This window comes from Loxodonta africana, chromosome 4 (assembly GCF_030014295.1).
Source record: "Loxodonta africana isolate mLoxAfr1 chromosome 4, mLoxAfr1.hap2, whole genome shotgun sequence".
In the NCBI taxonomy this organism is placed as follows: domain Eukaryota; kingdom Metazoa; phylum Chordata; class Mammalia; order Proboscidea; family Elephantidae; genus Loxodonta; species Loxodonta africana.
Window position 1 is genome coordinate 38,653,338 of NC_087345.1, and position 72,089 is coordinate 38,725,426.

Below are 72,089 nucleotides of genomic sequence, written 5' to 3' on the forward strand. Positions count from 1 at the left end.
AGGACCACACCCCTCTCAGGTGTTATTTATTTTACGGGCTTGTCTATTAATAGTTTGGCTGAAAAATGTTCTGTGGGAATGACTTCAGTTCCAGGTCAAAAGGGTATCTTAGGGCCATAGTCTCAGGGGTTCCTCCAGTCTCTGTCAGACAGGTAAGTCTGATCTTTTTTGTGAATTGATCTTTTGTTCTACATTTTTCTCCCTCTCTGTCTGAGACCCTCTGTTGTTATCCCAGTCAGAGCAGTCTAGTTGTAGTGGGGTACTATCTAGTTCTTCTGGTCTCAGAGTTGTGTAGGCCGTGGTTCATGTGACCTCTTAGTCCTTTAGACTAATTGCTCCCTTGAGTCTTTGGTTTTCTTCACTCTCCTTTGCTCCGATGGGAAGAGATCAATAGTTGTATCTTAGATGGCTGCTCACAAGTGTTTAAGACCCCATATGCAACTCACCAAAGTAGGATGCAGAACATTGTCTTCATAACTATGTTGTGCCACTTGACGTATATGTCTTCTGAGTCTATGGAACTTCACCTATGAGCCTAGGAACTCCGTCTCACAAAGGTGTTTGGTTATGTCTAAGAAGTTTCTGTGACCGTGTCCCTTGTGTGCTCTATTGTCTATATTAGTATACATCCAGCACCTACAATGATGTATGTAGAAATATCCACAGCCAAACCTATATCTGCAGGTGGGTGTGCTCCCTTACACTCTCCCACACCTTTTTAGGATATCTATCTACCTGTGTATCCATTTGTAAATTATTGTTTGTTAATACTATTGCTGCAGGATTGTCTATGTTACAGTATTCTTGTGTTCCTCTCAATGTCTTCCTTTGCACTGGTCATGTTGTGCTGACTGCTCCCATATTGTATATTGCCTTTCCCTTTACCAAAATAGGTGTCCTCTATTTAGTAATTTTTCCTCCCTCACCTTCCCAACCCTGGTAGCCATCAAATAATTTTTTTTTTTCCTTTTGTATGTGAACCTTTTCTTATTTTTTTATAATAGGGGTCTCATACAATTTTTGTCCTCTTGTGATTAACTTATTTCACTCAGCAAAATGTCATCCAGATTCATCCATGTTGTGAGATGTTTTGTGGATTCATCGTTATTCTTTATGGTTGCATAGCATTCCATTGTGTGTATGTACTACAGTTTCTTTATCCATTTATGCATTGATGGGTACTTCGGTTGTTTCCATCTTTTTGTGCTTGTGAATAATGTTGCAGTGAACATGGCTGTGCATATGTCTATTCGTTTCACGGCTCTTATTTCTTTAGAGTATATACCTAGGAGTGGGATTGCTGGGTCATATAGTATTTCTATTTCTAGCTTTTTGAGGAAGTGCCATACCATTTTCCATAGTGGTTGTACCATTTTACATTCCCACCAGCAGTGTGTAAGAGTTCCAGCCTCCCCACAACCTCGCCAACATTTGTTATTTTCTATTTTTTTGATTAGTGCCATTGTCAGGGTGAGATGGTATCTCACTGTAGTTTTGCATCTAATGGCTAATGATCACGAGCATTTCTTCATGTGTCAGCCACCTGAGTGTCTTCTTTGATGAAGTGTCTCATCATAGCCTTTGCCCATTTTTTAATTGGATTGTTTGTCTTTTTGTGGCTGAAGTGTTGAAGTTTTCTATAAAATTGAGAGATTAGAACTTTGTCGAATATGTTGTAGCCGAAAAATTTTCCTCAATCTGTAGGTTCTTTTTACCCTTTTGGAGAAGTCTTTTGATGAGCTTAAGTGTTAAAGTTTTAGGAGGCTTACCTAGTTCATTTCTGCTGCTTGTGCATTTTTTGTTATGTTGTTACTGTATTTATGCCATATATTAGGGCCCCTAATTTTTTTTTTTTTAATGTTGTCCCTAGTTTTTCTTCCATGATCTTTATAGTTTTAGGTTTTATATTTAGGTGTTTGATCTATTTTGAGTTAGTTTTTGCATGTGGTGTGAGGTAGTGTCTTGTTTCATTTTTCTATAGATAGACATCCAGTTTTGCCAGCAACATTTGTTAAAGAGATGGTCTGTTCTCCATTTAATGGACTTTGGCCCTTTGTTTAATATTAGCTGTTTATAGGTGGATGGATTTACGTCTGGGTTCTCAATTCTGTTCCATTACTCTGTGTCTCCGTTGTTGTACCACCTCCAGGCTGTTTTGACTGCCGTGGCTGTATGGTAGGTTCTGGATCAAGTAATGTGAGGCCTCCTACTTTGTAATTCTTCTTCAATAATGGTTTACTTATCCAGGGCCTCTTTTCTTTCCATGTAAAGTTAGTGATTAGTTTTTCTATCTCGTTAAAGAATGTTGTTGGAATTTGGATCGGGATTGCATTTTATCTATAGATTGGTTTGGGTAGTGTTGACATTTTCATAATGTTAAGTTTTCCTATCCATGAGCATGGTATGGTTTTCCATTTATGTAGGTCTCTCTTGGTTTCTTGCAGTAGCATTTTTTAGTTTTCTTTGTATAGGTCCCTGGTTAGATTTATTGCTAAGCATTTTATCTTTTGTGGGGCTATTTTAAATGGTATCGTTTTCCTAATTTCTTCTTCAAAGTTCTCTTTGTTGGTGTAGAGGAATACAACTGATTTTTGTATGTTGATCTTGTATCCTGCTACTGTGCTAAATCCTTCTATTAGTTCCAGTAGCTTTCTTGTGGAATCTTTGGGATTTTCTACGTATAGGATCATATCATCTGTGAATAGAGATAGTTTACTTCTTTGCCAATTTGAATGCCCTTTATTTCCTTTTCTTGCCTTATTGCTCTAGCTAAGACTTCCAGTACTATGTTGAAAAAGAGTGGTGATAATGGGCATCCTTGTCTGGTTGCTGTTCTCAAAGAAAATGCTTTCAATTGCTCTTTATTGAGAATGTTGGCTGTTGGTTTTGTATAAATGCCTTTTATTATGTTGAGGAATTTTCCTTCCATTTCTATTTTGCTGAGGGTGTTTTATCCGGAATGGGTGTTGGACTTTATCAAATGCCTTTTCTGTGTCGAGATGAATATGTGATTTTTTTAATTTATATGGTGAATTATGCTGATTGATATTCTAATGTTGAGCCATTCTTCCAAACCTGGTATGAATCCCACTTGGTTGTGATGTGTAATTTTTTTGATATGTTGTTGAATTCTATTCGTTAGAAGTTTGTTGCAAATTCTTGTGTCTATATTCATGAGTAATATCGGTCTGGAATTTTCTTTTTTTGTGGTATTTGCCTGGCTTTGGTGTCATGGTTATACTGGCTTCGTAGAATGAATTTGGGAGTGTTCTTTCATTGTCTATGCTCTGAAGTAGTTTGAGTAGTATTGGTGTGAACTCTTCTGTGCATGTTTGGTAGAATTACCCAGTAAGGCATCCCAGCCTGGACTTTTTTTTTTTGTTATTGTTAGGGAATATTTTTTATTATGTTTTCAATTTCTTTTTTTGTTACGGATTTTTTTTTTTTTAAACCTCAGTTTGTGTTAGTTTAAGTAGGTAGTGTGTTTCTAGAAATTTGTCCATTTTCTCTAGGTTTTCAAATTTTTGGAGTACAATTTTTCATGGTATTCTGTTACGATTATTTCAGTTGGATCTTTTGTGATGTCACCCATCTCATTTCTTATTTGAGTTATTTGCTTTTTCTCCTGCTTTTGTCAATTTGGCTAGTGGTTTGTCGATTTTATTGATCCTTTCAAAGAACCAACTTCTGGTCTTGTGGAGTCTCTCCTTTGTTTTTCTGTTCTCTGTTTTGTTTATTTCTGCTCTAATCTTTATTATTTTCTTTCTTCTGGTGACTGTGGGATTTTTTGCTGCTCTATTTGTTCGAGTTGTAAGGTTAATATTTTAGTTTTGATCCTTCTTTGATGTGCGCATTTATTGCTATAAATTGGTCTCTGAGCACTGTTTTTGCTGTGTCCCAAAGTTTTGGTATGTTGTGTTTTCATTCTTATTTGATTCTAGGAATTTTTTAATTTTATATTTGATTTCTTCTATTACCCAGTGGTTTTTAAGCAAGGTGTTACTCAGTTTCGATGTATTTGATTTTATTCCCTTGTTTTTCCTGTTATTGATTTCTACGTTTATATCATTGTGATCAGGGAAAATGCTTTGTACTATTTTGATATTTTGTATTGAGGCTTGCTTTGTGGCCTAAAATGTGATCTATTCTGGAGAGTAATCCATGTGCATTGAAAAAGAATGTATACTTTGCTGCTCTTAGGTGGAGAGTTCTGTATATGTCTATGAGGTCGAGTTTTCCGGTTGTGGCATTTAGATCTTCTGTATCATTGTTGACTTTCTTCCTAGTTGTTCTGTCCTTCACCAAAAGTCGTGTGTTGAAATCTCCTATTATTGTGGAACTATTTCTCTTCAATGCTGTTAGCATTTGTTTTATATATTTTAGAGCCCTGTCATTGGTTGCATATATTTGTGGTAATGTCCTCTTGGTGGATTGGCCCTTCAGTCATTATATAATGTACTTATCGTTTATGGTGGATTTTGCCTTAATTTTATCAGAGATTAATATTGTCACTTCTGCTCTTTTTTGGTTATTGTTTGCTTGATATGGAGCCTTAGGTCTACAGTGGTATCCTAGGCTGGGTTCTCTAGAAAAGCAAAACCAGTAAAGTATATATATAAATATATACAGAGAGATTTATATCAAGGAAACAGCTCACTCTATTGTAGGGGTTGGAACTTCCCCAGTCCTTGAATCAGGACAGAGGCCTTTTCCAATTCATGGAGCTGCAGAAGCTGGTGAACCCAAGATGAGCAGGTCAGAGAGCAGAGCTTCAGCTCACAGGCTATGACAGTCGAGGAATCCCCAAGGTCGGCAGGCAAGACTGCAAGGTTTCTCTTGGGTCACATAGCTGCAGGGGCTGGCGAACCCAAGACAGATAGTTTGGGGAGCAGGAGTTTTGTTCGCAGGCGGTGAAGATCAGTGAATCCCAAGATGGACAGGTAAACTGCTAGCTCAAGTCCCAAGAACCAGAGGTCAGACGGGAGATAGCTGCTGGATCCAGAATAGGCCAAAAACCTTTGCAAGGCAAGCAGAAAAGGAAGTAGGTGGCGGAAGGTGGAGAAATGAAGGCTGAGGGGGTGGTGAGCTGCCACAGGCCCCACCACCACCAGTACCACTCAGCAGATTCCATCATGGGGGTGATGATAGATCATATTTCAACAGGGAAGTGATCACAACATTATAAAACTGCCAAAACACTGAGAATCATGGTCTAGCCAAGTTGACACACAATCTTAACCATCATAAGTGGTTAAGTGCCTGGCTGCTAACCAAAACATTAGCAGTTTGAATCCATCACTTCTTGGAAAACCTATGGGGCAGTTCTACCATGTCTTATAGGGATGCTATGAGTCTGAATAGACTCAACGGCAACCATATGGTTTTTGGTTTGCTTGATATATTTTTTTCCTTTGAGTTTTAGTTTATTCATGTCTTTGTGTCTAAGGCATGTCTCTTGTAGACAAAATATTGACGGGTCTTTTATTTTAATCCATTCTGCCACTCTTGTCTCTTTACTGGTGCATATAAGCTATTTGCATTCAATGTGATTATTGATGAATTTACTGCTGTCATTTTGTTATCCTTTTTTAAAAATTTTCTATGCTGAGTTCTTTTTGTTTGCAGATTTTTTTTTTCATTTCTTTCATTGTTGATTTTGTGCTTACTGAGTCTATGTTTTTATTCTTTTTTATTTTGATGAGTAGGTTAAGTTTCTTTGTGGTTACCTTAAAATTTACCTTTATCTTTCTCAGTTTAAACTGAGCAGTCTTTTATCTCTTGATACCACTTTGACTTAACTGCACCATTTATTCCCCCTTTTTGTTGTAACATTATCATCATTGACATCTCTGGTTCCCTGTTTTCAGTCTTTTACCTTTGTTTTATTTTTTGATGTTGGTTTTTTAAAAATTTTTATTGTGCTTTAAGTGAAAGTTTATAAACCAAGTCAGTCTTTCATACAAAAACTTAACATACATCTTGCTATATACTCCTAGTTGCTCTCCCCCTAATGAGACAGCACACTCCTTCCCTCCACTCTATTTTCGTGTTCATTCAGCTAGCTTCTGACCCCCTCTGCCCTCTCATCTCTTCTCCAGACAGGAGCTGCCCACATAGTCTCATGTGTCTACTTGATCCAAGAGCCCACTCTTCACCAGTATCATTTTCTATCCCATAGTCCAGTCCAATACCTGCCTGAAGAGTTGGCTTTGGGAATGGTTCCTGTCTTGGGCTAACAGAAGGTCTGGGGACCATGACCTCTGGGGTCCTTTGAGTCTCAGACCATTAAATCTGGTCTTTTTATAAGAATTTGGGGTCTACATCCCACTGCTCTCCTGCTCCCTTGGGGGTTCTCTGTTGTGTTCCCTGTCAGGGCAGTCATTGATTGTAGGCGGGCACCATCTACTTTTTCTGGTCTCAGGGTGACGTAGTCTCTTGTTCATGTGGCCCTTTCTGTCTCTTGGGGTCATAATTACCTTGTGTCTTTGGTGTTCTTCATTCTGCTTTGCTCCAGGTGGGCTGAGACCAATTGATGCATCTCAGATGGCCGCCTGCTAGCATTTAAAACCCGACGCTACTCTCCAAAGTGGGATGCAGAATGTTTTCTTAATAGATTTTATTATGTCAATTGACCTAAATGTCCCCTGAAACCATGGTCCCCAAACCACTGCCCCTGCTACACTGGCCTTCGAAGCGTTCAGTTTTTTCAGGAAACTTTTTTGGTTTAGTCCAGTTGTGCTGACCTCTCCTGTATTGGCTTTATTTTTGAGAACTCTTGTCTGAGTTTGTAGCTGGCTGATGCTGTCCTGTGTCCTAATTTCAGGTGGTTGTGTGATGTGGGTTCTCTGTCCGAGGGACTCCCTTTAATATTTCTTGTAAGGTTGGTCTGGGTTTTATAAATTTGCCTGATTTCTCTTTATCTGGAAATGTTCTAATTTCAGCATCGTATTTGAGGGACAGTTTTGCTTGATATGTAATTTTTCATTGGCAGTTTTTTTCTTTCAAGGTTTTATATATGCCATCCCATTGCCTTTTTGCCTGTGTGGTTTCTGCTGAGTAATAAGAGGTTAATCTTCTTGGTTCCTCTTTGGAGGCAACTTTTCATTTTTTCTAAGGTTCTCAGGATTCTTTCTTTCTCTTTGGTTTTGGCAAGCTTGATTATGATATGTGTTGGTGACTTTCTTTTGGGTTCTGTCTTGTATGGGGTTCATTCAGCTTCATGGATGGATATCATCTCGTCTTTCATGATATTAGGGAAGTTTTCTGCCAGCGGATCTTCTGAAAATTCTTTTTTTTTTCCCTCCTCCTGTTCTGGAATTCATGTAAATTTTTCCTCTTGATAGTGTCCCACATAATTCTTGGGCTTTCTTTGTCTTCATTCTTTTTTTCTGATTTTTCCTCCAACAAATTGATGTCAAGGAATTTTTCCTGTATTTCATAGATTCTGTCTTCCATTGATTCAGTTCTGCTTCTATTGAGTTGTCTACTTCTGCTATTTTATTCTTTATCTTTTGGATTTCTAGTTGCTGTTTTTATAGCTTTTTCTGTATTTTCCTTGATTTTGTGTTTTATCACTTTCTTGACCTCTTGGATAACCCTATATATTAGGTTTTTGAATGCCTTATCACATAATTCCATTACCATTTTTTCGTCTGGAAGGTTTTCTGGTTCTCTATTTTGGTCACTTGCTGGAGCCATCCTGTCTGGCTTCTTCATGTAATTTGATATAGTCTGTTGTCTCTGTTCCATTAAAGTGTTTATTTATTTTTTGGATGTTTGTTTGCTGCACCCTGATTTTTTGTTTTGTTTTGATATATATGAGTAGGCAGAAGTGTGTGTTACTCTGGTAACAAGTCTGGCCGCACTGGAGCTCTCATCATCTGTTTCCAAGTGAGTGGGGCAGCAGCTCAGTATGTGAGCGAGGGTCTGTGGTCTTGTGGGTTGGCTGAAGATATAGCAGGTGTTGCTGGTAAGGTGATATGTCTGTCTGGCCAGTCATCTGGGCATAGGTGCAGGGAGTGTTCTCACTGGTCACTAGTTTGGATGTTGTGTGTGCGCACTGCTGGTTGCTGGGTGGTTGGGGTGAGGGTGTCTGGGTCATCGGCCACCAAGTGGTTGTACAAAAGCTCTCAATGACAGTCCTGAGTGGACAGGGCTCCATGGGGCTACTAAGAGTGGGTACAAACCTCTGGTTGCAGGGGGTGTGGTGGTGGTGTGGAGGGTGAGGCAAAGGGGATGTCACCAGCCCATGGGTGCCTGCTAGGAGGGTGTGTTACTGTCTGCTAGAGCGCAACTAAGTGGAGGGGATGCTTCTGGCCCCTGGGCGCCTGGCGTGGGTGGCTGGGCATAGGAGCAGGCGCCACTGGTCCTTGGGCCTCCAGTGCAGTAGGCTGGGTAGAAGAAAGGGTGCCACAGGGTCCTGGGCCTCTGGCATCAGCAGCCAGGTTGATAAGTGGACACTGCCAGCTCCGGTGCCTAGGCTTAGGAGTGGTCACCACTGGTTTGCAGGACCCGGGTGTGGGTGAGTGGACCACAGGCTCCTGGTGCGGGTGGGTAGATAGAAGGAGGTGGTGCCACCGGATCATGGGCCCCTGGGGCTTTGGGTGGGTGGAAGAGGGAATGCTGCTGATCTACATGCCACTGGCATGGGCGGATAGAGAAGTGGGCACTGCCATTTCTCAGGCCCCTGGTGCTCATGGCTGGGCCAAAGGGCAGGGCGATGGTGGGTGCCACTAGACCGCGACCATGTGAGGGGTGGGAGGTGCATGGATGAGGTGGGGACACCATGAGTCCACAGACTTCTGGCACAGGGGACTGGGGGGATGTGGTGGGTGAGGTAAGTGATGTTAACTTTTGCAGGGTGAGGAGCACTCTGCCTGGCTCTGGATGTTGGTGCAGAGTCCTTTTTGCTTGGCTGCACCAGGTGATGGGGGTTTCACCTGCAAATGCTCCTTACTTTGTGTCACTATGCTCACATTGTGCATGTTTGCCTGGCAGGGCACTGACCATAATTCTCTGGGTCTGCAGTTTTTGTACAGTCTCTCATTCTACTTGGTACTTAGTCTGATTCTTCATCCTTCCTTTGATGCTCAGGGTTCCAAAGCTGTCATCTATAACCAATTCACTTGTTTTCTCAGGTCTTTGTTGTAAGAGGAACATTTTAAGGCGTCTGACTCTTCCACCATCTTGGACTACCTCCATTGTCCAATTATTTCTGTTGACTAGATTCCCAAAGGTGAAGTGTTGGGTGAAAGGGTATATGCATTTTAAGTTTTGGCAGTTATTACCCAGTTGTCCTCCAAAAAGCTTTATCAGCTTAAGTGCCCAAACTCTAAACACAGTTTTTAATGTCTGTATAGTATTCCATTATGTGGGCATATTACATGTTAACTGTATCTCTTTTATAGTTTTTATTTCCATGTCTTATCATTTTAGTAGTGTAAATCTTTGTTCATATTCCTGTAGATAGGACAGATTCATAGTAGGATAACTACTTGGCCCAAAGGCATGTTTATTTTTAACATTCTTGATACACACTGATTGCCAAGTACTTATCTTTTTATCTAATTTAAGGAATAAATTTGAGAAAAGCAGATTTACAGTGCTTTTATTAATCTCTGACACTGGTGTCTGATAAGAATCAGGAAATGTGTTGTCCAGAAGTAGAATTCCACATTAAAAATGCAGAAGAGTAGTTTTCGGGAACATAATTTGTTGAAGTCATGTCCAAGTAGAGGAATTTAAGACTGGTTTATGGCAAAAAGGGCAATGGTCATTCAGTGGTAGAATTCTCACCTTTCACGTGGGAGACCCAGTTTCGATTTCTGGCCAGTGCACCTCATTGCATAGCCACCACAGGCTTGCATGTTACTATGATGCTGAACAGGTTTTAGCAGAGCTTCCAGACTGACTGACTAGGAAGAAAGGTCTAGTGATCTCCTTCTGGAAATTAACCCATGAAAACCCTGTGGATCACAATGGCCCTATCGGCACCTGTGCATGAGGATGGCACAGGATCTAGTAGTGTTTCTGTTGTGTGTGGGTCAATGGTAGCTATCAGCTGTTTCTGGCAAAAAGACATAGAGCCTTTGAGTAAATTTGAGTCCTTGCTATGTCTTAGTAAGATAGGCCTTAGGACTCCCTTCATATTACTACTAGAATCTATGTAATAGCACCAGTCAGGAAGGTATGAAAAATAAGGGAGAAAGTAGCTCCAAGTCTGACTTTTGCTCTACAGCTCCATATAAAATGTTGCAAAGTATTTTGTAGGGGATATTTTTAAATAAGATTTTATTCCTTTGAAGATGGTGCACCTAAGTCTGTAAATAAAAACCTTGAAAGGCATTTTAGGATCTTCTGATGTAAAACTAAACACCGAAGTCACTTATTTCTCCTCCACTAGAATATAAGTTCCTTGAGGGTGGAAACCTGTTCTATACTGGTTGGCACAAAGCAGATACTAATTGTAAGAAATTTAGAAAACTAAAATGTTGGTTGGAAACTCATTTGTGACAGAATTAACACATACAACCCCATTAAGGGAGTGGCCAATACACAAGAAAATCGTGTGGTTAATGCCTTTTTTTTTCTTACATCATTAGGCTGGCAACAGTTAAGATGGAAAATATTCATCAGGAGAGTACTGGTTAGTTGCCATCAAGTCAGTTCCGCCTCGTGGAGACCCCACGTGTGCCGTGTAGAACTGATCCACAGGGTTTTCAAGTCTGGGACCTTTTGAAAACTGCCTCTGGTTGTGTTTGAATCAACCTGACTAGTAGTCCAGCACTTAGCCATTTGTGCCACCCAGGGACTGCTACTGGCAACCCTTGATGTTAGGTGCTGTGAGTAGATTTTCTACTTATAATAACCCCATGTGACAGAACTGCCCCCATAGGGTTCTCTAGGCTGTATGTAGTCTTCACTGGAGCAGATCACCGGGTCTTTCTCCTGCAATGCGGCTGGGAGAGTTTGAACTGCCAACCTTTCAGTTAGCAGCCAAGCACTTACCTGTTACACCATAAGGACTCTAAGCTTACTTAGTGGTGGGCAATTCCTTAACCCTGTAGTTCCATTAGTAAGGATCAGAAATGGAAGTGTGCACCTTAGCACTAAAAAGAATTATGACCATCAGTGGGAGAACAGTACTTTTACTTGGTGGGTGTATGCCGTCAGGTTGAACGCTTGAACACGGTATAAGCCCGTGGTTGAGGAAGTAATGCATTTAACAGAAAGATTATTTCCTTTAGGTATATAATCCTAAATATATACTTCAAAGTCAGAAGCACATACCTGCCTGTCAAGAGATGAATGGATAAACAAAATGTGGTGTATATATATATACACACACACACACACAATGTACTACTCGGAAGAAATGGTCTTGATAACAGTACAATATGTATGGAGCTTGAACACATTATGCTGAGTGAAATAAGTCAATCACAAAAGGACAAATGCTGTATGACTTCACTTATATAAAAAGACAAGAGGCAAACATACAGAGAGCAAAGTTTATTAGTGGTTACCAAGGGCGGGATGGAGGAGAAGGGGTGGCAGTTACTGCTTACGGAGCACTGAGTTTCAGTTTATGGTGATGGAAAAATTGCATTACAGATAGGGTTGCACAGTTGATTACTGTGCTTTCAATAAGCTGTACAAGAGTATCTGCTGAGGCTGCTTATGTACAACCAAATACCTCATGGGGTTTGGTTCCTTGGTTTGGAGATTTAGGGTCATGGTTTCTTGGGACATTTCAGTTAACTGGCCTAATAACATGTTTAGTGCTTCTGTTCTACCTCCCAGTTCACTGTGTAGTGCCTGGGGTCTTAAAGCTTCCAAGGCCCATCCAAGACACTGGCAATCCAAAATAAAACGGGTCTCTACTCACCTGGAGCAACAGAGGATGAAGGACAGTCAGGAATGAGGAGGGAGTGGAATGTATGGCTAATTGCCTCCATGAACAACTGCCTCCTTTGCCATGAGACCAGAAAAACTGGATGGTGCCCAGCTACTGTTACCGAACTTTTTGATCAAAGACTATTGACGAATCCTGATCAAAAGGGGGAACATGTAGTACAGAATTCCAAATTGTCATGGACTTGACTTTCTGGAGTCATGGTGGCTGGATGAACCCCTGAACCTACTGCTCTGGGATAATGTTTTGCTGTGTATATTATGTTTAAAAACAAAACAAAGACTTTATTTCCATGTTTATTCGATGTTTCCAAATATAAAAAAAGTCAAGATTCTTACACCAATTATCTCAAATGAGACCATGCAAAGCAATTCAAAGTGTATACAACAATCATTCCCCCCCTTCAGTCTTGCTGCTTTATATAATCATGTGATTCACAAAATTGAATGGCATGTGCCTGCTTGAAAAATGTCACCTGTTTACAAAACATGCTGAACAGTTTCTATTTTTTATCTGTAAGACTAATTTACAATAAGTTTTTTGTTTTTTACTTGGAAGGCATGTGAGAATGAATAATTTCGCTGCCCAATTTTATTCAACTACCACACAAAAAGCACAAATGATAGTCCCAACACCGCAAACTTTGGAGGTTTGAGATAGTAGACATTGGTTTCTGTAGTAGATTCAACTGTTTAGCTTGAATACTGTTAACTTTCTCTCTTAATGGTAAAGCAATCCCCTTAGGGCTTTTCCGATAGTTTTGCTGATTGGGTTCTAGAAGAGTAGTGAAGAACCCACTCTGTATGAAATTTAAAGTGACAACTGTAAAGTATTCTGTTGCATTATACAAGCAGAAGACCTCGGCTTTTTCCTAGTTGCATAGACTGAATGACAGCCGTTTGCAAAATGGCACTGAAGAAAATCCTGACTGAGTGGCACTACGTAGTCCAAATGTTTCTGACCAAAGAAAATTATACAACAATATTTATAGGCTAACTTTTAAGAGATGGTTGACATCAATACTGTACATATTTTACATGTCAAATACATAGTTCAAGAGTTTATAAAATAAGATCATGCATTATTACCTCTAAGAATATCATGTACAAGATAAACCCCCCCAAGTACTTGTGACAGCATTTCAGGTGGAAGCAATCTTATATACAAAAACAATCCAGTTTCTCTGCTGTGAAAGTATATAACTTTTAAAGAAATGTAAGAGATTACTAAGGAAAAAATCTTAGTCCATTGAAGATTGATAGAAAGCATCAATTTGTGGGACTTAAAATGTTTCCTTTTTAAAAAACACCCAGAATACATTACCTCTGTACAAAGAAAAATATAAAAATTCTGGATGATCCTATTTCACCACACTACATAATTTAGGATGAAATTATGTCATGGGTTAAAAGTTATGTTCTACTTCACTCATTCCTTTGACAGCATTAATTTGTGAATGAAAGTTTGTGTTTAGTTCAGCTGCATTTATGGCACAAGATCTCATTTTCAAAACTGGCACCAATTTTCCTTAAGTGTAACAGCACTATTTTTTAGCAGCAATTATATTTTCAAAGGGTTAACAATCGGTAGGACAGAATGTTTTAACTATATTTTCTACTTTATACTCACCAGTTATACTATTTACACAAGGCATAATTAAGTCTACATATAGAAACATCTTTCACTCTCCCACACTCATATCTTAACCAAAAGACTTCTTCCACCTCATTTCTGACCTGGCTGGGGAAATGCAGGAGTCTGAGAAAGGTACCCATGTAGTTTAGATGGGATTCTTGATTTTAAGAGTATAAAAGCAATTATAAGACAATTCAGGGTTATGTTACACTGCCCCAAAAGTTAGTTATATGATAAATAGTACCTATCGACAACCTATGAAAGATGACACATTCTAAGGGTGCCCTAATGATATTAGCCTGTAACAGCTGAACTGCAAGAAAGCCATTTTTATTCAACTGTGATGTGACGGTCACTGACTGGGCATTTAAGGTTCAACGCCAATCCTGTAGTTACTGGTAAACGGGGAGGTTCACCTAAAGAGGTGTCACTAAATTTAAAAACTAAAAAATACAATTTTAAAAGCAATTTATGTTGTAGGAAATTTGGCTCTAAGGTATTTTGTACAGAAACTGTTGAAATGGGGAGTTGGCAACTGAACACAGAAATTCCATGAATACAGTTTTCATGATATGATGTATTTTACTACGTGCATTTTGCTAACGATAGTTCCCTAAAAACCACCAACTCCACAGGGTTGTATTTTGTGTTAAACTACTCTTGGGTTATAGGGGAAATAGCTATTAGGTAATTAGGGACATAATACCAGTTACGAAATTGAGACAAATGAGTTGACAAATCCCAGAAAAAAGCAAATTAAATCTTTTGTCAAAATAGTTATTGGACAATACAAAAAGTCTATATGTGGAATTTATAAATTAAAATTATCCTGTGAAAATAAATTTTGAGATGGATGTTAAATTTCTTTAATACCAGGAATTATCATTTTTACCAATTCTTACCACAGAAGGATTTGGTGAATGTATTACTGCTGTGAATGAGAGAACAATTTGGGGGTGGGGTGGGGAATATACCCACCAGTAAGCTGACCTGACAAACCACAGACTGATGTCAAATGGACAAAAACTGGAAAAAAAAAGAAAGAAAGAAAAAAAAAAAACCAAAATAACATGTGGGGGAGGGGGCACAGTTAAGGCATCTTAAAAAAAAAATCCACATGGCTTTGGCTTATTAAAATATTTTACACTATTTTTTAAATTTTATAAAAGAAGATTTGAAAGCATCTGAAAAACATGCAAATTGTTTGAAAACCCTGCATGGCAAATTCAGACAGTTTGCAAGGGTCATTCAGATGTTTGCTGAGGAAAATAAAGCCTCTCTCCCCATGAGACCGCACAGGGTGGCAGAGGTCTCAAGGTTCTCTCTATCTTATACCAGATGGCAACCCAGAGGTCTGTGCAGCAGTTACAAACAAGCCATTATTGTCTGGGAGGGAAGGGACAGTGGAGTTTCCATTGGTTGGGGAACAGCCCAACTTTAGTTTTTCCAGATACTCTGCGTGTACGGGTTTATGACACTGGAGGACTTTGATGGCATCTTCTACCTTGAACCACTCTCTCTTCCTTCCTAGAAAACAGTACGACATTAGTAACTATACAATAGTTAATTTTAGAAAGTAAGGTGTCACCTATTAACAGTACCCCTCTGTCCCCCACAAATAATGGCTTTGTTTAGAAATGGCTTAGACCTCTATGACAGTCCTATTCCCACAGGTAAATAAATAGACAGGGTCAGGCACTTAATAACCTTTCACTGGGAGGGGAGAGAAAACATTTGGACATCAATAATTTCAGGAACTAATTGTATAGAACACTGCCAGGTATTAACTGGAAAATAAAGTGCTATGATTCCACGTTAACAAGTGAAGGGTCAGAAAGAAGTGACATTCAAATGAGAATCGAGAGTCATGAGAGAAGTAAACAGAACTGCCAAAGCAAGAGGTGTTTCTGACTAAAACCACAAGAGCTTGAGGCAGTTTGCTTTAATATCACTATCTCACTACACCAGGGGCAGTCGGTAAGTGTGCATCTGGGTGGAGAGAAGAGCAAACGTAGGACTCAGGAACAGGTAGGAGAAAGCACAGATAGCATAATGTCTTAAGTGTACTCTGAGCTAGGAGCTATACAAGATCCTTCAATTAAAGAGCATGTATATGAAGTCCTGAAATCCAGTTATTTAAAAACAAAAACAAAAACCCCAGTACACTAACTGGACTTAAAGAGTTACTAATAATGAAATACCCATAATTCTCTAACCAAAACCCACATGATTAAGGAGGCCAAGCTACTTAAACACCAAGAGACTTTTCAGGCAACTCATCACAGCCCATCACAATAAAAGATATGTAAATAGGAACTACACGTTGGGGAAGAATTTTGAAGATCATTCAAATGTGGAGATACGTATCATCTTCCTTTCTCCAAAAGAAGGGTAATCAAAAATAAGATGCGCACTGTGATGCAGTTATGTACTATTTGAATTCAGAGAATTCAGGTAGTGAAAGGAAAGGAAACTTACCTATGTTAACAGAATCTTCCCAATCTTCTAATATTTCTGTGACTGTAAGAACATAAACATATGTTCTGTGCTTTCGGTCTTGGTTCTGCTTGAATATAAAAAGAAAAGCATTTTAATCTACAGGAGCTAGCCATGTACGCATTTTCAAGGGCGAAGCAACCAGCGTGCTTTACTGCTCATCAGCATAGTGTATCTGCCAACGCTGTGGCACAGAAGTGAACTTATGCCAAGACAAAACACTTAAAAGTTAAAAAGACAGGAGACTAGAATTGGGGCTTCCTTTGCTACCTAACGGTGAAATTAGCCCCCAATACTAAACTTCTAGCACTTTGTTTGATTTCTGTTCATTTGGCAAGGTATTTTCATAAAGAAAATCTTAGGATTTGAACGGACTCTACACTAAAGGAAGAGCTGCATTCCTGCAGTTTTATCCTAGGTTGTATCCCCTGGGCCTAATCCTGGCAGCCTTTCCAAGCTACAGAAAACTGCTTCCTTCAGGGCTTCTGTAGGGCAAACAGCTGCTGTTTCTTTAGAACATTCCTTCATCGAGATGCAGAACAAACACAGCTCTACTAACATCTTAGACTGGGGAGCATTAGATTGCCCAGGGATTAATGATTGTTTAAAGGGTACCAACTGAATGGTCTGGGATGAGGTCTAAGTATCAGTATTTTTAAAGCGCCCCAGGTGAACTAGGCATAGCAAGGGTTGAAAATACCCGGTTAGTCCACTGCTGGATTATCTTTTCATTCTATATGTTACAAACTCAATTTTTACCCATTTAAAATTGCCACCTCGTCTATAGGTTTAAAACTAAACACAAGTTGGCCTTTGGATGAAAATGAAGGGAACCACGTTTTGTTTTCTATAATCTAAGACCTTCAGCAACGATTGTAAGGATGGCACAGGACCAGGCAGTGTTTCGTTCTGTTGTGCATGAGATTGCTAAGAGTCAGAACCGACTCGACGGCACCTAACAACAAGACCTTCAGACACATGTATTTTCATTGTTTTTAAGAATCCGTTGTCTGATCTCTATGTCTGGTTAATGAATACATTTATTAAGCCATATTCACAAATTCATTAAATTCACTGGTGAATGGCAAGATAATTCTAATTTTCCCTCACATTTTCTAAAGGGAAAGATATACTGACTGATACTTTCTGTTCAGATACTATGAACTTAAATAGCATTTGTCAAGCACTTGATACTATTATTACCTTACCTGTGTTATACAACCATCATTTATAATTTGAGATGTTTTCTTCGAAAGCCTTGTCAGCATATTAAGAAAATGTGCTGATACTTGTTCCATGGCTATTCTGGATTGCAGAAAACCCTCAGTATGTTTTTCAGTTTAACCAGAAGATGGTGCTGTTTAACTGGGTAAGCTAGTACTGAATTTGGAAAAAGGTTGAGTGAGTAAAGACTTTACTCCTAACGGTTATTCTAGTGGGAGTCATCAATTCTACCAAGTTTCATAAAAATTGGGTCTTTTTTTCCTGAATTATTATAAAAAGTTTTAAAAATAAAAATTTATATGGTTCTACCAGAAGGACTGACCCATTAAACCTGCTGCCATCCAGTCAATTCTGATTCATAGAGACCCCAAGTGGCAGAGTAGAACTGCCCCATAGGGTTTTCTAGGCTGTAATCTTTAACGGGAGTGGATCGCTAAGACGCTGGGTTGGTTCAAGCTGCTGACCTTCCAGTTAGCAGCCAAGTGCTTTAACCACTGTGCCACGAGGGCTCCTGTAGGAGGACTGAGCTCACCCTTAAACAGCATCTTGGAAAAAAAAGACAAAAGAAACCAGTAAAAATCACTGCTTCTTGAATGTCGTGTATCTAGGTCTGAATCTTGGATGAAAATATATTTGAAAATAGCTTGGGTCTCATGACCTTACTTCATTTTTTCCCTCTCTTCCATAGAATACCTATCACTTCCAATTCCTTCCCTATAAATTCCACTCTGCCCTCAGTAGTAAGGGGTTATATGGAACAAAATTCTATTATGTTAGCATCTACTCCATGTACATGAGTTTTTTTTTTTTAATCTACAGTCCTTTTAATGATAAAGTCATTGTGCCTATCACCTGATGTTACATGCTGAAGGGAATGGGTAAGATTTTTCCAGACAATCCCCATAAGAGACCTGAGACCTTTAAGTGATGCTAAAGGTACTGTGGAGCCCTAATGGCACAGTGGTTGAGAGCTACGACTACTAATCAAAAGGTCAGTGGTTCAAATCCACCAGCTGCTCCCTGGAAACCCTAAGGGGCAGTTTTACTCTGTCCTCTAAGTTTGTTATGAGTCAGAATAGACTCGATGACAACGGGTTTTGTTTTTAAAGGTAATGCACCTCCTAAAAAGTCTCTCTCTCTCTCTCTATACCTAAACAGTATATGGTGAACTAAGAGATAAATCTTTCTACATTTGCTCCACTGAATTGTCATACGGAAGTATTTACTACCATTATGATGTATGAAATTGTATACAACCAATGGTATATGAAAAAGTTAAGTAGCTTTTACTTACCTCCCTCCTAATTCTTATGACTTACTTGCCTACTGATAAAATCAGGATCCTGACAGATTACCTGGGTGGCTTGGAAGGTGTCATTAACTCTATTATCAGCAAGTTGAGGATTACTTTGGTAACTTACCTCGAATACGCCCAGGAGTCTGCCTAATTTTCCTTTGACTCCAGCCTATTAAAAAAAACAAAACAAAACAAAAAACCGCTAAGTTTTACCTTTTCATAATAACCAAAGTTTATATTCTGGCTATTTAGATTTTTGAGTCTAAATACAACAGGCCCACCCCAAGCTACTATCTTCTTGCTTCTGTGGAGTTTTTCTTAGCTGTGCCAAGATTCACAATGTGTGGCTTGCCATAAAGCATTGCTTAATTTGTTCCACATGTTAACGTCCCATTGATCAGATCTGTCATTTATTTTATAAGAAATGGCAAAGACTGATGGAAATTAGACTTTCTACCAATTTAGGAAAAAATTCATGAATGAAAACAGACTTTCTGTATGAATAGTCTCTCCCTTCATTCCCGCTTCTTAAAGGCCTGTCTTTCTCCTTTCTTCTTTTCCCACGGCTCAGGAGCTTCAACTCTTTCTACATGCTACCCTTCTACTGCAAAATCCTCATACACCTAGCACTGTAATAGAAGGGCTGGAACTTCAGTGTGCATCCCGCTCAAATCCACACTACAGACTAATAGACTGCTACATGCTGCTTCCTCTACTCAGTGTTCTTTGCTCAGGAAGGCACTCATCCTTCAAGACGCTTTGAAACCTTTGGTAGTATACACCACAGTCACTTCTCATTTATACCGTAACCGTTATTCAATAACTTCTGATGGCACTTGATGTACGGTCTGTTGCCTGTGCATAAAAGCATGTTCTGTCCATCACTTACCAACCACAAGAAGATAAGCAGCCCACATATGCTTTTGTGCACAAGTGCCAATTTTAATGAACTTTAAGACAAAACAGGTAAAAAAATAAAAGCGATGTGCTTCTCATTCACTTGAATAAGAACCAATTATACACTTGATTCATGTTTCTGAGCATTCTTGCTCAGTGTAATACTAATCTTACTCTGAAGTAAGGTCATCATGTTACGCAATTCCAGGGGTCTTCCACATTAAATTTTAGCCCATTTTACAAGGTTGAAAAAAAAATCTGTTTAGGAAAAATGCTAGCTATAGTCACATGCTTAAAAACATTACATCAAACAAAAGCGCCCATGTGATCTGTCCATCTTCTTGCCATCTCCTCCATGTTACATAGCAAAATGCCTTGTTTGTAAACATCAGATAGAAGATTTTCCTATAAAATACCAAATTCCGTTTGTGTGAAGGAGAACAAACCACCTACTATTCGTCTCACCTCTTCATAAACCTCCCTCACGGCAGCACCACCAGGCTCCTCCTCGGGCTCCATTCCGCCTCCTGGGACAATCCATTGGTCTGGATACCGACTGCTACTCACCAGCAGCACCTGCAAGAAGACCCAGTGTTACAACCCTTTCAACTCTGGCTTAGCTCTGGCTGTCCAGCCTGAACTGAGAAGCGCTTTGGGGGTATAAACAACAGTCATAAACTCAATCTCATACTTTGCAAGGTTATCTATTCCAGATTAATCTACGTGTGTGTGTTTTGTTACAATTATTAGGGGCACACATTATACCATAAAAGCAACTGATAGCCTTTGTAAGCACTGTTCTGAAATTAGAATGCAGTAACAGCATGATCCCATTACTAAATCATTCCGTGCCTAGTAAACTCATTTAAACTATCAGATTCAATTTAATAAAACTCTCTAATTCTTGGATACTAAGAAAGGATGAAAGCAGAGACTTGGTTTACTACCCCCAGAGTTACATGCACTGAGGTCTGTGGTCACATCAGTTACTGTGAAGTTATGGAATCTTTCATTAGCTATTCTTTGTGATGATAGCCAAGTCACCCTCTCCAAGCCAGTTCCCTCACCTATAACATGATTTAAGACTACTCAGAAGATAACAGACGCTATGGGATAAAGAGTAAAAGAAATGCATATAAAGCCAGTGCTTGGTACAGAGTGAGTGCTTGTTATTATCACATTTATGATTAGGTGAAAAGTGGGTGCTTTCATATTCCAAACCTATGTAAATACGCAAAAGCCACTGAGTTTTGATAACAGGCAGCTGTAATTTATGATCTAGAACAAGAGTTGGCAAACTGTGCGCTACCTGTTTTTGTACAGCCTGTAAGCTAAGATTGATCTTTACATTTCTTAATTTTATGAAATTCAAATTAGTGCCCATAAACAGAATTTTATTAGAATATAGTCAGTCATTCATTTGCTGATTGTCCACAGCTGCTTTTGTGCTACAACAGCAGAACTGAGTAGCTGTGACAGAGACCATATGGCTTAAAACCAAAACTAAACCCACTGCCGTAGAGTCGATTCTGACTCATAGTGACCCTATAGGACACAGTAGGACTGCACCATAGAGCTTCCAAGGAGCGCCTGGTGGATTTGAACTGCCAACCTTTTGGTTAGCAGCCGTAGCACTTAACCACTACACTGCCAGAGTTTCCCCATATGGCTTATAAAGCGTAAAATATGTAGCTGGCCCTTTATAGGCAAAGTCTGTGGACCCCTGATCTAGAACAGCATTAAGTTTGAAGTGTGCAAGCCTTTGTAAAGGAAAAAAAACTCTATGTATCATAGAGGAATATTCTAGAGATTAACTCATCTCTTGAAAACAGGTATTATATATGTATCATAAAAGAAAATTTGTGGGGTAAGTTAGGTTGAAATTCACCAAGGTAAAAATAGGCTATGGTAAGTGACTAAATGATGTTTAGGAAGGTAGTAGGTACCTTAGCCAACTTAGGCAAAAACATTAGCAAAATTATCTTAGCATACTGCCTTCAAGTAAACAATTTTTGAGGATTTTCTCTGACGTGTGTGCCAGCAGTTCTATCTGCCCAGCTCCCTCTCCACTGCTAGAGAGCAATGGCTGGCTCTTACAAGTTCACTGCCAGAACAGGATTCCCCTTCTACTTAAGTCAGCTGCCAGGATCTCAACCTTCCCCTACCAGAAAGCTCCAGGTTAACAGATCTGCTATTCCCACATCCCACCCCCCCACAAAAAAAAACTTTGGGTTGGAATATAAAGGAATAACTAAGCCAGTTGCCATTAACTCAGATTCAGATTCATGGCCAACTACATTGTGTGTCAGAATAGAACTGTGCTCCAAAGGGTTTTCAATGGCTGACTTTTCAGAAGTAGATCCTCTGGCCTTTCTTCCAAGGTGCTTCCAAGGTGCCTCTGGGTAGACGCGAACCTCCAACCTTTTCGTTAACAGTTGTGCACTTTAACTGTTTGCACCACCCAGGGACTCCAAGGGAATATCTACCCAGGCATATAACCCCTTGCCCTCAATTTGATTCCAACTCATAGCAACCCTAGAGGACAGAGTAGAACTGCCCCGTAGGGCTCCCAAGGAGCAGCTGGTGGATTCAAACTGCTACCTTTTGGTTAGCAAGCAGCTGAGCTCTTTAACTACTATGCCACCAGGGCTCCTCCCAGTCAATTTGATAGAAAAGCTGCACACCTTTGCCTACAGACATGCTATCACCTCACAGCAGTGATCAATTAGTGCTTAAGTTCTCTGAGCACTGTTCTCATCATTCTTTATCTGGACATGAGTCTACTGCTTTCCGCCGTCATTATTTTTTCCAGTGAATAACTGGCAGGACAATGGCAAATCCAGAGAAAGCACCGTAAATCAATACAAAGTTGACAAAACCTTAGCTAAAATACCGATGGCTGTCTTTGAGGGTACCAAACAAACAAACAAAAAAAAATAAATCCACTGCCATCAAGTCAGTTCCAACTCCTAGTGATCCTAGAGGACAGAGCAGAATTGCCCCACAGCGTTAGCATCCAACCTCTTATTAAGGGTACCATCAAGTCCATATATAGTGATTTTGGTAAAACAGAATTTAAGATAGGCTTAGGTTCAAGGTTTCTTAAGTATTAGCAAAAAGGACTTAAGCATCAAAATTAGAAACTAAAAAGCCACAGCAGGTAGCTCTAGTAAGTATCAGAAAATATAGATTTGAACTTGAATCTGAAACTGTGCAGATTATAACCACAGCGTGTTTCATTCCTTGATGCACAAAATGATGGGCTAATAAGCTACCTTTCAGTGCTCCAGTTTCCTTATCTGTAAAAATTAAGTACCTTCATAGGATTGTTGAGTGTTAATGAGTAGTAAATGTAAATGCTTTAGACTTAACACTCTTGGCCCTTACTAGCTCTTCTGCTCTCCTACTCAAGGGAGTTACATCATCCTAGCTAAGAATTAGGCTTGTTCCCAAATTATGCCAGCTATACCTGTATTATAATTACTGAGATTTAATGGATGAAATGACGGCAGAACAGAGTATATCAAAAAGACTAACTTGAAAGTTCTGTAAAGATTCATTAAAGGTGGATTATTAAAAACTGCTATGAAATTAAAGTATGGATGAGACTACTGTAGAAGACTGGAAAAAAGAAATGAACCCAGAAAGATTCAGCAAGCACCTCTAAGTTCAACTTTACTTTAAACAACTGTCAATCAGATTTCACCTTTGTATTTTATTAAAAAAAAAAAAAAAAAGCTTACCAAAGGTTTATGGTATTCAAAGGTCTTGGCCCCATATCAAGACTGGCAAACGAACTAAGTTTTTAAGGTAAAATAAAAATGTTTAAGGTACAAAAGCATTACATCTCATGTCAATAGAAGAAGAGTAGTGGCAACTACTGGTCTTTTTTCAGGTCACTAGGTGTAGGATAAGGATAATCTGGTTTCTATGGACTGGATTAAATTCTTAATACATAATTCTATGATCTCTAAGCAACTTCCTTTGATTACCTTGATAACAGGACAGGATGGGTGCAGGTGGCTAGCCACAGGAAAAGTACATCCTCATTTAGTAAACACTGAGTTTCAAAACCATCTACATTCAAAATATTTGCATCCTGAAAAAATGAAATTCAAAGTGTCATATATCTAGTTGAATGACTGTTCCATTCTCAGCTGCCCAAGGTAGTCTTTAAAAGCTAAATTATATAAGGTTAATAATGTTGAAAAATCCATTAATATAGACTGTGTCTGCTTTTCTGAACTAACACTTAAGCTTCAGATTTAAAGCCAAACATTAATCAACAGGACATGATTAACATATGACAAAATTTTTCGTTCAAAAGTCAGTGACATGGAACACCGGCAGGTGTCAACATTTCCCTTTCATAACTATTTTTTAGAAAGTCTAATGGCCTACCCATAACACACTGCTGTTGAGTCAATTTTGAATCATAGCAACCCTATAGGGCAGAGTAGAACTGCCCTGTAGGGTTTCCAAAGCTGTACTCTTTATGGAAGCAGACTGCCACATCTTTCTCCCTCAGGGTAGCTGGTGGGTTTGAACCACCAACCTTTTGGTTAGCAGCCAAGTGCTTAACCATTGCGCCACTAGGGCTCCTCCTAATGACAACAGATCTATATAAATATTGGACAAATTCTGTACAATAATCTAATTTATCAAGCAAAAAATATTAAATTCCATCAAACTATTAACTTGGATGGTATCTTTAAAAAAAAAAAGATCTACTTCAACGAGTAATTAATATCTGTGGTACATAATTGACTGGCATCTAAATTACTAGCTTAAGAAAGGAGACTTGATAATAGCCATCCTTTGATGAGGGTACAGATGTGAAAACCGGACTGTTTCATTAGGTACTTCTCTGCTTATCTCAAGTGACAGACCTGCAGACTGAACTGAGCCCATACATGCCTTCATCTGCCAATAATCCCACAGCCTGTCCTGAACCTTGTTACTTTTGGACTTTTTATGCTTTTAAAAGGCTCTGGAGCTGCAATGTCTAATACAGTAGCTACTAGCATCATGTGGCTGAATTTAAGATTAAGTAAAATTAAAAAAAAATTCAGTTCCTCAGTCCACTAGTCACATTTCAAGTGCTCAATAGCCACATATGGGTATGTATTGGACAAGACTGAATTAGAGCATCTTAAACACACATCCCCAGTTCAGGCTAGGTAAAACATTTAACTGCATTACCACTGTAAAGCTCTTTCCAGAGGAAATCAATCATGAAAACAGGCTAGTAGGAAAGAAGTATCATGTACATGACATTCTAACTACATCCATTCACTTTTGTCTTTACAATCTTTAGTCTCTAGATGGGTAGTGGATAGTCTAACGTCTATTGAACTTACACTGTAATTTAGCATAAACTTTTCAGATTAAGCAGAAGCATTTTCGGGAAATAAATTGTTGGGTTTTGTTCCATATTTACAGGTTTTTTAATATTGAACAAGAACTGTATAGGATGGCAAGATGAATGCAGGTCATAGGCCTTTCCCTCAAAAAGCTTACATTCTTGGAGGTGGGGTGGAAGAATAGAGAAAATCACATGGGCTCAATATTTGTGGCAGAAAATATAGATCCACATAAATCTATATAGACAATAAAACCAAATCCAAACCCATTGCCATTGAGTCAATTCTGACTTATACCGACCCTATAGGACAGAGTAGAACTGCCCCACAGGGTTTCCAAGGAGCAGCTGGTAGATGTGAACTGCTGACCTTTGGGTTAGCAGCCAAGCCCTGAGTCACTGCGCCACCAGGACTCCATATAGACAATACCCAAAACCAAAACAGTTGCTGTCATGTGAATTCTTACTCATAATGACCCTATAGGACAGAGCAGAACTGTCCCACAGGGTTTCCAAGGATCGCCTGGTGGATCCGAACGGCTGTAGCAACCGAGCTTTCAGTCTGTGCCACCAGGGCTCCCATATAAACAACAGGCCTATATAAATTTTGAACAAGTGATTTAACCTAAGCCAAGACATTCCCAAAAGATTAAATTTGGTCACACCATTAACCTCAGTGGTATCTTTCCCAAAAAATTACCATCTTAAATGAGTGATTAATATCCATGGTAGAAATGATGGACATCTAAACTACTAGCTTAAGAAAGAAGACTTTGTAATATACATCCTTTGGTGAGGGTACAGACTTGAAAACCAGACTCTTTCATTAGGTACTTGTCTGCTTATCTCAAGTAGTTCATTCCAGAGTTCAAATGAATGCAAGGCCACACTGGGGTAAGGGGGTGATTAAGAAAGAGAAGAACCAACGGACAGATGACTAGACGACTTCATAGACGACTAGAGAATAGACAGGACTACCGCACAGGTCTGCAAGGGAGGGAGAAATGCATTCACTAGCATGAGCAGAGAAAAAGGCAATTAAAACAGGCCCCACCTCCCCATACTGCAACGAGTTAACAGGTTTTCACTTGATGCCATCTAGTGGGATGGCAAGGCAATCCAGTGATTTAACTGGTACAGGAGAAAAGCAGGGCTTCTAACAGGTTTCATGCTGACAATCTGCATTTCCACCCCAGATACACTTTTAACAAGACCCTCAGGCGATTCTTATGCATAACTTCCTGGGAACTTGTTGGAAACCTAAATCCTCAGCAGGGGTTCCAACCAGAACCTTTGAAGCCCTGGAGAAAAGACTATGGAAGCACATTAATCACCCCAACACCAGACCAATACAGTTAATGAAAAGTTGCTATCACTTTGGAGGATGTTTTATATTTTAAGTAGGCGAAAAAGAAGACAAAATGACTGTTTAGACAGAAAAAAAAAGAGGGTTGAGATAAAGATGAACCCAGAGCATCAATCTCTTTTAAGTATCTTCTAAGCACCTACGTATCCCTCAGCACCCCGCCCACCTGCTCTATTTCAGAAGGTTGTTACAAGAATCAGACAAGACTAAGTATATGACAGCCAATTTTATGTTCACACAGAATTTTGCAGTTTTATAGACATATGACCATTTCTCTTTCTAGAAATGGGTTTCACCAAGTTGAAAAGCCTAGGGTTATGAAAGATCAAAAGATGGATGGCGCGGGGGGAATAGTGTGTTGCACAGCAGCAACACATTATCACTCCAGAACCATGAAGAGACCAACAAGAATTAAAACTGTCTTTCTGATGCAGTTGCTCGGAATTAGCTGAAGATAGAAACTACCTATCTAGATTTTTCTGGACTACTATTACTTAGCATTACTAAAGCAATTCAGCTTTAAGAATACTTTTATAAAAAGCCCTCCAAAAATTATAGTCTATTAATTTGTTTTCCCGAGGCCAAAATCAGTAACAAGTTACACTTTAGCTATTCTGCTAACCAAAACGTTGGCAGTTTGAACCCACCCAGCTGCTCCATGCAAGACCTGGCAATCTGCTCTCGTGAAGATTACAGCCCAGAACACCCTATGCAGCAGTTCTAGTCTGTAACATGGGGTCACTGTGAGTCAAAAATCAACTCAACAGCACCTAAGAACAACATTCATCTAGTTAAGAGTTTTCCAAGCAAGATAAAAAGATTTGATGTAATTAATTGTAGCTTTCCAACATTAAACACTCGGAGACAATACACTTCTCTAACCCTACACATTTAAAGTTTTCCACAAAGACGCCTATTAATTCACTTCTGAGACTGATGAAAAAATGTCCAGTAAAGAACTGAAATTTTATTTTTTACACAATGAACTTGGGATACTAGTACTAAGCAGTGTTTTTTACTAGGTACATACTCACGTTCTCAACTTCATTTTATCTTTTCTACTAAGTCTGTGGGCAAAGTAAAATAATAATCTACACATGTAGAAATCTAAAATCAAGACAGCACAATTCATGGTAAAGGATTTTTTTTGTGAAGTCATTTATGAAATAAACCCAATAACAGCATTTTTCCTGCAGTTCAATCTATTTCAGATAATGGGCAGCCTGCTCCTAAATCCCATCTGCAAACTCTAAAAGACTCTAAATATACAGAACCATGTCACCAAGCATTATTACTCAATACCCACCTCCCCCGAAACTTACTTACAGCCATCTAAATATTTCTGTAACATCTCCAGTCTATTAGGTCTATGATATAGTTAGTATGCTAATCAATGCTCTAAAATTTTTGAAAATTGGTATTACCGAAGTAACAGATGGGTTATGAAAGCTTCATCAGCAAACGATACAACAGCTGACAAATCTATACATGGTCTTCACAAGTTTTAAGTTCCTTTACAACTGCTTTTCTGAGCATCAGTTTTTATACATCCATCAAGAAGACAACTTGTTACATTACTGACCAGATGACAGAAATAAAGGTAGATATTCAACCTTTCAGACAAGCTAAGACTAAAGGAAACATTTGTAAAAAGGATGCTAAATGGGTTACAAAATCAGCCCTAATCACATTCAAACCCCAAAGCCAAAGGTGGTAGAGCAGTGAAAAGTGAAGCCATTTTTTTTAATGGATTCGACCTGACCACCTTCACATAAGCATTCCTCCTCTTAGATTATCAGACTGTACCCCCCCCATATACTGAAAAATTATCTAAATAAAACACCATTCACCACCTGGCATTGTTGAAAACTGACTTCTCACACTTGTTTTTCTCTTTGATTACTAGATGCCTGTTTTAAGCACTTGGGACAGAAATTATTTTGTAGCTTTAAAGAGCAATGTATGATAGCTGTCTACACGGAAGCAGACCTTGCTGAGTGAGTCTAGCTGGATGAAAGCTTGTCTGAATTGGGAACCATCTATAGGTATAGACTACACCCTGTTTCACCCACTGAGTCCCCTTTAATGGGAAGTAAATAGCATGTAAACAAACAAACAAAAATGCTTTTCAAGTTCTAAGTAATGCCATCATGCCTCCAGAGGTTGGGGGTACATGGGATCGTTAATTCCCTATATACCAAATGGCCCCAAATTGCCATTTGTGTTTCAGCTTTCTCCTTTACAAGTCAAAGCCTGGCCTCTGGGAACAGCTAGTCACTAGAGACTGCCACTTCTGTTCCAGAAAAGGAGCAAAGTTATCCAAAGAACCCATCGAGTGATTCCTAAATCTAAGAATGAAGAGATTTATTTTATGAATCTTAGCTATTTAGAAGCTTTTTTTTGGCTTGTCCCTTTTTCATAGTATCAGGAACCAGGACATCACGAACGCTTAGACTAGTTAACGTACCTCTACTATAGTAAACTATGTGCTTCATAGAAATTTGGCCAAAATTAGGCTAGAAGCACATTAAGAATATCCGCTAGGTATAAACAGACATTTTAAAAGGTTATGAAATACACTAATCAGCTACCGCTATTAAGGAAATTAGTGCTATTATTTTGAAGTACAAAGGCACAATTCTATAGGAGAATTAGAGACAATAGTTCATTCTGTACAACGTGTTTAATACAAATGAAATCATAAGGGATTGGCAGAAGTATGTTAGTAATGGTAAATCGAGTTGATCAGGCCTTTTCCCCCAGCGTGTTAATGTTTTGAAGTGATGGAGTAAGTTTTTTCACAATTAGAGAAAGCCTTGACAATACACCAAGATTAAGAAAAAAACATATGCAAGTTCTACAGAAGTGCCTTCCCCTGAAGAAGTGGCCGGTTTAGCAGCCTATAGAAGCCCTTCACTTTCTATAGATTAAAGCATTTGGGAAAGCTGCAGGTGCAGATGAAGAAACTGGTCACATTTCCTTGTTTAAAAGAGGCTGCCTCTGGGTAGTATTTAATTTTGATGAAAATAGTCTCAATGAAAAGTAAGTATCTTTGAGGACTTAAATATTTATGTAAGTATAAACCACAGGGTATAATATCGGGGCTGGGGGGAACACCATACCCACTGCCTTCGAGTTGATTCCGACTCATAGTGACCTATAGGACAGAGTGGAACTGCCCCATACGGTTTCCAAAGAGCAGCTGGTGGATTTGAACTGCTGACCTTTTTGGTTAGCAGCTGAGCACTTAACTACTGCGCTACCTGGGTTCCATAATACTGAAAACGGTTGATTTAACTGAACTAACGTTTATTAGGATTGTTGTTTATTAGAACTCTGGTTTTGAGATTCTACTTTCTCCACCAACTCTTAGTTTTTGTGCATGATTTTCGAGAACTCAAGATTTTTCAGGAATATACATTCTGTCCTGTAGTAGGCCATGTGTAGAAGATGCAGCCAGAAGATGCAGCCGCTGGCTCAGGGAGCTTAAAAGCTAATTAGAGCAACAAGTCCCGTAGAAGAGTAGTGGTCAGTTCTTATGACCAATTATCAATACCTGTCTCTTGCAACTGTGTCTGGATACCACCCACAATAAAGACATTTCTACCTCTCCACTTAGCTGTCTATCCCATTTTGCTGCCAGATAAGGCTCAAGCTTGAATACATCTAAAACCTAAACGTTCCTTATTCTAAACTAAGAGTTCCTTCCTTGCCTATCAACAACTTCTGAGCCCTACATTTAAGGTACTATTTTTCAATTTGTTCTATACTACCCTAAGCTGCTGCCCAACTAGACTACAGCGTACACCAAAATCCCAAGCGACTCCCCAGTCTGGCTCTACCTGTAACGCCTGATCACTGCGTTCCCTCTCATTGAAATCCTACTCCAAGTGGTTCACATTGGATCTTAACCCCAGAGCACCTGCACACTTTAACCTTATGCCTCTACTTCCCTTTGTATCAGTCATCTGTCTAATCTCTCACTATAGAATATGCTCCTTAGGGGCTGACAATTTTCACTGCATCCTTTTTGATCAGCTGCTAACCTAAAGGTTGATGGTTCAAACGCACCCAAAGGCCTGGTGAACTGCTTCCATAAAGACTAAAGCCAAGAAAACCCTATGGAGCAGTTCTACTCTCACCTGGACTTGCCAAGAGTGGGAATAGACTTGATAGTAATGGGTTTCTGTTTAAACTATCACATACTCCAGTATGTCGAACAGAGCCTGTTTCTGGTTACCTGTGTGCAAAGGTATTGTCATCTTTCACCGCAAAAGCACACTACTCCAGCTACTCTATGGCACGATTATTTATGGGCTTGTCTGGAAGCCTAACTGCCAAAACAAAGGGTGGTTGCTCACAGAAATAAATAGCTGGAGAGGCAATGTTACCGAGTGAAACTAGGATTTTGAAACAAAGGCTCAAAAAGATTTGCCAACTTCTGTGACCCTGGGGCAAGTTACTTCTACCACCCAATTTCTTCCTGTATAACTAGTAACATACCTCATAGGGCAAAAAAGATAAAAATGGGAATGTATAAAACCACCCCACCCCAAAAAGGAAAGACTGCTGTTAGAATAACCTTCTTCCCTACAGCGAATCCTTAAGGGCTTACTGTGAATTCCTTCAGTACATGGAGACCAAGATCTGAGCACTGCAGAGCTTTTAGGCGGTCAAAGAACAATTGCCTCTCTATCACATTTTACACTCCATAAACATCCCATTTTAAAAATAAAACATACACTTAGATTTCTCAACCAAGATCTACGTGTTCCTAACTCAGAAGGGGGAAACATTTCTCACCTATTAGCTAGAGAGGTAGGTTTAAGCTGGTTCCATACCCCTTTATTTGGAAGGTGAGTAATGTAATTTCAACGGAATGGAAACAAATTCTTAGCAAAACAGTAAATTAACGAGTAGAGATTATTCTGTAATTGTCCTGTAAACAGAGATGGCTCATTTATCTGCAGCCTCAATGATACATAGGTCCCCAACAGAAGTGAAGATTCTCAAGAGCTAAGCCAGAGTTGCTCCTTACTTCATTTTATCTAATCATTTTATCTCTTGGCCAGACTGGAAGCTACAAAAAACAATGTTCAAGCACAAAGGGAATGCTAAAGTGATTTCTGCAGCTTTCCTTGGACTGTGTTTCACCATATGCACATTATAATCTTGAATTTCCTCCCATGACCCATATTTTTCCCTGGGGACTTTTGTTTTTTTTGAAGCCTGAATTCCAATTTTAAGTTATTTCCAACTCACCACTTTCAGAAAAGCTCCCAAACTGAGCCTCGCAAAATCTCACTCCCTCAACAAATAGTGAGCACCCAGTTGATATGAGCTGGGCCTGGTGCCAAGAGCCCAGCATGAGTCGGAACTGGGCCCTGAATCCTGGCTCTACCACTACTGGTTGTGTCCTTTGGGCACAGTACTTATTCTCTGAGCCTATAAAATGAGAGTAACCAGCACTACCTCACACAGTTATGAGGATTAAATGTAATAAAACACAAAGGTATTCCAAAAATGTCTAGCCCATTGTAAGCACTCAACAAAGAATGATTACACAAAGGTGAAGTCAGACAAGATCCTTGACCTATCTTGATCATTTACGGCTATTACAGTCATAATTTGCTTTGCCCTATTGTGATCCTTCCCTCAGGGGCTTTTTAATCTTTTTTTTTTTTTAAATTGAGGGCACTTAAGGCTTGTTGACTTTGTTACTTTGTAAACAGCAAAAACCCTTCTGGGTTCTAGCTAGCCCAAGTAAACAGAGGCATGGCAAAGACAGACCAAGTTTCTCTGGAAGCGCCTTCAGAATTTACCTTCAACATTTAAAGACCCAGACTGAGCATCAACCAGCACTGAAGGGCTTGGTTTCTTTTCAAAAAAACAAAGGTTTGAAGAGCACCGTTGTAAAGCACTTGATTTCTGTTAGTATCTGAAGGGCACTAAACCACTATAGAGTGTACACTATGTCATACTCGACTGTAACTAGGGGACTAGCAATAAAAAAAAAAAGGAAGCCATTAAATTCCCATCTCCAGCTTCAGCCTGCTATTTTATTGGCTACGGATGATTATGGAAGCTGAACCTTGAATGTTAATTCCTCCTCTGTCCAGTCATTTTAGGGGTGACGATGCTAAATGATTCTGAACAGCTACCAATTGATCATTACTGTCCTAAGCCAATTTAAAACAGTGAGCCATTTTCATATTAAATAAGTGTAAAGAAGTAAAAACTGTTCTCCAGGGAAATCTCAAGGCCCTCACTATCAATCCAACACAGGTAAATTACAGAAGCTGTACTGCTTGCCCTTAGATTAAGAAAGACTGCTCCTTTCCAGTGGTCAAGCCAAACAACAAAGAAAAGATGCCTTGATAAATTCACCCAGTACTAGAAATTGCTGTCTGAAAATGGCAACTTTGCTCATCTTTAGCCCATCTTCTGCATTTGGTGGTTATTCTACATTTTTCTTTTAATTTTTATTGTGCTTTAAGTTACATTTTTCACTAGCCATCTTTTTACAGTCAGAAAACTTTAAACGAGGGGAACGCGTTTTCTTATTAAGGATAATTGCGCCAAGCGCTTGTGAGCTAATGGGTCCAGTTAAACGTGCAACTGCCAGAACTAGTCCGAATGTGTATTTTAAAACACGCAGACTGTTTAGCTATTCTATAAAAATGCCTAGATTTAATCCACAGCCGCAAACTGCAGTAACATGGAAGCGAAACAAGAGAGGCAGAAGGTTTAGGGCTACAACACTCAGGCCGTTTCTAACCCCGTCTGCCAGCACCCGAGGTTTATCTGGCTTTACGCTCAATTCGCATTTAAGATGGTGACGCCCGCTAGGCGCAGGTTACACAGCCTGGGACCGGCCCGGGACCAGGAAACGTCAAGGCCTCCGGCCCTCCCGATCGCCCAGAGAGATGAGGAAGGCTGGGCTGGGCGAGCCCCTTTGTCTCTCTATCAACCCAGAGAAAGGAAGGAAGGAAGGAGGGAGGGAGGGAGGAGGGAGGAGGCTAATCCCTCCCAGCCCTGCAGCCAGACGGAGGGTCGGGCGAGGAGGCGAGCAGACAGCCCGGCCTCCCCCACGCCCCGCGGCGGGCAGGGTGCGCGCCGGCCGCCCTCACCTCGTCCTCCTCCTCGCTCCGGAAGCACAGGCACGCCGCCCGCTTCTTGAAGCCCTCGCGGTCATAGGTCCGCGTCTGGTTCGGCTTGAACTTCATCATAGAGGCGGGCTCTTGCTGTCGCTGCTGCTCCGGCCGCCGCCGCGGGGGCCCGGCCGCCGCCACCCCGCCGAGCAGTGCGGTCGAGGGCGAGTCGGGGCGCAGGGGCGCCGGGCGCGCCGGGTGGCGAGGGGCGGCGCTGGAGGCGGCGAGGCGAGTCTGGGGGCCGGCGACCGCTCCGACACGGTGCAGGCCGCAAGCGCGGGTCACTGGAGCCCGGGTGCCGGGGTGGAAGCGCCGCCTCTGCCCGGGCGTCCGCCGCTCTCCATGGAGCCCGCTGCCGCCGCCGCCGCCAACGCCGCCGGGAAAAGAGCGAGGCTCGAGCCGAGCAGAGACAGTTGCGAGAAGTCACGCCGACAGGGCTGCAGCGCCGCGCCGGCTGAGCACCGCCCCCTCTGGCCGGGTTTAAACGGGGCTCGCGCCCGCCCCGCCCCGCCCCTGCGCCCCGCCCTGCGCGCGCCACCGCGCCTGCGCGCCGAGACCGTTGCGGCGGGGGAGGGGCGGCGGGCTTAGGGCCGCGCGCTCCGAGATCGGGTTCCGAGGGGCTGAGGCCAGCCAGAGCCGAGTGTCCAGGAGCCGTACTGTGGTAAAATGCCAGTGAATGGCAAAGAAGCAAGGACTGCCCTGCCCGCTTATACATTCCGCAACTTTCGCACCAGGATCCTAAATACCATGTCAGTGAGAGGTAATTTGCTGCATACATCCTCAGCAAAGTGGCTCCCTGGTCAGGAAATGCTAGAAGGCATTGCAGCGGTCGCAGACTCTGCGGCGACTGTGTGCACGTCCAGACCTTGCCTGTATCACGCGAAGACAGAGGAGGTGAAGGCCTTGAAAGGTTAAAACTTGGATTAAGAGGGCCCCCCCCACCCCCACCTTCGGAGGAAAGAGGAGAGGGCACATTTCCTTTTTAAAAAATTTTTGGCCGGGGAGGGGGGGAGGGTCGCTTGTATTCTTTCTCGAGTCAGCTCAAGCTTAAACATTTTTTTTTGAAGTCTTCCCTGGCATCCTCCACTTTGCCCCACCCTCCAGAATTTATTCATTAATAGTAGCAACGGCTAGTATTTACTGTCTTCCGTACGTATCTCACGCTGAGTAACTGGCACAGTTGAATGCTGAAGCCACCACATTATCTGGGCGTTTATAGTCTAGGGATTTGAGGCAAACGATCTTTACATTTTAGAGGGTCATAAAGGCCAACATAGGTGCCAGGAGGCTTGGGTTTTAAGAAAGCTCAGGGGCACCCACTCCATCCTGCCCCCTCTGCATAGGCCCACGGTAGCTGAGCATCCGGGTTCATCCATTTTTGTTTTTGTTTTCATTTCTGGGGCGCCTGCTGTGTACCAGGCGCTGGCATCTAACAAAACCGGCCAGCTCCTGCCCTACAGGAACTTAGACGCCTGAGAGCAGATGGTCAAATATTAAGCAATCACACAAGTACCTGTAAAACTGCAAATGCGATAAGGTCAAGGTGGTAGAGGGTTTAATACAAGATTTGACCAGATCTGCAAATCGGAGAAGTCTTCCAGAGGCACCGGGGCAGGAGCCGCGGGCAGAAGGAGGCGGAGTTAAAAAGACCTAGAGCTTGGTCAACTTTCAAGGCGGAGGGAACTGGAACTTATGCAAAGCTCAGTGGGAGAGGAAGCGGGCAGAATTCTAAGAAATGAAAAAAAAAAAAAAAAGGCCAGCGTGCTTGCAGAGGAGGAGGGGAGCGGGCAGGAGCTAGAGGCCTGACCATTCTGAGGCTGGGGCCCCTCAGGGGGCTCAGAGCATGGCACTGGTCCCCGGGTTCTTGAGCCCCCGGTTTTTGACTCCATGCTCTTTAGGTTCAGGACTGCTGCCCCCAACTAATCTTGTTACCCCCAGGGCCTAGCAAAGGCAAATTTGTAGCATGAGTTACTGTTGAATAAGTGATTTAAGGAATGAGGCTTTACAACGGCCTTTACAATGGGAAATTTTACCAGGTTTCTGCAGTGGCGTTTTCTAAGTTGAAGCTTTCTTACAGAAGCCACTTGAAGTTTAACTATTTCCAGAATTACAAATATGGACAGGACACATCTAGCTAGAAACTCCGGAAATAGCTAATGCACAAATGTTATTTTTAGGTTATTGGTTCAAATTGATAAAGTGATTAATCTCACTTTGGTCTTTTTAATGACCTCACTGTGGTCTTTTTAAATGACAAGAAGGTTAAGTTTTCCCCTTAAAACCTTTCAAAGGTCTGGCTTCTAGTAGGTACTTACTAGATCCTGGTTGATTGCATGTCGGTTCCCTCAAGTCTTTCCTTTAAATATGTGAGGTGAGGCATGAATCAGAATTTACTGAGGAGGAAGGGAGGAAAAGCACAGAACCAGTGAACCTGAACTTCAGGTTCCAGGCCAATGGACTTGGTTGAGAAATCTTGGGTTCAGGTCTCGCTTGTGCCATTGAGTGTACATGTGTGCTTTTTCTCTTAACCTCTTTTCTCATCTCTAAAACGAGTATAAAGAAATATAAGGTGTTATTTCCACATGTAAAAGAATAAAACTGGACTCGTACCTCACACCATATGTGAAAATGAACTCAAAATGGATCAAAGACCTAAATATGAGAACTAAAATCATAAAACTCTTAGAAGGAAACATAGGAGTAATGCTTCAGGACCTAGTTCTTAACAATAGATTCTTAGATATGACACCAAAAGTACACGCAGCAAAATACAAAATAGATAAATTGAGCTTCATCAAAATAAAAAAAAAAAGTTTTGTGCATCAAAGGACTTTATCAACAAAGTGAAGAGACAACCTACAGAACTGGAGAAAATATTTGGGAATCATATATCTGATAAAACCAGAAAAACCAAACCTGTTGCCCTCAAGTTGATTCCGACTCATAGTGACCCTATAGGGCAGAGTAGAACTGCCTCAGAGGATTTCCAAGGAGTGGCTGGTGGATTCAAACTGCTAACCTTTTGGTTAGCAGCCATAGCTCTTAAGGATTTACTATTCAGAATGTATAGAAAACTCATACAACTTGACAACAAAAAGACAAACAGATATGTCACCTAAGAGGATATACAAATGGCCAACAAGCACATGAAAAGGTGTTCAATGTTATTAGTCATTAGGAAGAAATATAAGAGATTATTAACAAAGACATATACATTAGCATCTCCTCATTTCTCAAGGGGTAGAGGAGTAATGGAGGGCCACATGTTTGGAGTTGTTGTTGTGTTGTTAGGTGCCATCCAGTCGATTCCGACTCAAAGCGACCCTGTGCACAACAGAACGAAACACTGCCCGGTCCTGTGCCATCCCATAATTGTTGCTGTGCTTGAGCCCATTGTGCAGCCACTGTGTCAGTCCAACTTGTTGAGGGTCTTCCTCTTTTTTGCTGACCCTCTATTTTACCAAGCATGATATCCTTCTTCAGGGACTGATCACATGCTTGGAGAGGGCTATGAATGTTGACACTGTCGAGGAAGGGTCTTAATTTAAAATGAATTATTTAAAGAAGAGAATGCTTTGTAATAAATAACCACCTCCACCTGCTTTTTTTAAGTTTATTATCAGATTTTCTCAATTATTTGAGAGAGAAGGAACATAAAAGTAAACTTGCTGTTATGGATTGAATTATGTCCTCCAAAAAATGTGTTTATCAACTTGGTTAGGCCATGATTCCCAGTATTGTATGGTTGTCCTCCATTTTGTGATTGTAATTTTATGTTGAGAGGATTAGGGTGGGATTGTAACACCATTCTCTCTCAGGGCACCTCCCTGATCCAAGGTAAAGGGAGTTTCTCTGGGGTGTGACCTGCACCACCTTTTATCTCTCAAGAGATAAAAGGAAAGGGAAGCAGAGAGTTGGGGACTTCATACCATCAAGAAAGCAGCACCAGGAGCAGAGCATGTCCTTTGGACCTGGGTCCCTGTGCCTGAGAAGCTCCTCGACCATGGGAAGATTGAGGACAGGACCTTCTAGAGTCTACAGAGAAAGCCTTCCCCTGGAGCTGACGCCTTGAATTTGGACTTGTAACCTACGAGATGATTAAAACACTTGCCTATGACTAAAACGGGAGAATAGAGAAAGGCTGAATTATAAGACTAGGTCTTCATTTTCCAAGACCCGCTCCTCGGTGTTAAGGTGCACACCGCCAAAGCTCCCTGCTTAGTATTGTTTAGCAGGTATTACACAACTGAAATGCACTGAGGCACGGTTCAAAACTTAGATCGTATCCAGCCAGATCACAGTCGAGATGCAGTCTTGTTTTTCCCTCTGTAGGGCCAGTAAGGACTGGGCTGCGCTGACAGGTTCACTTGGGGATCAGAGTCCAAGTTCAGATTAATCTCTCTTTAGTTCACTTACTACAGTATTGTCTTACCTAGAACTTAACTTACCCAATGCCATTTCTTGTACTACTTTAAGATATTTTAAATTTTCAAAGAGGGAAACAGTTTAACATTGCCTGTGCAGAGTACTTTCTTGCCCCATATGCTTTTAACAATGTAGCAGAATATCTCGGAGGGAGGGTCATCTGAGGAGTCCCTGGTTGGCCCAAACAGTTAAAAGCTCGACTACTAGCCAAAAGGTCGGCAGTTCAAACCCATCTAGAGGCCCATCTGTTTCTGAAAGCTCTCAGCCTTGGAAACCCTATGAATCAGTTGCGCTCTGCACACATGGGGTCACCATGAGTTGGAATCGGCTCAATGGCAGCTAACAACTAACAGTGTCATCTGGGTGTAGTGTAGGGCAGCAGCTGCCTTCTTTTGAAACTAACAGTGTTACCATAAAGTAAGTCCCTTTTCTCGCTATAAAACTGTGATAAATGACAAGTGACCCCTTTCTATGTCTTATAATAATAAACCAGTTGCCGTGGAGGTGATTCCAGCTTATGGTGACTCCACAGTAGAACTGTGTTTCATAGGGTTTTCAGTGGCTAATGTTTCCAAAGTAGATCACCATGTCCTTCCTTTGCAAGGCGCCTCTGGGTGAATTTGAACTGCCAGCCTTTTGGTTAGCAGCCGAACATGTTAACCGTTTGCACTACCCAGGTACATTAGGCTGGTAATGCAACCCAGGTCTCCTGCATTAAAGGGGAGAACTCTATCACTGAGCTACCAATGCTCTTAATGATTAATGATCATCTGTATTGGAAGGAGCCCTGGTTGTTAAGCGCTTGGATGCTAACTGAAAGGTCCATGATTTGAACCCACCAGGTGCTCTGCTGAGGAAAGATTACAGCCTTGAAAATCCTATGGAGCAACTCTTCTCCGTCCTATAGAGTTGCTATGAGTTGGAATGGACTTGACGGCAACAGGTTTGGTTTTTGATTTAGTCTTTATTGAGTGTTGGCCAGTGCTGGGTGTTTTATGTGCCCTCATTTGAATGATCCAGAGGACTGTGGGAAACCCTGGTGGTGTAGTGGCTAAGTGCTAACCCAACGGTCGGCAGTTCGAATCCACCAGGCACTCCTTGGAAACTCTATGGGGCAGTTCTACTCTGTCCTATAGGGTTGCTATGAGATGGAATCGACGCAACGGCAGTGGGTTAGTGCGTGGTTAGAGGACTGTGAGGCAGCTACTTTTTACTGTCCCCATTTTACAGGTGAAGAACCAGGGGCAGCCTTTTCTCTTTGCAGCCCATTCTTAACTCCTATGCTGCATTACTGTGAGTTTGTCCTGCTGCTTCCATTAAAAAAAAAAAAAACATAGGAATTATTATTTTGTAAGTGTTATATTCTAACACTGGAGTTTCTTTGAGTAAACCTAGTGGAGCACAGCTCTACTTTCAGTTATAAAATGAAAGAGCTCTGTTGTTTAAGGTGGAGTCCCGAGAGGCGGTCTTAAGGTGGGAAACAGAAGTGGAAGTCTTGATTACAATTTCGTTTAAATTAAAGAGAATCTTTTTTTTTTTTTCTTTTACAAAGGGCACAGACTAGAATGGAGTAAGCAAAGTTTAAAAATTAAAAAGCCTTGGTTAACCAATCCAACCAGTATTTGCCAGATTTTAAAAGCAGACTTTTTGGTTTGACTGTTTATAAATTTCTCTTCCACTGAAATGAAGAAATGATTTTCAGTTCGTTTTCTATTTCCTCATTCCCGGTTTATTGCAGAGAATTTTGTTTCAGAAGTATCACATTTATATGCAGTTCTCTCATAAAAATGTTTACTGGGAAAGGCTGCTCCTTCTTTCCTTTATCATTCAGAGAAAGGCACATGTCAGGTGGTTATCTCCTCATGAAGGCTATGACTTGACATTTTCACCATCTTCGGACCAGCATGTTGAACTCCTGGTTCATCTGGAGACGGTTGTTTTTGCTACATAACAAATCTGCATTTTTGTTTAAGCATGAAAGCCTATATATATATGTATGTCCCGTAGAGGTATGTTAATCAATTACAATGTATGGACCTTGGTTGAGTTTAGATTCAAGGGAATAAAGTACACAACAATAAGACATTTATGGGACAATCAGGAATGTGAACCCCAAATATTTGATGATATTAAGCACTTGGTACTTTTGTAGGGTGTGATGATGGTATTATAATTGTTTAAAAAGGGGCATCCTTATCTTTTAGAAATTTATTAAAATATTCAGAGCTGAAGTAATATGATGTCTGAAATTTGCTTCAAAACAATCTGGATTTTTGGGGCCAAGGAAAATGGGTGGCTATGTGGAAGAAACTGGATTGGGCAGGAATTGATTATTGTTGAAGACAGATACATAGAAATTCATGATATTTTTGCATATCTATAAAATTTCCGCATATAAAAATGTTTAAAAATCAAGCTGTAAACCATTAGGAAAATTAGAGAGACAGAGGGATAGGCAGACAGACAGACACTGCTGGGGAGATGGAAGGGGATGAGAAAGAGAAATGTTCCATAAAGGTTCGTCCATGTGGGTGTGGAAATGACTGTCCATACTGTTTGAATATAAGTTGGGCACACTCATGATATAAGTATTAGACTCTAGAATGGTTGGGATAACCAAAAAATGAAGTTTTTGAATTATATAATGTTTTTATAAAGTATGACCTATAAGTTACTCACCTGTGTATGGTTAAAATAAAGTCTTAACTGATATTATTCCATGAATTGAAAATTTCTTAACAGTCATTTCTGTGTGAAAATTTAATGATGATTGATTTGGTTGTCAGTGTTCATTCCTACCTGGTGAAATAATACTTCATTCTTATAACTAGGCCACAAGCCCCAGGGGGCCAGAGAGCAGGGTGATACTTTTGTGTTCTAGGCAGAGGAGGCAATCCATAGATGCTTGTTGCTGGATTTCCCCTCTTGACATAGTAACTGTATCATGTGTCATTTTCCTCCAGTGCAAACATAATTTCTTCTTCAGAGAAAAGTTATTCCCATTTTTTAAAACTATTTATGCTAATTTTTAATCATGCCTTAGTTTTTGGTTATTGTTTGGTTTTGGGTTTAGGAAACTCAGTTGAAGGCTCAACTGAATTGATCATATTCCTCAGTTAGGGTACATTATCATCATTGATCCTCAAAGGCCCATTTATTTATGTCTCTTTATCCTCATACCAAATTTTGAATTCTCTGCCCCTACCAGAAGCCATTCCAGAATGGGTAAATATATATATTTTTTGTCCTTATATATGCTTGCAAAATACATATTTTTATTTTATTTGGATATATTTTTAAGCTATGGAAAGTATAAATATATATCTTATTCTCTGTCTTAAAAGGATTCTATCTTTAAAATCTATTTGTGTTGTTTTATGTACTTCCACTTGGTTGCTCCCTAGTACTCAACAGTGAATATCCACCTCTTGAGACCTCTGTATAAGGGCCCATTTCTCTGAGGAACTAGAAGCAAAAGAGGTTGATATATGCCCTTTTTCTAACTCTGAATAAGTGGTGCTTTGAGTAATGTTTTACTGCTACTGCATAGAAGTCAGGATTCTTCTGTTATTTTAACAGGAACTTAAACATTTAGGAAAGTTTTTTATTTAGATATTGTCTTAAGCTGGGTTCTCTAGAGAAGCAAAACCAGTGAAGCGTATATGTATATATACAGACACGTACACACATGTATATATAGAGAGAGAGGAAGAGAGATTTATCTCAAGGAAATGGCTCACACAGTTGTAGAGGCTGATGAGTCCCAAGTCCGTGGGTCAGGCATCAGGCTGGAGGCTTCTCTTGACTTTCATAGCTGCAGGGGCTGACCAGGCCAAGACTGGCAGGTCAGACGCTAGGCCACTGGTTCACAAGCTGTGGAGGCCAACGAATCCCAAGGTTGGCAGGTAAGATGACAGGTCGCTGGCTCACAGGCTTTGGAGGCTGATGAACCCCAAGATCAGCAGGCAATATGGCAGGTAGCTGGCTTAAGTTCCAAAAATGGAAAGTCAGATGATGACAAGCCATATACAAAATTCAGAGCAAGTAAGCAAGCTTTGGGTGAATGTCCATATATACATTGGATACAGGCCACACCCCCAAGGAAACTCCCCTTAAATTGATTGGCTGATCACATCATGGAGGATGACTACATCATTAGATGACTGCCAAACCACAGAGACTCATGGCCCAGCCAAGTTGATGTACAACATTAACCATCACTAGTATCTAGTGCTTTTTTTTTTTTTTTTTCCTATTTGGGACTCCTTCACCGAGGAGTGGGAAAACCATTTTAATTGGCTAGAAAACAGAATCTATAGGAAATTCTTTCTGCTGTCGGGTGAAGAGACTCTCACACTGGGGTGTTGTTGGTCAAAATTTATCGTTGGCTGGGTGGAGTAGCTACGGAAAAATCTCTAGAATGTCTCATGAGATGGAACTTAGGATTTGTTGTTGTTAGGTGCCATCAAGTCAGTTCCGACTCATAGCGACCCTACGCACAACAGAGCGAAACACTGCCCAGTCCTGCGCCATCCTTACAATCGTTGTTATGCTTGAGCTCAGTGTTGCAGCCACTGTGTCAATCCACCTCGTTGAGGGTCTTCCTCTCTTCCGCTGACCCCGTACTCTGCCAAGCATGATGTCCTTCTCCAGGGACTGATCCCTTCCGACAACATGTCCAAAGTATGTAAGATGCAGTTTCGCCATCCTTGCTTCTAAGGAGCATTCTGGTTGTACTTCCTCTAAGACAGATTTGTTCGTTCTTTTGGCAGTCCATGGTACATTCAATATTCTTCACCAACACAATTCAAAAGGGTCAACTCTTCTTCAGTCTTCCTTATTCATTGTCCAGCTTTCACATGCATATGATGTCATTGAAAATACCATGGCTTGGGTTAGGTGCACATTAGTCTTCAGGGTGACATCTTTGCTCTTCAACACATTGAAGAGGTCCTTTGCAGCACATTTGCCCAGTGCAATGCGTCTTTTGATTTCTTGACTGCTGCTTCCATTGCTGTTGATTGTGGATCCAAGTAAAATGAAACCCTTGACAACTTCAATCTTTTCTCCTTTTATCATGATGTTGCTCATTGGTCCAGTTGTGAGAATTTTTGTTTTCTTTATATTGAGGTGTAATCCATACTGAAGGCTATGGTCTTTGATCTTCATTGGTAAGTGCTTCATGTCCTCTTCACTTTCAGCAAGAAGGTTGTGTCATCGGCATAACTCAGGTTGTTAATGAGTCTTCCTCCAATCCTGATGCCCTGTTCTTCTTCATATAGTCCAGAGGCTTGGATTATTTGCTCAGCATACAGATTAAATAGGTATGGTGAAAGAATACAACCCTGATACACACCTTTCCTGACTTTAAACCAATCAGTATCCCCTTGTTCTGTCTGAACAACTGCCTCTTGATCTATGTAAAGGCTCCTCATGAGCACAATTAAGTGTTCTGGAATTTGCATTCTTTGCAGTGTTATCCATAGTTTGTTATGATCCACACACTTGAATGCCTTTGCATAGTCAATAAAACACAGGTAAACATCCTTCTGGTATTCTCTGCTTTTAGCCAGGATCCATCTGACATCAGCAATGATATCCCTGGTTCCACACCCTCTTCTGAAACAGGCCTGAATTTCTGGCAGTTCTCTGTGGATATACTGCTGCAGCTGTTTTTGAATGATCTTCAGCAAAATTTTGCTTGAGTGCGATATTAATGATATTGTTCTATAATTTCCACATTCAGTTGGATCACCTTTCTTGGGAATAGGCATAAATATGGATCTCTTCTAGTCAGTTGGCCAGGAAGCTGTCTTCCATATTTCTTGGCATAGACAAGTGAGTACCTCCAGCGCTGCATCTGTTTGTTGAACATGAAGAAAGCAAGAGGTCACTGAAGAGACAGGAAAGAAAGAAAAGACCAAGATGGATGTCAGAGGAGACTCTGAAACTTGCTCTTGAGCGTTGAGCAGCTAAAGCAAAAGGAAGAATTTATGAAGTAAAAGAACCGAACAGAAGATTTCAAAGGGCCTCTCGAGAAGACAAAGTAAAGTATTATAATGACGTGCAAAGAGCTGGAGATGGAAAACCAAAAGGGAAGAACACGCTTGGCATTTCTCAAGCTGAAAGAACTGAAGAAAAAATTTAAGCCTCAAGTTGCAGTAGTGAAGGATTCCATGGGGAAAATATTAAACGATGCAGGAAGCATCAAAAGAAGATGGAAGGAATACTCAGAGTCATTATACCAAAAAGAATTAGTCGATATTCAACCATTTCAAGAGGTGGCATATGATCAGGAACCGATGGTACTGAAGGAAGAAGTCCAAGCTGCTCTGAAGGCATTGGCAAAAAACAAGGCTCCAGGAATTGATGGAATATTGATTGAGAACTTAGGATAGCAGGGACTTTTTTTTGGATTTTGAAATTTTAATTTTTTTTGAATGTGTCATTTTGCAAGCCAGGAGACAGAATCAAACTAAGCTGCCTAGTTCTCTAGTGATCCAGGCTACCTTTTCATGTTCGGCAGAATGACATAATACAAGGTGCTAATGAAGAGATTGTAAAGCTCTAGATAATAACTACTTATTTACATTTTTCGTTAGGAAACAACCAATAAGCCACTCCTTAAAGGCATGATATAAACCAAGAATATCTTGATCTACAGGGGACAGAGTGGCCCCAATTATGCTGGCCAAACTTCCAGTGAACCAGATCAGAGCTGACCAAAGAATGAAGAAAATCTTCACATTTTGAAAACCTGCCCTGAGGTTAAAAAAATTCCTGGCTGCTGTCAGTAAGCAGGTTAGAAAATATTATAGATGTGGTCATATCATTTTTTGATTTTTACTAGTGTCGTGTCCCTTGGGTTATCTTGTGTTTCGTTGGAACACATGGAGATAAGTATAGGGGGTAAGATACTTAGGTATCTATTTTCAAAATAAATAGCTTAGTTAAAAAAAAATTAGACATATTGCATTTTTTAATTTGCCACAAAAACAAATTGGCAATGAAAACTTTGAGAACGTTCAACTCTAAAAAGGGTAGTGGCTGCAACCCTTTCCACTACAGAATAACTTCCTGTTTCCCCATAAAATTAACATCACTCTTCTCCAATGGTACAGACTCATGTGAAAAAACTTGTCTGAAGTTTTTGCCAGGGCCAGGAGATGAAAGTGGTTAAGAGGTACAGCTGCTGACAACAGCAAAAAAAAAAAAAGTTTAGCAGTTTGAATCTACTAGGCGCTCCTTGGAAAGCCTATGGGGGCAGTTCTGCTCTGTCCTATAGGGTCTCTATGAGTCAGAATTGACTTTACGGCAATGGGTTTGGTTCGGTTTTTGTTTGTTTGTTTGTTATTTGTAAGCTAAGTTAACAACTTTGGAATAGACCTATAAAATCTGTCTAGTTTTGTTGGACATCTGCAAACTATAGTATTCTCAGCCCTTAGCTTTAGTCTCTGCCCAAGGTCTTAAACTGGACTCAGTCTCATCTATGACTCTTCTCCTCTGGCATGAAGTGGGTGCTAGTCATCAAAGTCTGGAATGTCCTAGGAGTATCCCCAGTAGTCCTTTGGATGCATCCTAGGCAATGTGCAGGTGGTAGAATCTTGGCAGAAACACCAGGATGCCAAGAACAGCCCAGTCTGTCCCTGCTTTGCTGACACACCCTGCCAGCAGGAGGGAGCCTATGATAATGAGAACAAAAAAACCCAAAACCACTGCCCTCCAGTCGATTCTGACTCATAGCAACCCTGTAGGGCAGAGTAGAACTGCCCCATAGAGTTTCTAAGGAGCACCTGGTGTATTCGAACTGCTGACCTTTTGGTTAGCAGCCCTGGCACTTAACCACTACGCCCCCAGGGTTTCCTGATAATGAGAAAGGCACCATCAAGAACAACATGGTAGCAAGTGCAGTGGCCTTATTAGGGATCATAGGAGGGCATTTCTTTTTCTTTCTTTTTTTTAAATTGTGCTTTAAGTGAAAGTTTACAAATCAAGTCAGTCTCCCCTACAAAAATTTATGTATACCTTGCCATATACTCGGAAACCCTGGCGGCGTAGTGGTTAAATCCTATAGCTGCTAACCAAAGAGTTGGCAGTTCGAATCCACCGGGCGCTCCTTGGAAACTCTATGGGGCAGTTCCACTCTGTCCTATGGGGTCGCTATGAGTTGGAATCTACTCGATGGCACTGCGTTTGGTTTTTTGGTTTGGTTGCCATATACGCCTAGTTGCTCTCCCCCGAATGAGACAGCACACTCCTTCTAGGAGGGGTTTTCTTAAACGTTAATAAATTGGATCTCGTGACAGCTGCAAAGAAGGAAGTTCCCCACAATTTGCTGGCGTTAGTAGCTGGTTTCTCTCTGAAGGTCAGCGTAGCTATCGTCTGTGCACGAGATCCTCGAGTGTTTCACTTTCCTACTGTAGCCAGGTTGGTAGGAGATGGCATTGTAATACGCTGACACGGCTACAGCTGGCACACTGTGCCAGGCCGCCCAAGCGGAGAACTTGACCATGGTGGCCAGCTCAGGCATCTGAGGCCGCATGGCACGCCCCATCTAACTGCCGCCCACCCTCCGGCGCAGCCTGGACCACAATGGCACCAGAAGTCTAGCAAGGACTTTTTGAAGCCCAGTTTGTATAGCATTTAACATAATGTTGAGAAAACATCATTGTACATATAAAAGAAAGCAGGGTAGCTGCTTTCATGAGCCTTGGTGGGGGCTGATGCTCCCCCAAACCTGCTCCTTGTACTGCCACCAGCTGATTTCCATTTGGCAGGATCCTAGGCCAAGGATGTGTGTGGCTGGAAGGATCAGGTGGATTTCACTTACCAGGCAGACAGCAGTCTTAGAACTTTTGAACTGGAAGGGACCTTGGAAATCTTTGTCAATTCCCTTGTTTTATGACTCTACAGGACTCTCTCTCTTTGGCTGCCATACCATTTTGGTTTACTCCTGCTCCAGGATTCAGTTTAGAGGCACTTCCTCTTGGAAGCATTACCTTCCTCTTCCTCCAAGGTCTGGGTCACATACCTCCTTGGAAGCACCTCTCACTTGGTATTGTAAATACACTGTGTGTATGTGTGTGTGTCTGCTGCCACCAAGAATCTCCAAATACCTTGAGAGTGGAGGCCACTGCTGTATCCAGAGCCCAGGTATAGTGCTCGGCAGGTAGTTGACTCAAAAAAAAAAAAAAAAAAAAAATCAATTAAATAAATGAATGCACTAGAAAAAACAGAGAATCATTTAAATCTAGAGAGAATTTGCTAGGATGCCACGGATTAGGTAACTGACAAGGACAAACAATGACAGCCAAGCTAAAAAAGCAGAAAATATGGGAGATGATAACAAAAACAACATCAAAACAATAATAATGATAGCTAGCATGTACTGCGTGCTTCCTAGGTGACAGTCAGTGTTCTACATATTTCACAGGCACAAACTCAGTTAATCACCATTACTACCATTTTATAGCTGAGAACTTCCGGGATGCCTAGGCACAGATGAGTTAAGTAACTTGCTCAGTTCATAAAACTAGAAGGAGACAGCGGACCCAAGAGTTGACCTAAGGCAGTTGGCTTCCAGAACTATAATTAATGTCACAATGACAAACATTGATGGTGGAGCTAACAACCAGAAGACACAGCAGGAATCTCTAACGGAAGCTTGGCCTTCAGCTAGAGCCTCTGCCGTGTATATGTGAAGAGGCTTGTAGGTGAGTCTGCAGTCAAAGTTCACAATTGCTTAAACCTGGGGCAGAAGTCCTTGGCATCCTGAAGTTTCTCATATCCCCAAGAATTGATCTAAATCTTTCAATGTACAACAGGTTCTTACATAAAAGTGAAGGAGAACTTGAAGAAAAGGTGCTCTAGAAATGTAAAAAATATCCGTTAACAAAAGACTGGAAAGTTGTGCATTAAAATGTTGACATTGAGTATCTCTTGTCGTGGGATTGTGGGTGATTTAAAAATTCTTAGTTATGATTTTCCATACTTTCCAACATTTCTACAATGCATATCTTTACTTTGGCGATTGGAAGGAAAATCTTGGAGGTGATAAAGACCAGCACGAGCTTTTCTTAAACTCCACTAAGAATTAATTAAATCTGTTTTTATTGGCTTTATTGTCATCGGCCTTTTCTGGCTGTTTGGAAACTTATTTGATCATAATTAGAAAAGAACCTACTGAAAACCACACCAAACCCACTGCCGTCGAATCGATTCTGACTCATAGTAACTCTGTAGGATAAAGTAGAACTGCCCCATAGGTTCCATAAATCTTTATGGAAGCAGACTGACGCTTTTTTCTCCTGAGGAGTGGCTAGTGGGTTCATATCGCTGACCTTTCGGTCACCAGCCAAGTGCTTTAACCACTGCGCCACAGGGCTCCTAAAGAACCAACACGTTCATTAACTTGGCTCTGTATGTCTGAGCTTCCCTGTTGCTCCCTTCTATCTAAAAGCTCAAAAGAAGTTATCCACTGGCAGGTATGAAAGTTGATCCTAGGCTATACAGATTTGTATTGTTCCTGTAGTTTTTTTTACACTCTAGATTGCTATCGAGAGAAGTTCCTTAAAAAGGATCTCTGAAGGATTATGAACCTCTTGAAATTGTATGCAAAATTTTGTGCACTTGTACATATATGAATTTTTTGGAGTAGATAGATTCATAGCTTTCATAACATTTTCAAGGAACACCTCAAAAGGACAAAGAACTACTACCTTAACTGAACCTACCTGTAAATACCAGACAAGGCAATAGAAGTAGAGTCCAGTTGGAATTAGGTGACACTGTCAGATTGTCCATGTACAGGGTTCAAGAACAAGATATTACAGTCATGAGCTTTTAAGTCAGAATCTATAGGAACAGAAACAATGTCTGGCACCAGTAAAGAGGAAGAGAAAGAACACAACAGAGGCAGCCTAAGTAAACACCTGTTGCTTGAAAAGGAATTGATTTTGGTCTTGGATAAGTGTGAGGTGTGGAATCACCTTACAGAAAGCCATTTGGCCTGTGTTTGCAATTCTTTCAAGCCATATCAACACCAGAGGCTAATGAATGGGGGCTAACCAGACCAAGAGGGACCACTGTGGGGGCCCGATGCTGAGTAAGCCTCGTGAGGAATGATGTAATCTATCGTGGTCACAGTGGTGAGGCTGATAAAATCCCTGAGCCCTAAGACTCAGGGATGGAGCTTCCTGGCTGGTGACCATTCATGGGAAAGGCTAACATGTCACTCTTTGGGACATAGAAGCTTTGAGCTGTGAGCCCTCCTAGACCTTACCCTATATATCTCTTGCTTTGTATCCTTTTTGGTTGTAATAAATCTGAAATAGGTATAGGGTATTCTCTGTGATAGGAGCCCTGGTGGCACAGCAGTTAAGTATTCGTCTGCTAACTGAAAGGTCAGTGGTTCAAACCCACCAGCCACTCCTCGGGAGAAAGATGTGGTAATCTGTGTCCATAAGGATTATAGCCATGGAAACCCTAAAGGGCAGCTCTACTCTGTCCTACAGGGTCGTTATGAGTTGGAATGGACTCAATAGCAATGGGTTTTATTCTCTGTGAATTCTGTGAATCATTCCATCGAATTAACAAAACTACAGGAGCAGTGAGTGCCAGCAGGGCCTGGCGTCTGCCTGTTTAGCAGTCTGAAAGAAAGTGTCTATCTAACTTCTGAGCTCTGATCTAGCTCTGACTAGAGAGAGAGTGAGAGAGAGTATTGTGTAAGCGACTGGCAATGAGGACGAAGAAGCTGGGAGGTGAGGACTGGACCTATTTCCACACTTTGGGTTCATTCTGGTCCTTACCATGCGGTTAGCAATGAAGGTGGGATTTGCCCACTGTGCCCTTGCTTAATACAATAAGACAACATGCTTTCCAGTAACAATTATGTGTTGATGTATCTGAGCTTATAGATAGCTATATAAGGAAAGGATGACCCTGCTGTCCTTCTAAGAGGTCCCCAAATCTTTATAGACAATCTACGAGAAATTCAGGGATGATACACTCTCTGCTTTCTATTATAGTATTTACATACCTTCTGTTTACTACATTTATAAAATTGTGTCCAAGGCTTCAAAACCTTCAGGGATCAAGCAAAAATAACAGCAAAAAATATATTATTGTTCACGTAATACTTGCAAACATATTATGCAAATACAGGTTATTATAGGGTCAAGATGCTTCATAAAATAATATGAGCATTCAGTTTTACAGTTCAAGAGAATAAAAACAATTTATTCCCAAGACCGGAAGTTTAGTTGGACTGGTTCTCATGGAACGCTGGATAAATTTATTTCTTTAAATTCAACACAAACACTGTAGCAGGCACTGTGGAGGATACAAAAAATGTAAGACAGAGTTCTTAACCTCAAGATGCCTGCCATCTTTTGGGAAATATGAAACAATACCAGGCTGTAGAGCAGTGTAGAATCAAGTGTTAAACTCAATATAGTCAAATGCCAACTTGTAACCACATTCACAGGCTAGTTGAGGGTTCTTGTAAACTGCTGTTTAACAACAATAACAAACATCCACACACACACACATACATACACCCATCCCTAATGAAAGTAGCTTTCAATATGGTTTTTCCTTTCATTTTAAAAGGAAGTTAAAAATATCGTAAAGTATCATAAATAATGGACGTATCCTGTTTCAGTTGTATGTTCTCCAAGAGTCTTTTATATTCGTTTTATTGAGAAGTCATATTACTTAAAAAGGGAAACAGGCGTATACGAATGCATTTTGTTTTTTAAAAAATTAATTTTGTTGTTGAGAATATACACAGTGAAATACATCAAATCAATAGTTTCTTCATGTACCATATAGTGACATTGTATATTCCTCGAGTTGTGCAACCACTCGCACTCTCCTTTTCTGAGTTGTTCCTCTCCCATTGACATAAATTCACTGCCCCCTAAGGTTTCTATCTGATTTTTCGAGTTGCTTTTATCAATTTGATCCTATATAGATAGTTCTTAAAGTAGCATAATGCTTGAGACAGACATTTTTACTAGTTAAGACTTTAGGGTATATTTTTGGTTTAAGGTTTAAAAATTATTGTAGGGCAATAGTTTCAGGGGTTCACCCAGCTGCCATGGCTCCAGAAAGTCTGCAGTCCATAAAAAAGCAATTTGAAATTCTGTTCTGCTTTTTCCCTTTTTGATCAGGATTCTTCTATAGAATCTTTGATCAAAATATACAGTAAGGGTAGCCAGGCACCAACCAGTTTTTTAGTCTGATGGCAAAGGAGACAGTTGTTCATGGAGGAAGCCAGCCACACATTCCGTATCCTCCTCCTATTCCTGACTCTCCTTCTTCCTCTGTTGCTCCGGGCGAATAGAGACCCATTGTTGTCCCTTGAATGGCTGCTTGAAGCTTTTAAGATCCCAGGCACTATGCAACAAACTAGGAAGTAGAACAGAAGCACTAAACGTGTTATTAGGCCAATTAACTGGGATGTCCCATGAAACCATGACCCCAAACTTCCAAACCAAGCAACCAAATCCCACGAGGTTTTTGGTTGTACGTAAGCAGCCTCAGGAGCTACTCTTTTTTTTTTTTTTCATTGTTATAAATATATCTTTTACACATCTTTTGCCAATTCATCTTTTCACAAGTGTGCAGCTTATCGACAGCAATTAACAATTATCAGCTGTGCAACCCTACTCTTAATCAATGTGCTATTTCTGTCACCGTTAACTCTCACTTCCCCCATCCCTCTCAGCCTGGTAACCAGTAATAAATTTTGTTCCCTTTACATTTTTCTTTTCTTGCGTTTTTACATAAGTGAGGTCATACAATATTTGTCCATTTGTGATTGGCTTATTTTGCTCAGCATAACATCTTCAAGCTCCATCTGTACTGTAACATGTATCAAGACTTCATTTCTCCTGCTGGCTGAGTAGTATTCATTGTATGCATGTACAACATTTTGTTTATCCATTCATATGTTGATGGGCATTTAGGTTGTTTCCAACTTTTGGCTATTGTGAATAGTGCTGCAATGAACATTGGTGTTCAAGTCTTTGTTTGAGTCTGCACTTTCAAGTCTTTTTTGTACATCCTTAGGAGTAGAATTGTTGGGTCATATGGTAGTTCCCGTGGAAACCCTGATGGCTTAGTGGTTAAGAGCTATGCTACCAGTTCGAACCCCCCAGGCACTCCTTGGAAACCCTACGGGGCAGTTCTACTCTGTCCTATAGGGTCACTACGAGTTGGATTCGACTCAATGGCAGTGAGAGTTTTGAGTATGGTAGTTCTATTTTTAGTTTTTTTGAGGAACTGCTATGTTGTTTTCCACAATGCCTGCACCATTTTGCATTCCCACCAGCAATGGATAAAAGTTCCAATCTTTACTCCCTCACCGACATTTGTTATTTTCTGTTTTTTTAATCTTAGCCATCGTTACAAAAACCATTGTCATTGAGTCGATTCTGACTCGTAGTGACCCTATAGGGCAGAGAAGAACTGCCCCATAGGGTTTCCAAGGAGCTGGTGGGTTCAAACTGCTGACCTTTTGGTTAGCAGCAGAGCTCTTAACCACTGTGCCACCAGAGCCCCTAGCCACCCTAGTGGGAGTGAAATAGTGTCTTCTTGTGGTTTTGATTTTCATCCCTCTGATGGCTAATGACACTGAGCATCTTTTCATGTGTTTGGTGGCCATTCGTCCTCTGGTGAAATGTCTATGCAAGTCCTTTACCTATTTTATGATCAGGTTATTTGTTTTTTTGTTGTTAAGTTGTGGAAGTTTTTTATATATTTTGGTTATTAGATTCTTGTCAGATATATGGTTTTGAAAAATCTTCTCCTTGTCGGTAGCTTGTCTTTTCACTTTTTTGGTAAAGTCTTTTGATGAATGAAAGTTTTAAATTTTTATGAGGTCCCATTTATTTAGTCTTTTGTTGTTTGTGCTTTTGTTATCAGCTTAGATCATCTGCTGTTAATAGCTAGGCCTCACAGTGTTCCCCTGCTTTTTCTTCTAACAATTTTATGGTTTCAGTTTACACATTTAGGTTCTTAATCCATTTTGAATCTGTTTTTTTGTGTGTGAAGGTGAGGCATGAATCCTATTTCATTTTTTTTTTTTTGCATGTGGAAATCCAATTTTCCCAACACTATTTGTTAAAGAGACTCTTCTCCCCCATTGAATGGACTTAGTACCCTTGTCAAAAATCAGTTGACCATAGATGTGTGAGTTTACTTGTAGACTCTAAATTTTATTCCATTGGTCTGTGTATCTATTGTTATGCTAGTTCCAGGCTGTTTTGATTACTGTGGCTGTATACCTGTTGCCATAAACTCATAGTGAGCCTACAGGACAGAGCTGAACTACCCCATAGGGTTCCCAAGGAGTGGCTGGTGGATTTGAACTGCTGAACTTTTGATTAGCAGCTATATCTCTTAACCACTATGCCACTAGGGCTCCTTTACCTCCAGGGCTTCTTGTGGCTTATAGTATGTTTTAAAATCAGGACTTGTGAGCCCTACTACTTTGTTTTTCTCTTTCAACATTGCTTTAGCTATTCAGGGCCTCTTGCCATTCTATATAAACTTAAGATTTTTTTTTCTATTTCTGTAAAGAAATAGATCACTTTGGGTAGTATTGACATCTTAACAATATTAAGTCTTCCAATCCATGAACATGGAACACACCTCCATTTACTTAAGTCTTCTTTAATCTCTTTCAGCTGTGTTTTATAGTTGTATAGGTCCTTTACATCCCTGGTTAGATTTATTCCTAGATATTTTATTCTCTTAGATGCTATTATAAATAAAATCGTTTCCCTGATTTCCCTTTCATATTTCTCATTGGTGGTGTATAGAAACACAACTGATTTTTGTTTGTTGACTTCATACTCCGTAACTTTGTTGAATTTCTCTATTAGCTCCAGAAGTTTTCTTGTGGACTTTTTGGAACTTTATATATATAGGATCATATCATCCACAAATAGATACAATTTTACTTCTTATTTTCCAATCTGGATACCTTTCATTTATTTTTCTTGTCTTATTGCTTGGGCTAGGACTTCTAATACAATATTGAATGGAATTGGTGAGAATGGGCACCACAAGTGCATTTTCTATTGATGAACCTTTCAGGCTGAGCCTTTATGAATCTAATTTTTTTTTTTTTTTCCAAAATCTATTGTTGAGCGTTTGGTATTTGACAGCATTTGGTAATGTCAAGATAAATATTCACTTATTTAATTTAAACTGCACACAGTTTAGATTTTTTTGCATTTAAGAAAAAGACACACTTGCATTTCCCACTTAAATTTTGGTCATGGTTTTTCAAATATGTTACTGTATGTAAAGATTTATTTTTATCCATTATAAGTGTTTGGGAAAATGAATGCCAAAATTATCTTTGTTTCCTTTCTCTAAGTTGGGTAGTTAGATTAAGAAAAGTTCAAAATCCACTTTTGAAGAAACTTGGAGATGCTTAAGATAGAATACATCAAAATATGCTTAAGGAAAATGCTTAGAGTTTATATGCCAAGCTTGAAAATGGAAGTACAAAATTGTTTTGAGATATCTGATCACAGAAGTGTGAATCATGTGACCACGGACTCTCTGGCAATGCTGTTTTCCAAAACCATTGCAATAGACTAGTATGATAGGGAAGGCATGCTGGGCTGAAAGACAGGACACCTGGTTTCTTTATCTATGTTCTTATCTCTGAAACAGAGGTATGAATACATGCCCTACTCATCACGCAAAGGAACTGTGGTGGTGCAAAGGTTAAGTGGTTGGCTGGTAACCAAAAGGTTGGCAGTTTAAACCCCCACAGCAGCTCTGTGGTAGAAAGACCTGGCAATTTGCTTCCATAACGATTACGGACAAGAAAACCCAATGGGGCAGTTCTGCTCTGTCACATGGGGTCATTATGAGTCAGAATCGACTTGATGGCACCCAACAACAATAACCCATCTCTCAAGGTTTTGTGAAGACAAACCGATAACAAATATTGCATATACTTTGTGCAAAACATGTTGAACAAACTCAAAATTATATGACAGCTTTCTGAAGCAAAATAATTGATTTACATGAAAATCAAATGAAAGCATAATGATATTGCTTTTTTTGTCCCATTCTGCTGCAGGAGTCCAGGGTAATTGGATTTTAGGAAGACTCTAAATTCTCTTTCACTTCAAAAAGCTTTCCACAGTGGTGAATCTAGCCATGCTGATTCTGTGACACAGTATGGGGCTGCCTATCCTGTTGCTGGTATAGTCTAAAGAGCACAAAAAAGATGAATATATGCTTTGGCAAAAGGACACTTGCAGTAGCTAGTTGGAAATGATTTTTAAAATTCTCTGTTTAAGAAAGTGTTTTGTCGAGAGTTTAAGGATTTGTGTCAAGTTTATCAGAGTCCAAAATACCATCAAAGGGAGTGACAGGAGGACACCTGCCAGGGATCACATGATACCCATTGCCATTGACTAGATTCTAACTCATAGCAATACTATTGGGCAGAGTAGAACTGTCCTCATAGGGTTTCCTAGGCTGTAATCTTTATGGAAGCAGACTGCCACATCTTCCTCCCATGGAGAAACTAGTAATGGATTCGAACCACTGACTTTTCCATTAGTAGCTGAGCACTTAACCACTGCACCACCAGGGCTCCTTATCGCATGATGAAACCCTGCATTTTCTCTTTTTTCCTAACTTCATGTCTTTATACCACCACACATCTCTTATTCTAATACATTAGTTCTCTTATTCATGACTTCTCTCTCTTCCAAATCTCTCCTAGAACTGGTCTAAATTTTAAGTTAACACAGGGTTAAGAAATACATCATTCCGGAAGAAATTTCAGGGCATTTCCTGCTTTTATTTATAATTTAGTGATGTTAGATCTATTTTTCTTGGCTAAAGGAATCCAATGACTAAAATGCTTCCTAAACTTTTCTCTGGAAACCCTGGTGGTGTAGTGGTTAAGTGCTATGGCTGCTAACCAAAAGGTCGGCAGTTCAAGTCCACCAGGTGCTCCTTGGAAACTCTATGGGGCAGTTCTACTCTACCCTATAGTGTCACTATGAGTCGGAATTGACTCGACAGCAGTGGATTTGGTTTCGGTTTAAACTTTTCTCTTACTGCTGGCAATACTTTCTTTGAAGAGTTTGCATTTACTTATACTGGTATTGAGAGCTTTACAATTGAAAGTCATATAGTTATTGAATAGAAACTAAATGTCTAGGTATATTAGAGAAATGTTTGTATATAATTTACAATATATCCACTTCAAGGAGTATTGTGTAGCTATAGCAAAACAAAACAATGCTTAAGTAGTTTCTCAAAACAAGGAAAATTTAGTTACAAAGTTAGTCTTTTTAAGTGTAAAAGTTCTAAATATAATATAGTAACGGCTATGTAAAGAATCTAATCAAAGAATTGAAGAGAATAGTTAAAAATAATTATCTTTGAGTAGGAGAAGATACGTGTTTTTTTTTCTTTATCCTTCCCTGTGCTTTTCAACATGTACATTTTTATAATAGATATAAACACGTATATAAATGTGCTCACTTTTATAATAGAATGGAATCTGTGTTTTTCTTTAATCCAAATATTAAGTCAATTACTTTCACTTTGTTTAATAAGAAGAAAAGCTCTTATAATCCCAACAATAATGATTTTAAAAACCAATACTCTGGGAAGAACTAGTGTGTAAGGGATGAATTCACTCCAGACCACTCGACTTTAAGTCAAGCCTGCTACACAGCCTGTCTGTGTATGAAGTAGGAAGTAGAGCTTTGTAACTCCAGCTTTGTGGTTAACTTCACTTAGCCTTGACTACTACAAGCATAGATACCTCGAAAGTCTTCATTATGCCCTCCCCTTCATCCTTCACTATTTCTTCCCTTCCCAGCTTCCACTTTTATTTCTGTATCTCCTAAGGCCTAAATCAATGGATAAGAAGGGAGTTAAAAATGAGGGGTCAGACCTAAAAGTGCAGGGAAGATTTCTTTTTCCTCACTTCCATCTCTGCAGGCAGGAGAGGTCCCTTTGGAGAAGTTCTGAGAAATAGAACCATTTCATGTGGCTGAGCACTCAACCACTTCAGCCAGTGGAGCCTGTGACCCAGTTGTGGCAGTGGAGTTGAGTTCCCTTTGTATAATGCTTAGAATAGCTTAAAAAGGGCATCAGAGTATCTAACAATTTCTTCCTTTCTTTGTTTTGAACACTAAAATTCATGGTAATGATTAAAACTACCTCATTAATATTTTGTGAAATTGATCAGGGCCTCAAGCAGCTTTTCTACCATGAGATTGTTGCAATATCCTATTTCCAGTGCTGCTGTAACAGAAATACCGCAAGTGGATGACTTTAACAAAGAGAAATTTATTCTCTCACAGTCTAGGAGACTAGAAGTCCAAATTCAGGATGCCAGCTCCAGGGAAGGCTTTCTCTCTCTATTGGCTCTGGGGGAAGGTCCTTGTCATCGATGTTCCTAGGTCAAGGAGCTTCTCAGTGCAGGGGCCCCAGATCCAAAGGATGTGCTATTCTCCTGGCTCTTGTTTCTTGTTTATAATAGATATAAACATGTATATAAATGTGCTCATTTTTATAATAGAACGCAATCTGTATTTTTATTTAATCCAAATATTAAGTCAGTTACTTTCACTTTGTTTAATAAGAAGAAAAGCACTTATAATCCCAACAATAATGATTTTAAAAACCAATACTCTAGGAAGAACTAGTCTCTCCATGTCTCTCTGCTCACTTCTCTCTTTTATATCTCAAAACAGATTGGTTTAAGACACAACCTAATCTTGTAGATTGAATTCTACTTCATTAACATAATTGCCTGTAATCCTGCCTCATTAACATCATAGAGGTAGAATCCACAACACATAGGAAAATCACATCAGATGACAAAATGGTGGACAATCACACAATACTGGGAATCGTGGCCTAGCCAAGTTGACACATGTTTTCTGGGGACACAATTCAATCCATAACAATATGCAATAAAGGTTTTGTGGGCAAAGGCTGGATAAGGACCTAGGACAGTGGATTTTGGAGGAAGCCCTAAAATTTCCACCTGTTCCCCAAGAGCACCCAAAGTTTTAAAAAATACGAACTATATTCTGTGATGCAGACATTCAATTTTTTTCTTATTTAAAGTGTTCAGGAAGGAAGTGTCTCCAGGAAACTTAACCTTTACTGTTTATTTTGTTACATACATTTTGTACAACTAAAAGGCAAGCGCCCTAGTAGGAAAGAAAAATAACTATATGCAAACTGGAAAAAAAAGAGCAATGACAGATACGTATCTAGGGTATAACTTTCCTTGGGGGGTCTGGGAAGGCTGACAGAGGAAGTCTTAAAAAGAGATCTTTCTAGGCAAGGTAGGGAAAGGGGAAGGGCCCGGGCTAAGAGAAGGTCATATTCAAAGGCACATGTGTGGAAGAGAACCTTCAGGAAAACGAAAGCTGTTTTGTAGACAATAGCTAAAGACAAGACCAAAGCAGGCATCAGCTACATCATAGAATTAGATGCAAGCTGTGGGGCAAAGGACCCAGTTTTCCTTAAGTAAGGTAGCCTTTGTCGTTGGTTTCTGGAAAATAACCCTTGGAGTAATTGGGGTACCTTGGTCTAGGAGTTCCAGGCCACATCTGATGATTTGCTCTGGCTAGTGAAGGCTGGCCACACCAGAAAATACCAGGAAGGCCTGTATCAACTAGCTTTGAGGAGGTATGATTTAGTTTATTATGAAGAACTGGCTGATGAAAGCCTGGAAGCCTAAGGTTCAGGGGGCTTCCTGGTTGGTGAGAACATCTGCTCTCAAAAGGGTAGTACATCCCTTGGGACATGGAAGCTTCACCGCAGGAACCATCCGGACCTCACCCTATGCGTCTTTTCCTTTGTATTATTTTTGGCTGTAATCTGTAGTTTTAAGTATGATACCCTCTGTGAAGTTCTGTGAGTTGTTCCAGTGAATTATCAAGCCCAAAGGGGAAGATGGTCTGAAGGAAAGTGTCCTAACTCGTGAGCTCTGACCCAGCTCCAGGTGGCTAGGGTCTGAAAGAGAGTGTTGCTTGGGTGGCTGGCTATGAATGGAGAAGTGGCAAGGAGAGGACTGGATGAATCTCCACATTTTGGGAATTGGATTCATGCTGACCCTTATCACGCTGTTGGTGACAAAGGTGAGATTTGCCTCTTAACTTAGTGCATAGTCTAAGGCATTTGGGCTTTATTTTGGGGACCAGGAGTTTCAAACTCACTTCAGAAAAAGTTTTACCAGGCCAGTACAGCTACTTTTCAATTGTTTTGGATTTGAATGCCTTTAGATGGAACAGGTTTTCAGGTCCACACAGTCTCCACCTTTGCTTTGTTCTTAAACCCCATGGCTTTACACATTTAAACCTGCTAGTGAAGGAATTTGAGATTGTCTCAAGAAAACTCTGGGTAGACAATAGAAAGCCATGTGAAGAACTGGAGCCTGGCCAATGTCATAATCAGATTAGCAAATTATCAATTCAGGCAGTAAGGTGGAGAATAAATTTTGTGACAGTAAACAGCATGAACAAGATGGAGGGGCCAATCAGAAAGATATTTAGAAAATAGAATCTACCAGTAAAAAACAGTTGCCTATTGAGTCTTCAGTTAGCGAGTTCATTAACTGTTTGCACCACCCAGGGACACCATAGAATCTACAGGACTTGATAACTGATTGGAGCCCTGGTGGCGCAGTGGTTAAGAGCTCAGCTGCTAATCAAAAAGTTGGTAGTTTGAATCTACCAGCTACTCCTTGGAAACCCTGTGGGGCAATTCTTCTCTGTTGGCTCGATGGCAACTGGTGTTTGGTAACTGATTGGATGTGGAGGATAAAGAACCAGGAGGTTTAAAATGGCTCCAAGGTTCTTGCTCTGGTCATGGGGTAGACTGTGGGTGTCATTCACGCAGGGACAGATTATCCAGTAAGCAAAGTGGGCACAGGTTTACAGTAACATGATACACACAGGGTTACAGTAAACAAGGTGCGCCTGGGTTTTACAGATTAGTAAGCAAACCCATGCCTACCTTGCTTATTGGGTAATCCCTCCCTGCTTCACGGAGATTCCCATTGCAAAAGAAGTAGCTGGGTGGGGTTGGGAAGGGGCGGGGAGTTCACTTTGAGGCCAGGTGAGTATGATGGCCCTGTGGGGCATCTCTGGCAAGCTGTCCAGTGGGCTAGAGATATGGATCCCACAGACATTTGGCTCCGCCCAGATCCAATCCACGTTGTTTGAGACCAGCTTCTCTTAGCACTGGTTTGCTCACCAACCTCTTGGGCTGGATCCTGAGGAAGAAGTAGATTGCTGTTCTTGCTTGTTTCCATCCACCTGAGTTCTCAAGTTGTATCTGTCCTGCAGGAGTTTTAAGGAGGAAGAATGTAACTATATTTCATTGTCCTTTGACTCTTTCCTCCCTCTCCCACACTTTAACTAACAGCCGTGTAGTTGTTTGCGCTGTTACTAGCTAATCGTGCCCTGTGTGGGTAACCACCCGGAAGTCTGTGTTGAAATTCTTGGGCTGCATGTGAATGTGAGATGCCACCAGCACGAGGTGGCAGACACCCAACCTTGTCTGTGAGCACACTTGGCATAGAAGTCCTCCCCTTCACGTGAAGACTGGCTGACTGATTTTTAATAGGCCTGCTGGAGGGGGTGGGGCCCAGGCGGGGCTGCCTGAGGGGCTGGAGCTAATGGCAAAACTATTCTTGGAGCCTTGGAAGGACAAGCTACTTCTCAGGCCATAAAGTGTTGCATTGCTGTCAGGAATTTGAACCTTTTCCCCCTGGACCTGAGAGGGGTTTGGATTCTATGAATAAAATCTACTCAAGGCATATCATTCAAATCATCAAATTCTTTGTTTAATTTTGGCAGTTAGAGCTGTCTGGAAGAGTGAAAAGAATGCCCAGTGACTGCCAGCTAGGTGGCCTCCACGATGGACTTCACAAGGGGTGGGACCCAGTGGTATTCCCTGGTGGAAATGGTGGGCTCTCCCAACCCAGAGAAGGCTCTCTGATGTAATCTTCATGCTACCCCTATCAGAGCTAAAACAAAAGATACTCTTTGAAGCACATTTGGTTACTGTTATGGATCCAATTGTGTCCCCCCAAAGTATGTTATAAATTCTAACCCCTATACATGTGGGATGGAAACCCTGGTGGCGTAGTGGTTAAAGGCTATGGCTGCTAACCAAAAGTTGGCAGTTCAAATCTACCAGGTGCTCCTTGGAAACTCTATGGGGCAGTTCTACTCTGTCCTATAGGGTCTCTGTTAGTTGGAATCGACTCAATGGCAAGGGCTTTATATATGTGGAAGGAGCCCTGGTGGTGCAATGCTTAAAGCGCTTGGCTGCTAACCAGAAGATCCACGGGAGAAAGATGTGGCAGTCTGCTCCTGTAAGGATTCCAGCCTTGGAAACACCATGGGGCAGTTCTACTCTGTCTTGTAGGGTGTCTATGAGCTAAAAACAACTTGATGGCAAAGAGTATACAAGTGGATATAATCCCATCTGGGAATAGGATTTTCTTTGTTATATTACTGAGGCCATATCAGTGTAAACCAAAACCAAATCCGTTGCCATCGAGTAGATTTCGACTCATAGTGACCCTATAGGACAGAGTAGAACTGGCCCATTGAGTTTCCAAGGAGCACCTGGTGGATTCAAACTGCTGACCTTTGCTGACCAGGTAGGTTGTCTTAAATCACTCAGTTTTGAGATATAAAAGGAACGGTTTAGCCGTAGAAGCAAGCAAGCAAGCACAAATGGAGGGGAAGATACACGCCACATGAAGATCACCAAGGAACCAAGGAACAGAAGCTGAAAAGGGGCGAGGACCTTCCCCGAGAGATGACAGAGAAAGCAGGCTTTCCCCTGAATTTGGACTTCTAGGCTCCTAAGCTGTGAAAAAATTTATTTTTGTTAAAGCCATTCGCTTGTGGCATTTCTGTTACAGTATCACTAAGAAACTAAGACAGATAACTTTGTATATTTGTGTTTATTTTAATTCTTACAATGCTCATTGAGACAAGTTAGAAAAAAAGTTAAAAAAAATACCCATAATCCCACCACCCCAAGATCCCTTCCAAATCCTTTTCTGTGTGTACATATACATTGTTTTTATTATAAAATCGAGATCATGTTGTACATTTAGGGATTTAGTTTCTTTTTTTTAAAAAATCGAGGTATTATTTATGTAAAGTGGAATGTATAGATCTTGAATGTACATTTTGATGAGTTTTGACAATGTATACCCACCCTACCTCCATGTAAACCATACTCCCATCAACCCAGAAATTTCTCTTGCCTCATTCCAAGACAGTCTCTACTCTCCACCCTTGCCCACCCTCCCAGGCAACCACTATTTTGATTTCTATCACTGTAGATTGTTTCTGCCTGGCCTTGAACTTCATATAAATGGGAGTATATAGTTACATAGAGTTTTGTATTCTTCTGTTAGTAACATATGGGAACAATTTCCATTATAATAATTCTTCCACAACATCACTTTTAAAGGAAGTATACTATTGTTTTTTAAGAACACTCTGCATTGTATTTATTTATTTAACCAGCCTCTATCCATGGACATTTTGATTTTCCTTTCATGCCTCCCCCATCTCTCCCTCTTTTCTTTCTTTTCCTTCCTTCCTTCCTTTTTCCGTTCCTCCTTCCTTCCCTCTTTTGCTATTTATAAACATCCCTGTTATCAGTATCATTGTAGTTAGGCCTTTGACATGAGGCTTAGTTGTTTCTATAGGATATATTCCTAGGATACATAGATAATTGCTGCATTAAAATAAATGCACATTAAAAAAAAAAAAAAGTAAGGGATGTTGCCAACTGAGCTTCTGAAAAACTGCCTTAGTTTATTCTCCCCAAAATAGCATATATGTTCGTTTTCTCACACCCCCGTCAACATTGGGAATTGGACAAAAAGTCCTTCATCTTAGTTAATTTCATAGTTAAACATGACATCTCATTTTAATCAGTATTTCTTTTATTATTGATGAGGTTGAACATCTGAGGAAAATCTCATTTTACAGTGGAAATAAATGATCTTTTATTGAAAGAAAAAAAAAAAAAAGAACCACTTCCCAAATTATCTATAAACTGGTCATAGAAAGGAAACCCTGGTGGCGTACTGGTTAAGTGCTATGACTGCTAACCAAGAGGTCGGCAGTTCGAATCCGCCAGGTGCTCCTTGGAAACTCTATTGGGCAGTTCTACTCTGTCCTATAGGGTCGCTGTGAGTCAGAATCGACTCGACGGCAGTGGATTTTTGGTCATAGAAAAAGTGATCCTGTTAAGGGTGGGAGGATAAAAACAGCAATAAAAAAGCCACCAACTGAACTTTCTGCCTCTGTTATTTTTAGTTAACAGCCTTATTCTATAATCTTGACTTGACTACCCAGAAAAACACAGTGCCATCGAGTTGATTCTGACTCATAGCAACTTTTGACTAGTTTTTACTTTTCAGGAAATGCTTTTATTTTCAAATGCTTTTCGAAAGGTATTGCTTCTGATTGAGGAGAATAATAAATTCAGTTTTGGATGAGAAGCTTTTTTAATGAAAGTTAATCTGCTAAATCCCAAAAACCCATTGCTGTTAATTCTGACTCATAGCGACCCTATGGGATAGAATGGACAGCCCCATAGGGTTTCCAAGGAGCGGCTTGTAGATTTGAACTGCCTGTCTTTTTGTTATCAGCCGAACTCCACCGGTGCTCCAAATTTGCTAAGGATACCTTTAAACTGGGACATATCATTGGTATTTTAACAATGACTAAGGGAGAGCTGGAAAACCAGTCTCCAGAAAGCAACTTGCTTTTTCCCATGCTGTCTAGCAACAAAGTCAATAAGTGAGGCTTGGAAGCATTCCAGTCTTTTATGTCAAATCCCTAGGTAGGTTGATACCATCTTGATAGTACATCATTTTATTTCAAACTGTAATTATCATCATCATGAACAACTATATATGGTGAGATGTATTTTGCTTAACTTAAAAAAAAATTTTTATTGTGCTTTAACTGAAAGTTTACAAATCAAGTCAGCGTCTCATACAAAACTTTATATACACCTTGCTATATATTCCTAGTTGCTCTCCCCTTAATGAGACAGCACACTCCTTCTTTCCGCTATTTCGTGTCCATTCAGCCAGCTTCTGACCCCCTCTGCCCTCTCATCTCCCCTCCAGATAGGAGCTGCCCATATAGTCTTATGTGTCTGCTTGATCCAAGAAGCTCACTCCTCACCAGTATCATTTTCTATCACATAGTCCAGTCCAATCCCTGTCTGAAGAGATGGCTTTGGGAATGGTTCCTGCCTTGGGCTAACAGAAGGTCTGGGGACGATGAACTCTGGGGTCCTTCTAGTCTCAGTCAGACCAGTAAGTCTGGTCTTTTTATGAGAATTTGAGGTCTGCAACCCACTGCTCTCCTGCTCCCTCCGGTTGCTTAACACTTTTGAGACAACAGTTGGTATTTTAGTTATAGCTCAATTAAACTGGACATATCTCAGTTCCCTATTTGTAGAATTGAGGGGGATAGATTACATTTGAGACCTAAAACTCTTAAGATATAAAAATTATAATAAATAGTAATATTATTTATTATAATAGACATTGGTAAAAAATAATAACCTCGTTCACAAGGTAAATGAATAATTTCTTTTATAAGAATTAGCACAAAGTTGGTACCTATGAGGCAGAGGTTAAAGATGTTCCAAATGTCCTCCTTTCCAAGCTGCTGTACCACATCATCCTCTCTGACATCGACTAATCCTCCTCACCTCAGTTCTCTCCCTCCAGTCTTTGGGTTTGATAACTTGCTGCAACATCTCACAGAGTTCACAAACAGTACTTACAGTTAAGTGGTTTGTTAGGGAAGTAACAGGGTATAACCTGGGATCAGGATCAACTTGGAAGTAAAAGGAACAACCCAGGACACAGTTCCTTGATCAGGACACCTTCTTCTCATCCTCTGCTGCCGGGCCTTGCTGCAGCTGTACCTTGCTAGGGCCTTCTTGGGCAAGTGTTACACCTCTTAGCTCTGTGAGTTGACAAATCCCACCAAAGCCATCTTGCAATGGCCTTCTGGTTCCTTGCATCTCTTGCCACTGTCTGTTGCTGTCTTCCATGTTACGGCTCCTCTCTCTCTCTCCATGCCTCTCTTTAAGTCTAGCGGGATGGCTAAACTGATCAATCCCCTCATTAGGGTTCTATACACCTTATTTGCATGATTTCATTCCCACATATGTGCCATGCACCTTATTTACATTATTAGCAAGCTACCCAATCCCCTTGGTAGGCCACAAGCACCTCATTTGCATAGCCCTACCCCATCATTTGGTGGGAGTTACAAAGGCTATGGCTAGAAGGGTCATATTAAGTAATTCACCACACCTCACAGAGCCATTTAGAGGCTTCAATAAACAGGTAGGTAATAGGATAGAATGCACGTTCTGGAATTTTAGACAATTAACTTCTGGGTCTGAATCCCTTGCTAGATAATTAACTTGTCACTTTCTTCACTTGTAAGTTGGGGATAATAATATCATCTATCTCAGCATCTGGGGTCTTAAAAACCTAGGATACTCCACTGGTCTCACCCCTTGTAGAGCAAGGAAGAATGAAGGAAACTAAAGATACAAGGGAAAGATTAGTCCAAAGGACTAATGGACCACATTTACCATAGCTTCCACCAGACTGAGTCCAGTACAACTAGATGGTGCCCGCCTACCACCACTGACTGCTCTGACAGGGATCACAATAGAGGGTCCTGGACAGAGCTGGAGAAAAATGTAGAATAAAATTCTAACTCAAAAAGAAAGACCAGACTTGCTGGCCTGACAGAGACTGGAGAAACCCTGAGAATATGGCCCCCGGACACCCTTTTGGCTCAGTAATGAGGTCACTCCTGAGGTTCACCCTTCAGCCAAAGATTGAACAGGCCCATGGAACAAAACAAGACTAAAGGGGGCGTACCAGCCTTGGGGCAGGGACTAGAAGGCAGGAGGGAACAGGAAAGCTGGTAATAGGGAAGCCAGGTTTGAGAAGGGAGAGTGTTGTCATGTCATCGGGTTGTTAACCAATGTCATAGAACAATGTGTGTGCTGTTTGATGAGAAACTAGTTTGTTTTGTAAGCCTTCACCTAAAGTACAATAAAAAAAGAAAAGAAAAAAAATCTTCTATCTCATAGGGTTATTATAAAAAATGTGAAGCACTTAAATCATTGCCTAACATAAGAAATAGCCAATATATGGTAGCTGCTATCATCATCATCATCACTATCAGGAATGTATAGAATCAAATGCAAGAAGAGTGGAATGCATGAACAAAGAAGTTAGCACTCTATCATTTATTAATCTAATCTATATTTGAAACTATTAGATTGGTTTATTCATATTATCAAATATTTAACAAACCTGATTTTCTCATTCTATTTGGAAAGGTATATAAACAGAAAACTTTCTCTACTCCCTTACAAATTCTCTTTTGTAACCAAACTGCTCTCCTATAGTTGGTGGTCTGTAAAGCGGTTGGCATCATCATGGTGCAGCTGGTCTAGAAGTCCTGAATGTGCCTACCTCCAAGACCAATCCCATTCTGAGTTTCTAGGTACAGTGACTATGGAGAAACCACTCTGCAGCTCTCCAGGGGGGACAGTTGTACCCCACAACAAGTTCATCTTCCATGTGAGAGGCTCAGGTTTGATTCCCGGCCAATGCGCCTCATGTGCAGCCACCACCCATCTGTCAGTGGAGGCTTGGTGTGTTGTTATGATGCTGAACAGGTTTCAGTGGAGCTTCCAGACTAAGATGGACTAGGAAGAAAGGCCTGGAAGTCTAAGCCAGTAAAAACCCTATGAATCACAATAGTCCAATCCACAGCTAATCATGGAGAAGGTATAGGACCAGTCAGCATTCTGTTCTTTTGTGCATAGGGTTGCCATGAGTATGGGCTGAATAATAGCAGCTAACAACAACAACAAATGCAGTTTTAGAGAAAGTGGTATGAACCCCTCGGATATGGCCCCAAAACTCCTCTGCAATGGCTTCCTACTAACCTCTTCTCTGACCATATGTGACTGTACTTGAAATACCCACTCTTGTACAGGACCTTGCTGACTGTAATCTCTATCCCTCCCTTCACTCCTTCATAAGTGATAGCACTTCTGCCTCTGCATTGTAGTTAGCTGTACATGACTCTGTCTGCCTTGCTGGCCTAGATGAGAAGCTCAGTAAATGTATACCCAGTGACTAAATAAATGCATGAACAAAGCAGCTCCCGTCCTTAATAGTGATGTTCAAGGCTGACCTAAAACAAAGTTTTCAGAGATTTAATAAATTCTTCCTTTTACTCCTTCAAACTTTGCAGCCTGTCCCTACTTCTCCTCCCAGGAAAGTTCCTTCCCTCATGCCTGTCTTTAACTTTGAAGACTGACAGAATTTTTCCAGTTGTCTGACCTGACCAGGGAGTTGGATGTTGTGTCTCTAGACCAACACGGGGTGTTTCCTGGATGTGAAAGGTGTTGTTGTTGTTAGGGGCAGTTGAGGTGATTCCGACTCATAACAACCCTAGGTACTATAGCAGAATGAACTCACAGCAACCCTATGTACAACAGAGTGAAACACTGCTGAGTCCTGCACCATCCTCACAATCATTGCTACGCTTGAGTCCATTTTTACAGCCATGGTGTCAATCCATCTTGTTGAGGGTCTTCCTCTTTTTTGCTGACCCTCCCCTTTACCAAGCGTGATGTCCTTCTCTAGGGACTGATCCCTTCTGATAACATGTCCAAAGGATGTGAGATGTAGTCCCACCATCCTAGTTTCTAAGGAACATTCTGGTTGTACTTCTTCCAGGACAGACTTGTTTGTTCTTTTGGCAGTCCATGGTATATTCAATATTCTTTGCCAACACCACAATTCAAAGGCATCAATTCTTCTTTGGGCTTCCTAATTCATTGTCCAGCTTTTGCATGCATATGAGGCGATTGAAAATACCATGGTTTAACTCAGGCACACCTTAGTCTTCAAGGTGACATCTTTGTTTTTCAACACTTTAAAGAGGTCTTTTGCAGCAGATTTGCCCAATGCAATGCGTCTTTTGATTCCTTTACTGCTGCTTCCATGGGTGTTGATTGTGGATCCAAGTAAAATGAAATCCTTGACAACTTCAAACTTTTCTCCATTTATCATGATGTTGATTATTGGTCCAGTTGTGAGGATTTCTGTTTCCTTTATGTTGAGGTGTGATCCATACTGAAGGCTATGGTCTTTGATGTTCATCAGTAAGTACTTCAAGTCCTCTTCACTTTCAGCAAGTAAGGTTGTGTATCATCTGCATATCACAGGTTATTAATGAGTCTTCCTTCAATCCTGATGCCCCTTTATTCTTCATATAGTCCAGCTTCTCAGATTATTTGTTCAGCATACAGATGGAATAAGTAGGTGAAAGAATACAACCCTGATGCACACCTTTCCTGACTTTAAACCATGCAGTATCCCCTTGTTCTGTTCAGACAACTGCCTCTTGATCTATGTACAGGTTCCTCATGAGCACAATTAAGTTTTCTGGAATTCCCATCCTTCACGATGTTATCCATAATTTGTTATGATTCACACAGTCAAATGCCTTTGCATAGTTGATAAAACACAGGTAAACATCTTTCTGGTATTCTCTGCTTTCAGCCAGGATCCATCTGACATCAGCAATAATATCTCTGGTTCCACGTCCTCTTCTGAATCTGACTTGAATTTCTGGCAGTTCCCTGTTGACATACTGCTGCAGCCGCTTTTGGACGATCTTCAGCAAAATTTTACTTGTGCGTGTGATGTTAATGATAAAAAAAAATTATACTCTTTGATAATTTCTGCATTTGTTTGGATCACCTTCCTTTGGAACAGGCATAAACACTCTCTTCTAGTCGGTTGGCCAGGTAGCTGTTTTCCAAATTTCTTGGCTTAGACGAGTGAGCATTTCCAGTGCTGCCTCCATTTATTGAAACATCTTGGTTCGTATTCCATCAATTCCCGTAGCCTTGTTTTTTGCCAATGCCTTCAGTGCAGCTTGAACTTCTTCCTTCAGTTCCATTGGTTCCTGCTCATATGGTACCTCCTGAAATGGTTGAATGTTGACCAATTCTTTTTGGTATAGTGACTCTGCATATTCCTTCCTTCCTTTTTTAGTGCTTCCCCTACGTCATTTAATATTTTCCCCACAGAATCCTTCAATACTGCAACTCGAGGCTTGGATTTTTTCTTCAGTTCTTTCAGCTTCCAGAATGGTATGTTCTTCCCTTTTGGTTTTCTACCTCCAGGTCTTTGCACATGTCATCATAATACTTTACTTTGTCTGTTCTTGAGGTGCCCTTTGAAGTCTTCTATTCAGCTCTCTTCATTTCTTCCTTTTGCTTTAGCCATTCGACATTCAAGAGGAAGTTTCAGAGTCTCTTTTGACATCCATCTTGGCCTTTTCTTTCTTTCCTGTCTTTGTTTTTTTAAAATAATTTTTATTGTGCTTTAAGTGAAAGTTTACAAATCAAGTCAGTCTCTCACACAAAAACCCATATACACCTTGCTGCACACTCCCAATTACTGTACCCCTAATGAGACAGCCTGCTTTCTCCCTCCACTCTCTCTTTTCGTGTCCATTTCACCAGCTTCTAACCCCCTTCACCCTCTCATCTCCCCTCCAGGCAGGAGATGCCAACATAGTCTCAAGTGTCCACCTGATCCAAGAAGCTCCCTCCTCCAACCCGTTGTCCAGTCCAATCCATGTCTGAAGAGTTGGCTTCGGGAATGGTTCCTGTCCTGGGCCAACAGAAGGTCTGGGGGCCATGACCACCGGGGTCCTTCCAGTCTCAGTCAGACCATTAAGTCTGGTCTTATGAGAATTTGGGGTCTGCATTCCACTGCTCTCCTACTCCCTCAGGGGTTCTCTGTTGTGTTCCCTGTCAGGGCCGTCATTGGTTGTAGCTGGGCACCATCTAGTTCTTCTGGTCTAAGGACGATGTAGTCGCTGGTTCATGTGGGCCTTTCTGTCTCTTGGGCTCATAATCACCTTGTGTCCTTGGTGTTCTTCATTCTCCTTTGATCCAGGTGGGTTGAGACCAAGTGATGCATCTCAGATGGCTGCTTGCTAGCGTTTAAGACCCCAGACGCCACTCTTCAAAGTGGGATGCAGAATGTTTTGTTAATAGATTTTATTATGCCAGTTGACTTAGATGTCCCCTGAAACCGTGGTCCCCAGACCCCTGCCCCTGCTACGCTGGCCTTCAAAGCATTCAGTTTATTCAGGAAACTGCTTTGCTTTTGGTTTAGTCCAATCGCGCTTACCTCCCCTGTACTGTGTGCTGTCTTTCCCTTCACCTAAAGTAGTTCTTATCTACTATCTAATTAGTGAATACCCCTCTGCCACCCTCCCCCCCTCCCCCCTCCCCCCTCTCATAACCATAAAAGAATGTTTTCTTCTCAGTTTAAACTATTTCTCAAGTTCTTATAATAGTGGTCTTATACAATATTTGTCCTTTTGCAACTGACTAATTTCACTCAGCAGAATGCCTTCCAGGTTCCTCCGTGTTATGGAATGTTTCACAGATTCCTCACTGTTCTTTATCGATGCGTGGTATTCCATTGTGTGAATATACCGTGATTTATTTATCCATTCATCCGTTGATGGGCACCTTGGTTGCTTCCATCTTTTTGCTATTGTAAACAGTGCTTCAGTAAACATGGGTGTGCATCTATCTGTTCTTGTACAAGCTCTTATTTTTCTATCTTTCCTGTCTTTTTAATGACCTCTTGCTTCTTTCTTCATATATGATATCCTTGATGTCATTCCACAACTCATCTGGTCTTCAGTCGTTAGTTTTCAATGTATCAAATCTGTTCTTGAGATGGTCTCTAAATTCAGGTGGGATATGCTCAAGGTAGTACTTTGGCTCTCTTGTACTTTTTCTAATTTTCTCCAGCTTCAGCTTGTACTTGCATATGAGCAATGAATGGTCTATTCAACAGTTGGCCCTTGGCCTTGTTGTGACTGATGATATTGAGCTTTTCCAGCAGTTGTAGTTGACTTGATTTCTGCGTATTCCATCTGGTGAGGTCCACGAGTATTGTCACCATTTATGTTGGTGAAAAAAGATATTTGCAACGAAGAAGTTGATCTTGCAAAATTCTATCATGCGTTCTCCAGCATTGTTTCTATCACCAAGGCCATATTTTCCAACTACTGATCCTTCTTCTTTGTTTCTAACTTTTGCATTCCAATTACCAGTAATTATCAATGCATCCTGATTCCATGTTTGATCAATTTCAGACTGCAGAAGTTGGTAAAAATCTTCATTTTCTTCTTCTTTGGCCTTAGTGGTTGGTACGTAAATTTGAATAATAGTTGTATTAACTGGTCTTCTTTGTGGGCGTATGGATATTATTCTATCACTGACAGCATTGTACTTCAGGATTGATCTTGAAACGTTCTTTTTTTTTTTTAATAATTTTTATTGAGCTTTAAGTGAATGTTTACAAATCAAGTCAGTCTGTCACGTATAAGCTTATATACACCTTACTCCATACTCCCACTTACTCTCCCCCTAATGAGTCAGCCCTTTGGGTCTCTCCTTTCGTAACAATTTTGCCAGTTTCTAACCCTCTCTACCCTCCGATCTCCCCTCCAGACAGGAGATGCCAACACAGTCTCAAGTGTCCACCTGATACAAGTAGCTCACTCTTCATCAACATCTCTCTCCAACACATTGTCCAGTCCCTTCCATGTCTGATGAGTTGTCTTCGGGAATGGTTCCTGTCCTGGGCCAACAGAAGGTTTGGGGACCATGACCGCCGGGATTCCTCTAGTCTCAGTCAGACCAGTAAGTCTGGTCTTTTTATGAGAATTTGGAGTCTGCATCCCACTGATCTCCTGCTCCCTCAGGGCTTCTCTGTTGTGTTCCCTGCCAGGGCAGTCATCAGTTGTGGCTGGACACCATCTAGTTCTTCTGATCTCAGGATGATGTAAGTCTCTAGTTCATGTGGCCCTTTCTGTCTCTTGGGCTCATAGTTGTTGTGTGACCTTGGTGTTCTTCATTCTCCTTTGATCCAGGTGGGTTGAGACCAATTGATGCATCTCAGATGGCCGCTTGTTAGCATTTAAGACCCCAGATGCCACATTTCAAAGTAGGATGCAGAATGTTTTCATAATAGAATTATTTTGCCAATTGACTTAGAGGTCCCCTTAAGCCATAGTCCCCAAACCCCCGCCCTTGCTTCGCTGACCTTTGAAGCATTCAGTTTATCCCAGAAACTTCTTTGCTTTTGGTCCAGT

At 40.7% G+C, this 72,089-nt stretch overlaps 1 protein-coding gene across 2 annotated transcripts; it reads right to left on the bottom strand.

Moving 5' to 3' along the window:
* Positions 1–12,197: 12,197 nt before the first annotated feature.
* NUDT4 (nudix hydrolase 4) lies at positions 12,198–33,505 on the bottom strand. 2 transcript variants are annotated; one of them, XM_010599309.2, is made up of 5 exons: positions 33,322–33,505; positions 19,929–20,039; positions 18,691–18,735; positions 16,028–16,112; positions 12,198–15,076 (listed from the first exon to the last, which is right to left on the bottom strand). In XM_010599309.2, the coding sequence occupies exons 1-5, from the start codon at positions 33,418–33,420 to the stop codon at positions 14,874–14,876; spliced, it is 543 nt and encodes a 180-aa protein (XP_010597611.2). In that variant the 5' UTR covers positions 33,421–33,505; the 3' UTR covers positions 12,198–14,873. The 2 variants fall into 2 exon arrangements, with proteins under 2 accessions (XP_010597611.2, XP_003405306.2); XM_003405258.3 differs by having other exon boundaries at positions 16,028–16,115; positions 33,322–33,504.
* Positions 33,506–72,089: the final 38,584 nt, after the last annotated feature.

Coding starts and splice junctions, on each gene's coding strand:
- NUDT4 (XM_003405258.3), bottom strand. CDS start 33,420: ATGATGAAGTTCAAGCCGAACCAGACGCGGACCTATGACCGCGAGGGC. Junction 18,736..19,928: donor TGAGGGAGGTTTATGAAGAG/GTGAGACGAATA, acceptor TTTTTTTAATAG/GCTGGAGTCAAAGGAAAATT. Junction 16,116..18,690: donor GACTCCTGGGCGTATTCGAG/GTAAGTTACCAA, acceptor TTTATATTCAAG/CAGAACCAAGACCGAAAGCA.